Raw genomic sequence first — 65,231 nt, 5'->3', positions numbered from 1 at the left:
GTCCCGGCACAGAACTGTCCCCTCAGTGAACAGATGCGAGAACCTTCTATGTGCCGGGCACCGTTCCAGGGGCTGGACACAGACACAGTCCTGCCCTTGTGGGCCTGATAGCACAGTGCGGAGAGACTGGTGTGACAGACAAAAATACGCCCAAATCAATAGATCATTGATGGCGGAGAGTGATAAGTGCGTGAGGGCTGAGGGCGGAGGGTGGAGGAAAGGCCTCACAGAAGAGGGGACGCTGGAGAGGAGACCCAGGGGGAGAGAGCAGGACTGTGGCCTCAACTGCAGGCCTTTGGGGACAGAGCAGAGGGCACCGCCTGCGAGTCACCCTGAAGGAGAGGGGACAGGGGAGGAAGGGGCTGCTGACTAGCGCAAGTGGCATCCTGAGAGAGAGAACCAGAGGTTGCGGCGAGGGCTGGGGATGTGGTTCTGTAGCTGGGCTCCCCTGTGACAACCCTGGAGGAGAAGGCAGCTGGAGGCGGTCCCTGGACTGCGCGGCCCCCTCGGGGTTTGTTGATGGACAGCTCAAAAGTGAACCCTGAAAGTCCCCCCAAGAAACCTGGCAGGTGCAGAAAGTCAACAGGAGGGGCGAGCGGGGCGCAGGGAGCGGGGAGCAGGAGCCAGGGACCGGAGAGGCGCATGCAGGCCTGACGCCGCCGAGAGGAGAGCAGAGCAGCTGGAGAAGGCTCCAGGAAGGCGGGAGAGGCGGCGAGCGGAGCAGCAAGGCGAGACCCGGGCACCCGGGCTCCTGGATGACACACGAGGGCCCACCTGCCCAGGGCCACGCACTGTCTGCCAGGCCGCCAGGCACAGACCGTCAAAGCTCCCAGGAGCGGGGATGCAGAGAAGGCGGGGGACACAGATGTGAGTGGATAGCGAGACGGCAGGGATGACATGTAGCCCGACAGCCCAGGCTGGTGATGTCTCCAGAGCCCCAGAGAGACAAGGCATGACGTGCAGACAGTCACCCAGACTGGCCCCAGCACTCAGGAAGCCAGGAGGCAAGAGGTGCAGAGGCTCAGAAAGGAGCCCAAAGACCCCTTTCCTCCCAGGAGGAGACAGAAACCCATGTCAGGACACAGGGCTGCCAGACACACAGAGGTGAAGAGAAACAGACACATGCAAACCAGGCACCAGGATACCCAAATGTGCATGCACACACACACACACACACTCACACTCACACACACGCAGAGACAGCAGACACAAACCTGGCCCTCCAGAGGCAGAGATCCAACCCCCACACAGACAGGCCTGAGCCAGACCACAGCACCTGCCCGTGTGGGCCGTCAGTGGACCTCCAGGGTGGGAGAGGAGGACACAGGTCAGCAGAAGTGAGGTGAAGAAGACGAGGAAGAGTGTGGGGGACAGAGCCCAGAGCCTGGCCAACTTGAGGTCTCCCCAACCAGAGGCCGGGGCCTTGGCAGGGCTGGGGAGTGTCCGTGAGCAATGGCTGAAGGCCTGGCTCCTGGTGGAGGAGGCTCACCGTGTAAGCCCTGTAACAGGTGACGGGGAAGGGAGGTGAGGCCTACTTGGGGACCATGTGCACAGGACATGAGCAAGGAAGGGAAGGGAGTGTGAGGACCAGCCTGGGGGACTGATCTGGGTACCAGCAGGCAGTGGGCCTGTGAGGCAGGATGCCTGGTGGCTTTGTGGAATGACATGGTCGAGGCCCAGAGTCGGGGGGTGGCAAGCACAGCTGGAAGGTAGAGCAGGTGAAGTGAAGGCAAAGAAGAGGGCTCCTGGGAGGATCAGGGACGGCTGGGGGCCCCAGAACAAGGCCAGCAGGGTCTGTCCAAGGTCAAGGCAAGGTCACCAAGCACAGCAAGGTGGGGTAAGAAGGAGGATCAGAGGTGAGGTCAGCTGGGATGGAGAGGGGAGAGACCGAGTGGGGGCCTGCAGGACTCGGGGGTCCTCCTGCAGTGGGAGAGAGGAACTGTGTGGGGGTAGGCATCTGCCGCTCCGCCCCAAGATCCTGGCTAAACACCAGGATCTTGTGGAGCAAGGAGAGTTTGCAGGAGGGGTGGAGGGCAGCGGGAAGAGGTGGTCAGAGTTGGGGCTGCCCAGCCCGCACCCACCCCTCAGGGACAGCAGGGGGGGGAGGAGAAAGAAACAGGTTCAGGTTCACCTGGAAACATCTAGATGAGCCCCCAGGAGTGGGAGAGAAAGAGAAGGAGGCAGCGGAGTGGGAGGGGGAGCGGGAGTAGGCGGTGGGCAAGCCGGGTGCGAGCTCTCCCTGCAGAGGACGGAGGCAGAATTCAATAAGGTTTGGGGGGGGAGGGGCAGGACACACGGAGCGAGCGTCCTAGGAGGCTTTCAATAATTGTTGATTGAATGAAGGAACAAAGCGAGTGCGCCCAGAAGAGGAGCAGCAGCCGAGGAAGTTCCAAGACAAATAGACAGAATGTCACACGTAGCTGCAGTGAGGGAAAAAACAAAACAGGCAAGTTGGGGGCTTAAAACAACAGTGTCACCAGTAATGGAGGCAGTCATGCGAGACTCTCGGAGGTTTCACTTGGGATCCAGGCACTTGGAGGCGTCAACCCGATTTTTTTAAATGAGAGAAAGGATGAAAGAGGGAGTGAGAGATGGGAGCAGCAGAGGGAGACAGGAGTAGGCACTCGCACACGGTGACCGTGACTGGTGACGCCCAGGTAAAGACAACCCTGAGGAAGGACTGAGGAAAAGAGAAGAAGAAAGGTCATGTGGTCAGAAGAGGACAGCTCCCAGAGAGCCCAGGAGCCACCCGGAGTGGGTGGGAGTGGCCAGCCCCAGCAGGTGTCCAGGAGGAATGGCCGGCCCTCGGGGCGCCTGTTGGAGGCAGGGGTGCAAAGCAAGGTGTGCAGGGGAGAAGGGACAGCAAGACGCCACCTCAGGTGGCCTTGAAGGGTGCAGGACAGGCAGCTGGGAAGAGTCCGGAGCCTGGAGCCTCACCACGGTTGTGGGGAACAGAGGTGGGGCAGGGGTGGGTGCAGAGGTGGCCCGCAGGATCTCAGGGGGCAGGGGACAATCGTGGAGCCCAGGAAAGGGGCCCAGAAACAACTCCTGGACAGACGAGCTAATGGAGAGGTGGAAGAGTGGACAGATTGCTGGTGCTCATCTGGACCGAGCCTCAAAGATGGGCACGAGAAGGGACCCAAGACACCTTGGGGGCCTGCAGGGGAGAGACTGGACACTGGCCTGGGAGCTCCAAGCTGGGGCGGGAGGAGGAGGGCAGAGCGGGCGCAGGGCAGCCCCTCACACGCACGCCCTCCCGGGGCAGTTGGCCATGTGTTGACCAAAAGAAAACATAAAGGAAACTCCCCCAGAGAGGGACAAAGAATTAGGGAAAGTGACAGAAATGGCCTGCGGTCAGACAGCTTGTCACACACACACACACACACACACACACACACACACACACACACGCCTGTCCATGGACGCTGCACACAAGAGCCAGGGCAGACTTCAGGAGCGCCTTAGAGACAGGGAGAGTATAGGCGGGAAGGAGGGGAGGCGGGCTCACACACACACACACACACACACACACACACACACACACACGCCAGCAGAGGCAGCTGCTGCATGAGTGTTCCAGGAAGAGCTGTTGGGGGAAGAAGACAACCCGGCCCACGGCAGTGACCCCACACCTGCAGGCTGGAGGGCAGAGCCACAGGCCGGGAGGGCAGGGCCCGGCGCCACGCAGGCACTGGCACAGCCTTGGGAGGCCCGGGCAAGGGCTGGGGACACGGAACGGGAGGTGGAGGGACAGCCAAGCCTGCGGGAAAGAGAAGACAGGGCACACACACAGACACACACACACAGAGAGACACGGGCGCACACACACACACACACACACACACACAGACACGGGGGCACACACACGTGCGCGGCACAATCACATCCTAACGGAAGCTAATTAATGCCTGAGCGCGGCCCCTTAGAAACCCAGAGGCTGAAACAGAAAGGAACAAAGAAACAGAGAAAAAAAGGAACAAAACGAAAGAGAAAGAGACAGGAAGACAGAGGGGACGAGAGAGCAGCGCCCAGCCACCCAGGCCTCCTCTTAGGAACGGGATTCGGATTGAACGAAGGGACCCGCAGAGAATGAAAGAAAGAGGACAATGTCCTAGTGATGTGAGGGACCCTCGGCACAGCCCTGCTGGATTCAGGCCACAGTAAGGGACCCTGTGCCACAGACACCGGCCTGCACATACTGTGCTCCAGTGCACACCAGCCACACACACCCCGGGCAGGCGCACAGCGGCCACAGAACATCACACAGTGCAACACAAACACACACACACACACACACACACACACACACACGCCTGGACCGTGGGACAGGAGTGGGGGAGCTCAAGGTGTAGGAAGGAGAACAGGGGTCCAGACCCAAGAAATCGCACACACGTGCACACTCACAAAGAGAAGCAGGATGCCCAGGGCAAAGACAGGTGAAGCCCCAGCGTGGAGAGGGACAGGTGGGAGACCCACAGGAAGGGCAGGAGCTGCGGGCCTCCCTCCTCTCTTGGAGACTGTGTCTGTCTGTCCTTTGTCTCTCACACTCTGTGGCCCTTGCTCGGGCTTTTCTGCTGCCTGGGGGGCTCCCCCCTGCTGCCCTCCTCCCCTCCTTTCTCCCACCCATCCTTTGGCCTTTGCTTGCTGAGGGGGCCCTCCCTGCCCCTCTGGACAGGCTCAGAACCGGCTCCACTCTCCTGAGGTCTCAGGCCTTTCTGCATGTCCCTCCCACCTGTCCTTCAGGCCTTGTGGAAGGCTGGACCTGGCTGGTTTCCTCACCCCTAACCCCTAACCCCAGCCGGGGGGGGGGGGCCTTCAGCAGGGGCTCTGTGGAGCTTGCCAAGGGAAGGACGCAGAGCCAGCAAGGGAACGAGCCGATGAGGGCTTCTGCGCCAGAGTGAGAGGGAGCAGGAGCTTCGGGACTGAGCTGGAGAGAACGAGCTGAGGACCAAGGAGCGAGCAGAGGGCAGGGGAGGGAAGAATCCAGATAAGGCACGAGGTGTGGAGGGCCTGCAAGTGGGGCCTGGTGCCCATGCACACACCTGACAGAGGCTGCCCTCAAAGGGGGAGAGAATAGGGGGTGGGAGGAGGGCTGCCCCTCTGCCTCGCTGCCACACACAGGGACACGGGTGCACCCACACAGGCCGTGCAGCAGGCAGGAGCATCATGGAGTGACAGGAAAGCAAGCCCTGGGGATGGCAGGGACTCCACACAGCTGCAGCAGGGGGCGGGGCAGCCGCACAGCGCCCTGGAGACACCTCAAGCCTAGGGGGCAGGAGGTCCAGGGACGGGCCGAACCCCCCCACAGACACCAAGTCCACCCTGTGCTTTGAGGGAATCAAAACCAAAGAAAGGGACAGAGCAGCTAGCGGCTAGGGGCTAGCGTGGAGAGATGGACAGAGAGACAGAGACAGAGGGAGGGGAGAGGCACTCACACACACCATCTGGCTTTGATGCACGTCCCAAGCCCAGCATAGGGCAGAGTCAGTTCATGGGGGGACGGGGACCCACAGTCAACCGGGCCCAGCCAAAGAGGCACCAGCAAATCTCCAGCCCACGGGAGCTTTAGGGACTGTAAAGTGTTTAATTTTCTCTTACAATAAAATAAAGATGAACTTTGGCTCAAAGGAAAAACAGATTTTTTTAAAAAATAGTGCTGGGGATGAAACCCGGCCCTCGCACAGACGGGCCAGGCAAGCTCTCCCCCCAGCTCCACCCAAGCCCTTAGAAAATGTCTCGATACATAATAGTGACACGGCCCCCTTTTTATCAATGTTGTCATAAAACACAATTTTGCAAAAGTCAGAACAGGGCTCTGTCTGGGTGCCAGCCTGGGCCGAGGTTAGGACAGATGCCATCACAGGGAACACTGGAGACCAGGGGACACGGAAAGGGGCCAGGCTGAAGAACGAGGGACGTCAGGGCGCAGGGCAGCAGGCAGGAGCAGGGAGCGCTGGGCAGCTGCAGGAGCCTCAAGTGCCTGGGGGGCGGGGGACAAAGAACCCAGCAGGCAGCGGGGGAAGGGGGGGGAGTGAAGGGCCACAACAGAGCCCCAGCCCCCAAGGCCTGCGGCCAGCACCAGAGGGGAACAGCGCTGCCTCTGCAGAGGGCACAGGCGTTTAGGGACTCAGGTGGGCTGCAGGCGGGACGCCTGGGGGTGCTGCAGGGAAACCCTCCTGGAGGCAGCCCTGAGGTGGAGGCTGCATTGAGACGGAGGCTGCAGGGAGCATGGGCCATGAGAAGCAGAACACCCCAGGACCCCCAGGGATGGGGGAAAGCAGGTGGGCACCTGCACACACACACACACACACACACACACTCACACTCACACACAAATGTGTAAGCCGCAGGAGAGGGGAGGGAGAGACAGGGAGACAGACCCTCTGGCTCAGGAATTCAGCCACATCATCCTGCGCACACACACCCACCCCAACCTGGACAATCGGGGAAAGAAATGGACATTCAAAAAGACCATTGCAAGAGGAAGGCAGAGGCTGACACTCACACGTGGACACTGGTCCAGGATCCAGGAGACATGCTCGTGGGGCAGAGTCCCAGCTCTGGGGGTGAAAACCCAGGAGAGGAGAGGGTTGGGGACAGCAGGAACCAGGATGCACCCACCGTGGTCAGAGAGCTCAGCCTGCTCCAGCTCTGGGGCCACAGGAGACTCGCCCACACAGGCGACGTCTGATGTAAGAAGAGGGTCCTTCCACGGGCGGTGGCAGATCACCTCCTCGGGATGGACTTTGGGGGTCTTCGAACTTCCTTCGGGTCCATCGCAGACCACCCCCACCCGGCACCCCCAGGGACACAGGGACCGCGCACAGCCTCATCTCAGGATCGCCACCTACACAGCAGCACCCTCTCCACTCAGGCCTGGCAGCCCCCGCGGCCCCACCCATTCCCCAGAGTCTGCTGTCACCACCGCCAGGCATCCAAGTCCAGAACCTCCCAGTCTTTGGGGTCCTGGGCTTGGCCTGGCGCTCCTCCCAGTGTGACTCCCCAACACAGGTACAGACTGCACACACAGCCCCCACGGCCATCCCCATCGGATCCTGTCCCTGTGGCCTACTGCCCTCCAGCCACCAGCATTACCGGGACAAAGGCCCCTCTGACTGCCCCCACCCACTCTCCGCACACAGTAGATGTTCAGTAAACCCGCAGCCACGTTCTGAGGTCTCTTTGTGTTTAATCAGACAATATGCAAAGTATTTACAACCAATTCTAGGTCCCCCCGCCCCCCCAAGCCTGGGCCATGGAATGTGGGACCCCCAGGCCCTGCCCAGAGCCAGGGGTCCCCGAGGCCTCTGCATAGTCATCTGAAATCTACAAAACACTGTTTAAAAAAAATAGGACAGTATGAAGATGCCTTACACCCAGGGCCTTGGGCAGCTGGAGGAGTGACGGGGAGCGCAGGGGTGGGCGGGCCCAGGCTCGACTGGAATGGACAGGAAGAGACCTGGGAGATGGACATGTGTAGAAGGAAAAGTCGGAATTTCCTAGGCAGGTGCCTCCTTCCCCCCTGCCAGGGCCTGGCTGGCTCAAGAGCCCCTGGCAGCGGGGACGTTATTGCTGTGATGGGGACAGTGGGTGGAATGGACCATGTGTCGGGGGACAGAGAAGGGGCATTTTTTACATGTTAAATATGGACACACATGGAGACACACACACGTGCACACACACATACACAGGGGGCCCTTGGCAAGATGCCACACATCGTCAGCTGCCCACTTTACAGATGGGCACACTGAGGCTGGAAGAGAAGCCACCACATACCCTGAACAGCAGAGCCAGGGCCCCAAGTCTCCCGACGGGCTCACCACAGGTGCCCTGCCACAGGGGTGGACAGGGCTGAGCAGCCGCAGAGACCGCGGCCATGCGAGGGGCAGACGCCGCAGCTCAGAGAAGCAGCAGATGCCCGAGGTCACACAGCCCCTCCGGGCCCGCCCTCTCCGACCCTGGCCAAGGCACTCCTCGCCCTACTCGAGAGTTCAGGGTGCCAGCTTGGGGGGAGAGCGGGTACCACGTTGAAATGTTCAGGACAAACTGGGAAGGAGGCCCGCCCAGAGCCTCAGCCTTAGCTCTCCCTTGCCTCTGGAACCCGGGAGCAATGCCCTGTCATGGCTGGTGGCTCCAGGAACCAGACCACCCGGGGGCTGACGGAAGCCCCCACACCCTCCCCTGTGGCCGCTCCTTCCCTCCGTTCTCCCCACCCCCAGACCGGCCTCTGCCGTCTCTAACCCGTCCTGGCCCCTGGCCCCTGGGCTGCTCTAGTCTGTCCCTAGTGCCCCTGAGGACCATTCTGTTCCTAAGGAAGACAGGGGAGCACCAGGCACCATCCCTCAAGTGCCCTGGCATCTGGGCAAGTCACATCCTCGCGGACTCTGCTTCCCGAGGTCAGACGGGAGGAGGGACCGGAAGATCTCCACGGGCCCTGGGGTGGGCGGGGCAGGGCAGGGCTCACGCTGGGCTGGAGCAGGGGGCCCTGGGCCAGCAACCTCCACCCAGGTTTCAGAAAGAGATGGCGAGGGGCGGGCGGCGGGAGGCTGAGGGCCGGGGCCACCGCTCCTCTTTGGAAAGGCTCTTTGGCCAGCTGTGGGGATGGGCCGGGGCCTCTGGGGAGGGACAGAACCAGGCGAGCCGGCAGGTTGAGGCTGGGAAGACGGCGCCCAGCCCCAGCCCTTCTCCCCAGCGTCTCCTCCAGGGACGGGCAGAGGAGGGACAGTGGAGAGGAGGCGGGTGGCCAGGGCAGGCCCTGGGACAGTCACTGTGCCGGCTCTGGGCCCGTCCTCACGGGCGCACCACGTCCCAAAGCCCTTCCGTGGCCCCAGAGACAGAGCAGCCTTGACCCTGGCCGTCAGCCCCGCAGGAGGAGCAGCAGTGGGCGGCAGAGGAGGCCAGGCCCCGCACGCACGGGCCGCTGCCCAGGGCTGGAGCCGAGAACAGTCCGGCCCGCCTGCTCCTATAGGTTCTCCCCGGGCTGGTACTGGGGCTCCGTGGACGTGAAGTAGTCCTCCAGGAAGGCCTGCAGGTACTCAAAGGTGGGCCGCTCCTCGGGCTCCTTCCGCCAGCACTGGCACATGAGGTCGTGCAGGGACTCGGGACACTCGGGCGGGCAGGGCATCCGGTAGCCCCGCTCCACTTGATCCAGCACCTCCCGATTCACCATCCCTGGGGGCAGAGGGGGCGTGAGGAGCCTGGCTCCAGGCAGGAAGTGGGGCGGGAGAGCTCCTAGGGCAGGCGGGGACATGAGAGGCCCTGAGAGAACCTGTTACACACTGGGGAAGCCGCTGGGAGGGAGTGGGGCTGCCCCGAGGCCACCAGGGTCCAGGGATTTGGGGACCCATGGGGTCTGTGGACGCTCCTCACCAGGGTAGGGCACTCGTCCCTTTGTCGTGAGCTCCGTCAGCAAGATTCCAAAGGACCACACGTCTGACTTGATGGTGAACCGGCCGTAGAGGGCGGCTTCTGGAGCCGTCCACTTGATGGGGAATTTGGCCCCTGCGGGCGGGAGAAGGTCAGGGAGCTGCCGCGAGCACTCTGCCCCCGAGGCCCCCTTCTCATCTCCGCCTGGCAGACCGAGGCTCAGAGGCGGAGCGCAGCCTGCTCACCTTGCCGGGCCGTGTACTCGTTGTCCTCGATGAGCCGGGCCAGCCCGAAGTCGGCCACCTTGCACACCAGGTTCTCCCCAACCAGGATGTTAGCGGCGCGGAGGTCCCGGTGCACGTAGTTCATCCGCTCCACGTAGGCCATGCCCGAGGCGATCTGCAGGCAGAGCCAAGCTGGCTCAGCAGCCACCTCAGCCCTCCCAGGGTCCCAGGACACGTCCAGGATGCGGCCATCCCAGGGAGGAGCCCCCTCCCTGCCCTCCCCACAAAGACTGCAGGAATCGCTGCTGCTGTAAAAGGCAGGACTGGAGCTAGCAGGGGGAGGGGCTCTAGGCAAAGGGGCCACATGACAGAGGCAGCTGGGCAGTGGGGTGACCAGGAACACAGCCCCAGCTGGCCCGCAGACAGACACAGGCCAGCTCCTGCCTGCTCTCCAAGGTGCCTCTCTGAGCTTCAGTCTCAAGCGGGAACAACAGCTAATCTCATTCTCCTGACTCTGATCAGGAGCAAATGAAAAAGTGGCTGTGGGCTCCACCCACAGCAAGCAGTAATGCACATTTGTTGAGTGACTAAATGACCGTAACAGAGAAGGAAACTGAGGTCTCATGGTCAGTCAGTGGTTCCTGATATCCAGGTAAGGTTCTCTGTCCAGAACCACCACTCGCTGCACCTGTGGGTGGTTCCAGCAACGTGGGGAGAGGAGAGTGTGCAGCACTCCAGGCAGGCCTCCCAGAGGGGGTGCTCAGGAGGCTGGAGTGGCCGTGGCAGGTCTGGGAGCTGGAAGGTAGGGCCCCGGCTGTGGGAGGCGGGATCGGCCGACTCACCTGAGCAGCCATGTCCACCAGCTGTGGCAGGCGCAGGTACTTGCCCGTCTCCCCCTTGAGGAAGTCCAGCAAACTCCCTGAACAGAGAAATAAGCTGTAGCCCTGCACTCCCATCCTGCACCAAGAAGCTGCGATTCCCAGGCCCTGTCCCGGGCTGCTGGCCTTGCTGTGACCAGCACAGCAGGTGCTGCATGGCCCTGTTTCTGGGTAAGTGTCACTCACGCCTGTCACTCAGAAAGCAAGCAGGACAGGCAGGGAGGCCCCGCCCACTATAGGTGGGGAGACTGCAGTGGGACCTGCCTGGTGATAGGAAAGGGTGCACAGTAGGGCCACTCTGCGAGGTCAAGGGGACTTGTGTGAAGTTACCCAATCCACACAAGCCCACCACGACAGAAAGCAGACAGTGGTCACCTGGACTTAGGGCCCGAGGGCATCATCTGCCAAAGGGGAATGGGAACTTCGGGGCGATGGAGACGCTCAGGCTGTGGAAAGGGGCATAGAGAATCCCTGTGAAACTGCACTGGCTGGGTGCAGAGGCACGGCCTGTAATCCCAGCTACTCAGGAGGCTGAGGCAGGAGGATCGCAAGCTCGAGGCCAGCCTCAGCAACGTAGTGAGATCCTGTGTCAAAATAGCATTTTTCAAAGAAAGTGGGGCTGAGGGTGTGGTTCAGCGGCAGAGTGTCTGCATGGGCGAGGCCTGGTTTCAACCCCAGGACCAACGACAGCAGCAAAGTGGCCGAGTTCAAGCCAGGGACTTGCCTGGACCTGGGTCAGCTGGGGGCAAGGAGCTCTCTTTTAGCCCAAGGACAGCAAACAGCTTTAGACACCAGCGAGCGACGCGTAGAGCTAAATCACCCAAACAAACCGAGTCGGGAGAGGGCCATCTGGGGACCTTCCCTGACGGGGGACTTGGGTCTGTGCCTTCACCTGGGCAGAGGCCCCTCCAGTGGGGGAGGCAGCCCCCCGGCCGCCCGCTCACCCTTGCTCATGTACTCCGTGACGATGTAGATGGGCTCCTCCGACACCACGGCGTACAGCTGCACCAGCTTCTCGTGCCGCAGCTTCTTCATGACCTGGGCCTCCTGCAGGAAGGCCTCTGGGGACATGGTGCCCGGCTTCAGGGTCTTGATGGCCACCCTGGTGGTGCCGTTCCAGGTTCCTGTGGGGGAGGGACACAGGCTGCCTCAGCGGAGGCCCCAGTCAGGTGGCATGGGAACGGGATCTGCCTGCCGGGCGCCTGTCCCAGCTCCGGCCTCCCAGCTGTGTGGCAGGCCAGCGCCTTCCGAGCCTCGGTGTTCCCACGTATGAAATGGGCACGAGGACAGAGAGCGCCCCGCAAGGCCAGTACGAGGAAGAAAGGACTCTGGCACGGGTTCAAGTAAGAGCAGCCGTCGCTGGGGACCTGGCCACCTCGTTGCTCGGCAGGCCACCGCCCGCTGAGGGCTGTGGGGGCTGTGCTCCAGGCTCCAGTGGGGTTCTTGCCCCGTGGGGCTTGAGGCTACTTGATAAGTGGCTTTGGCCCATTCTGTCACCAGGCTGGGTCCCAGTCGGCCGAGTCTGTGGCCCTCCTGCACAGGCCACCTGCGAGCAGCTCACAGCACTTCCTGCGTCTACCTGGCGCACCAGGGAGGAGGGGGAGCCTCCTCACAGATACCACATGGCAGGCTCGGTCAGTTTCCCTGTCACCGTGGACGCTGGGGGACCCAGGGCTTCCTCAGCTGCTCCTCGTGGGTCTGAGCCAGGGAGCAGCTTCCCTTGGAGCTCCTGCAGCTCACGGCCTCCCCTCCCCAGACCTGGCCTCCTGCCTCCAGGCCTCTGAATGGGGCCTCTGTTGCCTCCAGCCACCCTCGGAAGGGAGGAGAGCGGAGAGAGAGGGACCAAGTGATGTCCTGTCAGCCTGACGAGACCACCTGACAGGGGCCTGAAGCCACAGGCCAGGAGACCTGGCCCAGCCCCCGCTCTGCGCTCCTGGGTGCAGATGCTGGTGGGCAGGAGTGGGGCCTGGTCCCCTCGGGCTGCGTGGGGCTCATCTCAAGGACGATCTTGCCGCGTCTCCAGGTTAGACACCAGGTTAGACAGGAAATTGCTAACAGCCCAGAACATGCCAAGCCCTCGGCTTCCCGGCCCTCCCGTGGCCAGCGGGACTTTCTCTTCGCATGGCCGAGAGCTAACGCGCGGCCAGGCCAGGGCCGGAGTTCCCACACAGCCCCTGCGATGGGCCCAGAAACACTGAGGCTCAGAGTGAGACCACCCAGCCCAGGCACAAGGGGGTCTCTGGGAAGACCAGCGTCCAGCCCTGAGCAGCTCTTGGTAGACAGCGCCGGGTCTTTAGAGGGAGGGCCGCAGGGAGTCTGCCCGGTCCGGCTCATGTGGAGCCCAGCACTCAGGGCTGCACCCCAGCTGGGTGATGTCCACCACAGGCAGAGCTCCATGTGGTTCAGAGGCCACTGAAGAAAAGGGTACCCAGGCAGCCACACAGAATGGACACCTGCCTGGTCCCCGGGGCAACCTCCACCGGGGGCCTTGCTCTCGACGCACGCAGCTTTCCTTACCCATCCACACCTCCCCGAAGCAGCCCTGGCCCAGCTTGACCTCCAGCCGCAGCGACTCCCGGGGGATCTCCCAGGCGTCCTTGGCCAGGCCCTGGGTCTGCGGCTTGGACGTGGGGCACACCGTGGTGAGGCGGTGGCACAGGCCGTCTGCATGTTCTGAAGACAGAGAGAGCGGAGCTCAGGTGTCTCCCTGGGGCCTCCGGGTCCCCAGTGTATGTGACCTTACTCATCACATGCACAGAGGGCAGGGGACACGCAGAATGCCCTTGGAGAGAGGACCCACGCCTGCGTACATGCCCAGCCTGCACGGCCACGCGCCCTACACCTGCTCGCGGGCACTCTTTCACCCATCCACCAGAGGTGAGGGTGCCAGGAACCCAGAGGGGAAGAGTGTGGGGAAGCTGCCTGGCCCTTGGTCCCCACCCAGTACCACCCAGGGGACGGGAGCACTGTGCTGTGGGCAAGGAGGCAGGTGAGCTGTGCACAGACCCCAGGGGAGGTGGCTATGGGCGGGTCCGCAGCAGGACCAGGTGGGCATCCCCCAGAGGGCTGGAGCAGCCACTCAGAGCCCACAGCTGCAGGTGGAGGCCGGGAGACCCTGCGCACCTGCTGTCACTATTCTAAGACCACAGGGTAGTGCCCCAGGGGCTGATCTAGAGAACAGCGTCCCCTACAGCAGTGGCTCCTAGAGGAATGTGGGAGGCCCAGGTGAGAGAGGAGGAGGCTCAAGTGGGCAGCGGATCGCCCCACACAGGGTCATCCAGATGGGTGGCCATGGGACACCCTGACTCCTGCTCCCTCTGCACTCTCCCCTCCCTCCTGCTGCCATCCATGTGGCAGCCCCCTCTCCCTCCCCCAGTAACCGGTTCAGACCGGTCCTAGAGCTGCAGAGCACAGCTCTACACCAGCCTCACTCAGGCAGCCCCCTCCTCACAGCTGCAGTGGGGGGAGGGGGAGGGGAGGGGGAGGGGCGCACTGGAGTAGTAGGCCACCAGCTGCTGCAGGCTGTTGAACTGGGTGCGGGAGGTGATGTAGAAGCCCCCGCTGTCCAGCTTGCGGATCTTGTAGTGCTTCACGTTGAGGCCCTTGGCGTTGTCAAAGTCGGACACGGAGAGGCAGTAGGCACCTACGGGCGGGGCCGGAGGGAGAGGGGCCGTGACCACCATGCCACCACCTCAGAGCCCAGGCACTGAGCACTGCCCAGGGCCGGGTGCCGTGCCTGCCTGACGCTGGAGGGAAGAGAGGCGGGTGGGTGAGCCCCTAGCACAGAGCTCACTGAGCTCTGGGGCAGCCACAGAGGCCGGGACAAGCAAGGGACACCTGAGCAGAAGAGGCCCACCCCGAACCGTAGCCCTGGCAAGACTTCAATCCTGGGCATGCACCCTAGCTGGGTGACCTTGACAGTGGCTCACCCCTCTGGACGTCACCTTCCTCCTCTACTCAGGGTTACTGGGAAGATCCAGCGAGGCCACATAAGGAGGCCTGGCACACAGTAGGCACTCAGTACGTGTTTGCCAGGAGCCCGGGCTGCCCACATGGCTGTGTGTCCCTGGCCTGGTGCCACACTCCAGTCTGCACATAGGGCTTTGTCTGCAGCCCTTGCTGCTTCCTGAACACCACTCTTGGCTGGCATGGGGGCAGGTGCGCACCCTGACTCTGGGCAAGTGACACTGGCCAAGGCGGCAGCAGCCCTGGGCGGGAGACCTTGGGTTGGGTGTGGTGGCCACAGCTGGTGGCCCCTCCATCCCCTCCTAGAAAACAGCTTCCTCCGCCTGCAGACCTGGCCAGGAGCCCCTAACCAGAGCCAGGGGATGCTGGAGGTGGCCTCGTAGAATGAGGCTGAGCCCCAGAGGTGGGACTCAGGAGCAGCCAGTCCCCATGGCCCACAGGCCTCCCCTGGACAGTCCTCAGGTAGAGACCAGAGTCCCAGCTACAGAAGAAAAAGTCAGGCCCAGAGAGGAAAACTGACCAGCCTCCGGCCACCCCTGCCTCGGGCACAGAGCTGGGACCCCAACCACACCTGAGGGTCCAGAGACAGCTGGGGGCAGCTGTGGCTTCTGCACATGGCCCAGGCTGTGCGCACACAGAAGCCTCAGGCCTGAAGCTAAAGCCAGCCCTGGCCACAGGGGCAGGACCCAGAACGCCCTGCCCAGCGGCCACATGCTCACATTGGCCCGTGCTCCCCAGGGCCCAGGCACAGGACAAACCACCACAGCTCACTCCCAGGAAGAGAAACTCAGTCCCGCCCCCCCTCCTGCCTAGAGGGGCGCACAGCGCCACCAACCAGTGATCCTAACCACACAGGCTCAGCTGGCACCAGGACCTGATGCTCCGCTTTCCCACCCCCCGCTGAGCCCCAGGCCCACAGGAAGCAGCCCAGCTCGGTTGCCATGGTGACAGGGCTCCTGCAACCCACTTTCCGAGGGACTGGAGAGAAGGGGGGCATCTTCACTCTCTAGTGGGGGAGGGCTGGAGGGGGGAGGGGCCAGGGCTGTGGGGGAGGGCGCAGCCCCAGGGGCCTGGAGGGGAGAAGAGGGGCACCGCAGGGCACCTAGGCTGGGAAGGAGTGTGACAGGACCTCCTAACACTCCACCCCCTCCTCATCTGAGAAACAGGCCAGAGAGGCCGAGCCTCATCTCACTAACTCCAGACGACTCAGTGTTCCTCCCATACCCTTCCCTGACCTGCACCCTGCGCCGCGTACCCAGCTCCTATTCGTTTGGCAGCACCAGGCCAAATGACCTGCAGGAGCTGGGTGCCCTCCGCCCAGGGGAGGCCACCTACCTTTCGTGGTCTCGCTCTCTCGCACCAGGAAGGTCCCTCTTGGGTTCTCTGTGTTGAGCAGCAGCCGCTCCGACTCCCGCCTGGTGATCTTGCCAAAATACCATCTGGGTGGGAGGGACGGGGGCGGTGTTGAGGGCCCAGACTTCTGCCACCCACGGGGCCCCTCCTAGATGTGGCTGCGCCATGTGGGATGAGGCTGAGCCCCAGAGGTGGGATCAGGAGCAGGCCAGCTGCAGAGGCCGGCAGGGCAGAGGCCATACTCACTCCTCAGCCTGGATGGAGTCGGAAGGCGCCACGTAGTTGCTGGGGATGTAGCCGGTTTGTCCCGTGCTGAGCGAGTGGGCCAGCCACCAGTCTCCCTCTCTGAGCAAGGGGAAGAGGGAGCAAAGAAGAAGGGGCCATCATCAGGTGAGCCCAGGGGCCTGCCCTAACCAGGTGCCACCACAGCAGGAGGCACCAGGAGGCGGGGCCCACCCCGCGTGCCCAAGCGCACCAGCTGGAGCTGGCCAGGCTCCCGGCCTCCACTGCCAAAGCTGGCTCAGGGAGCTTCGTCCAAGCTGGACAGGACGGAGCTCAGCCAGCCTTCGGCCCAGGCCAGGCAGGTCCTGGGGCAGGAGGGGAGCAGTTCCTTTCAGTACCCAACCTCCAGCACCAAGGGCTGCGGGGAGGGCGCACCCTGACTCTGGGCAGGTGACACTGTTACGGAGAGAAGACCTTCAGAGTTCCCCAGCCCTACAACTCAGAAGCCCAATCCTGGAAGCTGGTGAGCCCTGCACGGAGGCAACGGGTGGCCCTTCTGGGGCCTGGGCACAATCTAGGCTCCGGCCCTGCAAGCTAGAGCAACGCATGCCTCTGCTGCCATCCCAGGCCACAGCTCAGGGTCCTCCTGGGAACCGAAGGCCTCCTCCTGCAGCTCATCCACACACAGGGGGAAACGGAGGCCAGAGGGATGGGGACTTGCCGTAGTCACAGAGAGTCAGGTGGGAGGACAAGGTGGCCCATGAGAAGGAGGGGAGGACGGGAGAGGGACAGGCAGGAAGAGTGCCCGGCGAGGTGGGGCCGGGCAGGGCAGGGGCGCGAGTACCTTTGCAGCCATCTGAATGTGAACCAGGTCTGGCTGGAGCGGGGTCCAGAGACAGAGGAGGGAGGAACAAGCGGGAGCCCAACGGGAGAGAAGAGGCAGAGACGGGGGTGGTGAGAGGCAGAGAGGCAGAGAGCGGGCAGCAGGAGAGCCAGCGGTGCTGGGGACAGGGACAGGGCAGCCACAGAGGCCTCACGTCCAAAGCAACCAACGGGGTCAGGGAGCGGGTCCACGGGAGTGAGGAAAGGCCAGTGGGCAGGACAGCCTGGGAGCCGGGCCACCAGACCAGCCCGCGGTGCAGGTGGGAAGAGGAGGCCAGAGGAGCAAAGGCCACGCCCGACACCGGATGAGGGGCTCCTGGGGGCTGCACGGGGCTGGACAGCTCCTCGGGCCCCCCTCCAGGGCGGCCCTGGGCCTCACGACACATGGCCCTGGCCAGGGCCTACAGAAAGGGCCTTGCCTGCCGCCACACGGTGGGCACCTGAACCAGCCAGAGCCCTGGTCCTTCCCGCGCCCGGCTATAGTCTTCAGCTGAGGCCAGGGGAAAGCAGGGAGCTCCCCAGGCCTCAGAGGACAGGTGAGCACCCGCAGCCCGGGCTCACTGGGTGGGCTGAGGCTGGGCGAGAGTGTGCAGGGTCCCTTCTGGATGGAGAGAGACGGGGCGTGGCTGGGCTTGTGGGCCCGAGTCTGCTACGTGACTGTGCCCTCGGCTCAAGCCCACCTCGGGGAAGAGGCCATTGGGCCCCACCACCCCTGTGCACCCATCTGCGGCCACCTGCACTCTTCTTTCCCCGCTGGACCCTCAAAGGCACCCTCGAGGAAGGAAGGCAAGGCCCCAACCCCCAGCTGAGGAAACCAGGGCTCAGAGACACCTGCCTGGGAGAGAACAGACCAGCACTTTCTTTGTAAAGTTGGGGAAACTGAGGCACAGAGAGGGGCAAGGACTTGTTGTTCAAAGCTACAAAAACTCAGGTCACGGGGAAGAGTCGAGCTCCTCCAGTCCAAAGCCTCTCCAGTGGGGAGAATGAGCACAGAGAGGGCAATGACATACCCAAGCCACACAGCAAATCAATGGCAGAACAAAGGTGAAAACAAGGGCCCCGGAGTGCCCACAGCCAGAGCAGCAGGCCCCTCAGCCTCGTGGGGCCTCGGAGAAGCCAGCGGAAGGCACAGGAGGCGGCTGCAGGATGGGGCCAGGGGACAGGACGTACCAGACTGGGCCAACACCCAAGGCCTAAGGTCTAAGGTCTGAGGCTACAAAATGAGGCCAGAGACCCAATCCCGGGGATCCCAGGTGCCCAGCCGAGGGGAAGGCTGGCGGGAAGCAGGCCCCAGAAGCGGTGGGGTCCACCTGCCTGCAGCAAGAAGAGCCCTGACTTCTTGCCAAGACCCACACAGGAATTTGGGGTTCACAGCAGGTTTGGGGGCTTCTTCATGAGGCGCAGGGACAGAGAGCACGACAGTTTTGCTACGGGACTCAAGGTCCCGGGCCTCAGCTGGCCCTGACCCCAGCGGTGTCTGAGAACGTCAGCTCCAGTCGGCGGCCCTGGGCCCTGGCGGGGTGACCTCGGCCCTGCGCCTCACGTCCCCGGGCCTCCACTTCCTCATCTGGAGGCTGGGAAAGTCCTGCCGCCCTCTGAGGAGGTCGAATGTCAGCACAGGGCCTCAGACAGAGCAGGCGCTCACTAGCTCTCTGGGTGCGGGCCTCCCTGCAGGGCCTCCCTGCTCTCAGAAGCATCTAAACTCCAAAGCGGCCGCCCAGGTGTGGGGAGTGTGCCCGCCACCCAGCTACCCAGAGGGCAGAAGCAGGAGGATCACAAACGAAGGCCAGCCAGGGGCGAGGGGCATAGCTCAGGGGTAGAGCGCCACTGGGTTTGATCCCCAGTACCACAAAAAACATTAAATTAAATTAAAAAAATGGTCCCAGTCTCCAACAAGGATTTGCTGTGTGACCTTGGGCAAGTAGCATACACTCTCTGGGTCTTAGTTCTCTCACCTGTGAAGAGGAGATAATATATGCAGAACCTCCCTTGCATCAAGCTGGGCTCAGGATACCCTGAGATAATGACCACCCGAGCCTCAGGTGGCCCACCTGACAAATGGGGGCATCCATTCTTATCTTCCCAAGTCAAGGGTCTGGGGGTTCAAACCTGCCCAGGTGGCCATGAGCTAGCTCTGCCAAGGAGCCCATTTCCCAGATGGATCCAGCCTGGTGGAGGCAACTCAGCCTGGCGTCAGGAGAACTGCAGCACTGATGGATCAGGCTGAGGCCTTGTGCTGCAGTCAGTGCCTTCCTGGGGTCTGGTCCTCATCAGGTGAGCAGGAAGACGGAGGGAGCCACACGTTTCCCTCCCAGCCCCCTTCCACACCACCCCAGGAGAAAGTGCTGGACCAGGGGTCCCTGCACTGCAACTTCACACCCCAACCGTTGCTCCCTAGCTGTGTGGCCTTAGCCAACTGACCTCACCTCTCTGAGCCTCAGGTCTTTGTTTTGGACACTAATCCTTGTGTCTAGCCAAGCTGGACTACAGATCCAGCATGTGGCTCTGGAAAATGGAACGTGAGGTCAGTGTGACCAGTGACACTAACTTGCTTGGGCTGTTGGGACTCGTCTGCAGACAGGCTGGGCAGCTAAGCAAGGCCCAGCCTGAGAGGGACAGAGCCAGGGCTGAGCCAGCCAGAGCCCGGGCAGGGGGCAGCAGGACAGTGAAATCTCCAAGCCCTGGGGCCTGGGGCCTGGTCTGGGGGTGGGAAGGGGAAGGCCCGACAGGCCCCTCTGGAGGATGCGGAGGCATGTCCTTCGGAGCTCTGAGTCCGGAGGTGCCTTCCCCAGGTGTCTGGGCCAGGAGGCAGAGGCCAGCTGGAGGGCGGGGACCGGGGTGGGGCCAGGGAAGCCGCTCAGCTGTCCTAGGGAAGTCAGGCCTCAGGCCGCTGGCCTCCTGGCACCCAGGGCCACACGGCACCCAGCACACAGACCCAGGCCATTTGGCACCAAGAGCCGTGCCCAGCTGTCTCTGTGAGCACCCAGGTCAGCCCCCTCTCTCCCCAGACACCAGCCCAGCCCCCACACCCCCCACAGGGCTCCGCCAAACTCAGCCACCAGCCTAGATCCCAGGGCCCCTGAGCCACAGCGGTGAGCGGGCGGGCGGTCCCTGGGGGAGGTATGAGATCCCAGAATTTGGGTGGCCCATCTTCCACTGACCCCAAGCCCCTTTCCCTCTCCTCTTCCTCTAATGCCACCCACTGTACCCCTCCACTTCTAGGCTGGGGCTGGGTAAAAAGGAGGAGCAGGCCCCGACAAGCAGCCCCGCCACAGAACCGGGTCCTCCAAGACGCCCAGGGTCTTCCCACGGAGGACCCTTCGTCACTTCTGGCTTGCTGGGCTCTGTGTGCTGCACTGGGGCCCTCCTACAAGGACCCTGAGCTGGAGAGCCGGCCTCTCGGCAGCTCTGCCTCTATCAGTTGTGTGACCTTGGGCAAGTCATTTCACCTCTCTGGCCTCAGTTTTCTCATCTGAAAGATGGAGCAAACAGGAGTTCCCACCTCTCAGGGCTGCAGTGCTACATAAATAAAATATGTAGCACCTTAGGTCGCTCTGCGTGTGGCTCCGCTCGTACAGAGCGCAGCGTAAGCATCAACCCTGATGGTGCGCCCTGCCCCGGCACTCTGGGCACCCTGGAGGACTGAGCAGGGTTCCAGGGTGCCCAGACGGGGGGCAACCAGGGAGGCCCCCAGGGAGCTCCCCTTCTGGGAGGAAGCAGATTCAAACAACTGGTGACAACCAGAGAATGGAACCACACTGGGACCCGGGCTGGGGCAGAGCGCAGTGGCTGCAGGGCCTGGGCAGGGTCCGGGGCTGTTTCCAGAACCACCAAGACCAAAACCAAAACCAGAAAAGGACTTGGACTCTGAGGTACCAGGGCAGGGAGGGGAGAAGGAAACCCCCCACCAGGACAGAGACCTGGAGAGGGAGAGTGTCACAAGGTCCTCGCCTGGCCTGTGACTTGGTAGCCATGTGGCCCTGGTTAAGGGCCTTCACAACTCTGAGCCTCAGTTTCCTCATCTGCAAAACGGACACCCCCCTCCCCATCACTACTGCCCTGGCAGGGCCAGAGAAAGAAGCAGCGGGAGGGGACGGGGTGGGGACAACTGACACGGCACCTCTGTGTCCTTCTGCCTCACAGAGAAGCCAGCCCTGTGCGGGACCTTGCGGGGAGGACAGGAGTCTGCCAGGCAGGGATGCGGAGGGTGTTCCAGGTGCAGGGAACGGCATGCACAGGGAGACATGCTCGGGGACGGTGGCAATGTCCCACCTCCTTCGCCAGGCCTTTGAGGACACTGGGAGGTGGATTCTCCTCTACCCTCCAGAACCCCCCCACGGTCCACGGCCCCGCGGGCAGCAGCCCTTCCAGCCCTGCATCTCCCTCAGGGCTGCCAACCCCAGCTCCACCTGCACATGACTTCACTGTCCCTCCCAGTCCCTGTGGTCATCACCAGAGGCACACTGCAGGGTCAGGACCTGACCCCAACCCACCCCCTGCCTGCCCCTGGCCAGGGCTGAGGCCACAGAGCCAGCTTGCAGCCACTCTGGCTCCAAAAAAGGACGGACAGGCCTCTCCACTCCAGCCGCCCGGGCCCAGTGCTGGGCCCTGCATGCAGCCGGCCCTCAATGGGGGCTGACAGACCAGAGGGATGGGGAGTTGACAGGAAGGGGGCAGATGCAGTGGCCATGGAGCACCCGGTCTCAGTCTGGAACCTGGTCAAGCAGGGCTGGGTACAGGAAAGCTGGGGAGCCCAGGTGGTGGAGACAGCCAAGGGCCAGGGACCACAAGCAGGGACACTGGGTGGCGGAAGCACATGCAGACAGCAGCCCCCAGCCCAGGCTGAGCGCCCCCACCCGGCCCAGGGAGTGGGTACACACCTGACATCCACCTTCCTCCTGAGGCCAGCGAGAGAGAAGCGAGAGAAGAGGCTGAGAGGGCTTCGAGGAGCAGGCAGGGGACCCAGGGCCTGCTGCGGCCCCCAGGGGCTGCCAGCTCGGGGCACAGCCTGCTTGGGGCCGCGGCACCTCTGCCCGCAGCTCCTGCACAGGCAGGAGCCCACCTCCCCCATGAAGTCCCCCGAGGGGTCCGCAGGCAGGGGTAAGGGGCACTCACGTGTTGTTGACAATCTGGAGCCGCTCCCCTTTCTTGAAGGACAGGTCGGTCTCTGTCCGTGACTCATAGTCATAGAGGGCCACAAAGGTGGTCACCCCACCTGCGGAGACGGGGCAGATGTCAGACCAGCGGGGTCAGGAGTGAGGCCTGCCCTCCCTCATCTCAACACGCAATCCAGGGACCCATGCCGTGGCACTTGTCCCCAGCCTGGGACACCTGTGAGGCCCATGAGGCGCTTGCGCCCTCCAGCCTCTGTCCCTGCTGGGCTTCAGGGGGCGCTGGGTGTGTCTTGTCCATGTGGGGTCTGTCTCACCCCATCCCACTAGAAGCTTCTGAGAACAGACATCTTTGTTCTGGCCCCAGCCCAGGGCTCACAGTAGGTGCTCACAAAATAACTGCGGCTGGAGGAGCCAGGGAATTAAGGGCCTGCACCCTGAGGGGCGGCTGTCCCTCTGGGGATCTGGAGAGAGCCCGGCTGCAGGTGACCGTCCACTCAGAGGCCCCGGGTCCGCCATGTTAAATGACAACCCCCTTTTCCATGCACCCTCCAGCTCCCAGCAGCTTCCCCTCCTAAGGCGCTCACAGTCCCCTCCTGTCCTTTGTCTCCTGGGGCCACTGAGGCAAAGGTCCAGGCTCCGCAGCTATGTTTTGAGCAAATGAATGGCTGTCTGTGGGTCCGTTTGTCTCTCGTGGGTGTGTGTCTGCGTCTAGGCGGTCCATGCTCTCCACGCGTCTGCGCGGCCACCCGTGGACCTGGACACCCCTGAGCAAGGTGTCCCGGGTTTGAAAGGGCCTTGCCCGCGACCAGGGCCTCGGGTTATCTGTGCGCGAACTGCGCGGGGAGTGCGTGTCCCTGCGTGCCGCCCCATGGGCACTGTGCCTGTGAGTGTCCCTGGAGGCTGTGTCCGTGCCCTGCGTGGCTGGCCTGGGAGCCTGGGGACCAGCAGGCGGTGTCTCCCCGCTCTCCGGCCGCTGACTGCTGGACCCCGCGGCGCCGGCAGAGGGCGCAGGGGCGCACTCGGGGCCGCCCGAGCCGCCCCGGCCGCCGGCCAAGCGCGGGCCGCGAGGTGGCAGCCTCGGCCCCGGGCCCGGGGTGGCCCCTGCCTCTGGGCCCAGCGTCCCCCTCCGGACCCGCTACACTGAGCACGTGACTCACCCCTCACAAAGCCGTCCCCACCCGCAGCGCCCGGGACACTCCCTGCGGGGCCCAGGACGAGGACCCGGGGACCCTTCCCCTCCGGCGCGGAGGGGTGGGCACGGACACTGACCGGCCAGGGGCCCCGCCCTCTGCGGGGAGGTGACGGTGTCCGACGAGTTGAAGCCCCCGAAGAGCTTGGGCTCGGCGGCCGCGGGGGCGAAGGCGGCGCCCGGGCCGCGGAGGCCGTCGGCGGAGGCCGGCTTGCTGGGCGTCTGCGAGGCCGGGAAGGCGCCGCCCGCCGCGTGGGTGCTCTCGGCCGGCTCCAGGCTGCGGCGCCGCTGGCTGGCGTCCTTCGGCTTGCTCTTGTTGCTACCCATGGTCCTGGCTGGGACGACAGGGCCGCGGGGTGGAGGGGCGGCCGGGCACAGGCAGGCCACCCACACACGCCCCACGATGGGGAAACCGAGGCCCCAAAGGGGACTAGCCTCTCGGGTGAGTTGGCCTCAGCCCCAATCTCTTCATACTGAGGATACCCCTAAAGGGCTCCTCTGGAACAGGGTGAGGCTTGGGAGAAACACTTCATGACCAGAAGCCCTGACCTCCGAGTCCGTGTTCCAGTCCTTCTATCTGAATCATGTCCATGTCCCCAGCTCCCGGCACACAGGAGGGACTCACTTCATGTTGTTGAGCAATTACATGACAGGTTGGAATTGTCTGACACTGGGAGGCTGGGAAGGTGCTAGAAGGAGGCAGCAAGGCAGGGGAAGTTTGGGGGCAGAGATGACTGGAAGCCCAGCCCCGGAGCCTTTGCATGTGCTGTTCTAAGAAGGCTTTTTCCTGGGGCTGAGGCTCGGTGGTAGAGCACTTCACTAGCATGTGTGAGGCGCTGGGTTCCAGTCTCAGCACCACATATTGATAGAAAAAATAAAGGTCCAGTGACAATTAAAAAGTATTTTTAAAAGAAAAAAAAAAGAATGCCCCTTCAGTTCTCAGCTCAAAAGTCACTTCCTTAGGAAGGGTTCCCCCAGTTTTTTCACTGAATTAAGTAAGCCTCCCTCCTTGTGCCTCTCCTGATCACCTGTGTCCCCCTTTTATTTAAATTCCTGTGCTTTTGTCCTCTTCACTGCTGTGCTCCAGGGATGGTTCAAGAGGGACTCGGGGCAGTGAATCTGGGAAGGCCGGCAGGAAGCTCGGGGCCAACGCCCCCCAGACCGGAGCCCGCCTCCCTCCCCACCCAACATGGCACCCCGCCTGCCCAGGGTGTCCCCTCACCTGGTGGAAGGCAGGGCCGCCCCAGAGGGCCTGGGAAGCAGCTGGGCTCTGGGCACAAACACCAGGCGTGGAGTCGGCAGTCTCACTGCGGAGTCCCTGCTCTGCCCTTCCAGGCTGAGTGTCCTAAGCCAGGCGCTCCCCGTCTCTGGGCCTCAGTGTCCTCATCTCCAAGGGAGGGGCAGCAGACTTCTCAGGGCTGCCAGGTGGGGATGGAGAGGCACGGCAACAGGGTCACCCTGGGTCACTGTGCCTTGGGCCCTGACTCAGGCAGGAGGGCGCCAGGACCTTCCCTGCAGGGGCTTCCCCTGCAGGGTTCGTGGACCCATTGGGAGCGGTGGGAGGGCAGGGTGGGCGCTGCAGCCTGACTCTTGGGTGCAGACCTCACCTCTGTCCCTGGCCAGCCGCGTGACGGGGCACCTTAACGCCCCGCCCAGTGCCACTTCTCCATCCACCCCTAACAAGGTGAAGTGACAGGCCAGGGCAGTGTCCCTGGCGCCCGCACATCAACTACAACACGGTGATGGCCCTGGAGTCAGTCTGGAGTCTTCGCGGAGAACCCAGGAATGTGGAAAAGTCCCCTGCCCACCGGCAAGGACCAGCTGGGATCCCCTCCAGGCCACAGGCGGGGGACCGTCCCGCTGACAGGAGGCCCTGGGGAGACCGATTCAACTGCCAAGGGATCACCAGGCCTCCCAAGGGACAGGCCACCAACCTGGGGACAGGCAAGGTCAGTTCCTATGGCAACACATTCCATCAGGGTCACGGTGCCCATCAGCCCTCATGACGCTGGTGCCCCAGGACCTGCTGACTGGTCCCCCGCAGCCCCCTGACACAGGGCCATCCCACCCACTCCCACCCTCTGGCCCCCTGGCCAGGGCGTGGTGGGCAGGGCCTCTCTTGCACAGACCTCAACACATGGTGACTACTGTCACTCAGAGTGGTCTTGGGGGACTGCAGGAAGACAAAGAAAAAATAAACCCCACAGCCCGCCCCGAGAAGAGGACAGCGGGGTCCTGAGGAGGGTGTGCTTCCGGCCTCTCCAACATGACCATGACAACCACAGGCCACCTGAGTGTCCTTGACTCAGCTCCCTGCAGAGAGGGGCAGCCAGGCCCCTGCAACCGGAGGGCCCAGCACCCGCGAGGCTCTGGAAGTGTCTGCAGGACAGACGAGACTCCAGGAGCACGGACAGACACATCTGCTCCCCCCGTCCTCCTTGCCAGGGCCACTTGTGGGGACTGAGGATACTCCAGGACAGCCAAACGCCCCGAACGCCACCTGGCACTGGACCCTGCGTTGGGCACTCGGTGAACCCTGGCTCCTGTCCTGTCTCTAGGAGGTAGACGTTGTCAGTGACCTGGGCTACTGATGACGAGGCTGAGGCACAGGAGGTTGGGAATCGGCCTAAGGGCGCACAGCTCGGTTGCGAGTGAGCAGAAGGGTGGACAGGGCCGTACTGGGCGGCCAGAGTCGGGTTGTCCAGGGTCCCCCTGCCCGCGGCTCTGTGGAGCACCAGGTGCCCTGGGGACTCAAGGGAGGCTGCGGTCCAGCCAGCTCCTGGACAGAGTCCGAGGTTGTAGCCAGCGGCAAGGCAGATGTTTGAAGAAGGACCGGCCCCCTTAGGGCGGGGGTCCAGGCCGCGCACAGGCGCGCTGTGTGACCTTGGAAGGGACCCCCCCCAGTCAGCACTCTGCTTCCCCAGGCCTGAGCTGCCCCCAGGTGCAGTCACCGTGCACTGCTCAGTGAGAAGTCCCCAGGCCACCTCGCGCTCCCTGAGGTGGAGGCAGACCCTTGGGGCCAAGGGGAAGCGGCGGGAGCCATGCGGTGGGGGTGCTGGGCCCAGAGGAAGGTGGCCCCTTCCTGTGAGAGTTCCTGACCGCAGGCTCCGCTCCGCCTCAGCAGAGGACAGTGGCCTGCCCACAGGGCTGGGCGCGGCTCCCTGCAGCCACCACTCCGCCGGCCGATCGCCATACCTAACGGTCCTGAGTGGACCTGGCCTCTCCCTCAGCCCTGTCCCGCTCCAGGTCACTGGCTGGGGCTGGCCCGCAGAGCACCGGCCGAGGGCCAGGTCTGTGCGCTGTGCCCTGTGGCCTTCCCTGCCGGCCCCATTCCCCTAGACAGGGCCCTGCCACCCCCAGCCACCTGCCATCCCAGGCCCCTCCAGCCACCTCCTGCCCCAGGTTGGAGACCTGCCTCATGCTCTCCGTGGAAACCCAAAGAACGTGTCTGGCAGAGGGGCCCCGGCTATACAAACACCGGCCTGGCCCTCCAGGGGCCACCTGTGCGGCGCTCAGGAGGCACAGAGCGCTGTGCGCTGAGGAGACACCAGGAGAGGAAAAGAGGAAGCCGGCCTCGGTTTCCTCATCTGGAGAATGGGGACGATGGTGCCCCCACATCATAGGCTGGAAGGAGGCTGAGGAGAAGCAGCCTGCGACGGTGGCTGTGGCACCTGGTGCTCAGCAAACGGGAGCTGCCACTATCGCTGGAAATGCAACTGGTGTGCACCCGGCGGGGCTGGAGGGTTAGAGAACGTTCTGGAAGGATTCCAAACACTTCTCGATGGTTCATCCAAGAAGCAGAGGTTAGGGAAAGGGAACCGTTTTCAACTCACATCCTGTATCAGCTGACCTTTGGAAATTACTTTGTCATTTTTTTCTTTAATGTGACTTTTTAAAAAAACATTCTTGAGCGTCCCGCCTTCCTTCCCCGTGGGCAAGGCCCGAAGCGGTCGCCCAGGTCCACCCAGACCGCAGCCGGTACTGCCCTCTGCCGCCTGCCCTGTCACCGCCAGCCAAGGGACCGACCAGGGGACACACACGCACTCCCACCTCCTGGCAGACACGACCCGCTGTCCCTCCTCGGGCGCTCCTGGGCTCCAGTCCCAGCCGCACCACCGACTAGCCCTGGGCAAGCCACGGTGCCCCTCACCCTGACACCCCACCCCTCGGGTGTCAGGTTTATGATCCCCTTTAAAATGTGGCACACAGAGGGCGGCCTCTGACACTCCTGAGGTGCGTCAAGAATGCCAGGTGAGAAGCCAGCTTGCCACTCCCCAGGCGGCGGCCTGGGGGGCTCTGGCTGACCCCTCTAAGGTGGGACAGGACTGATGGTTCCAACTTAACTGGGCCTGTGGCGGGAAGTCACAGTGTGACATTAAAAAGTAGCCGGTACCCCGGAAGTGCTGTCTCAGTAAGGAAGGACCTACCCAGCCTTCGTCCTCTCTCCTCATCGCTCACAATCAGGCCAAGGGCTCCCTCGGTCCTACTATGTGTCAAGCCAGGGTGCCACCCTTGAGGACTTGTCTGGGGGCTGATTAACAGGGAAGGCCACAGAAGCCACCTCACATGGAGCCCAGAGAAGGGGAGCCTGCGGCTCTGGGTGAGTGTGTGCCCAACCTCATCCCCAGGGGGCGGACATTTGGAGGTCAGGCCTTTGGGAGGTAATTAGGTCATCAGTGGATCAGTGTCCTCAGAGGAACTGGAGGAGACCAGGGTTGGCTTGCTCTCCGCCATTCGAGTTCACGACAAGAAGACAACCATTTGCACACCAGGAAGAGGCCCTTGTCAGACACTGACTCTGCGGATACCCTGACCTTGGACTTTCCAGCCTTCAGAACTGTGAGAAATGAATGTCTGGGGTTTTGTGTGGGTATTGTTCTGTTGTTATTGTTATATGTATCTTTTGATTAATTCATTTTCAAACTGACATATAAAAATTATGCATACTTATGGGGTACCATATGATGTCTCCACGCATGCACATATCATATGATGTTCACTTTAGATTAGACATATCTAGATCCTCAAACAGTTTTCATTTCTTTATAGTGAAAACATCCAAAATCCTCTTCTCTAAATTTTTAAAAATATAAAATTGTCATTATTACCTATAGACACTGTCCTGTGCAGAACACCAAAACTTCTCATGTTTAACTGTGACTTAGTATCCATTGATCAAACTAAACGTTCTTTGTCTAAGCCACACAGCTTATGGTATTTGGCTACAGCAGCAAGGACAGATGACTGTCCCTTCCCACTAGTTAACTTCACTCTAAGATACTTGCCAATGCAATCAAATCAGAAAAAGAAATAGAAGAAATAAAATGGAATTAGAAAAGAGAAGAGGATCATCTTCAGATGGTATGAATGTAGATCTGAGAGATATGAGAGAATTACTGGAAAACTATAGCTCAGTGGTAGAGGGCTTGCCTTGCACACATGAGGCCCTGGGTTCGATCCCCAGCACCACATAAAAATAAACAAATAAAAACAAAGATATTTATTTTAACTAAAAAATTTTTTTTTGAAAAGACAGTAGGGAATTAAATTGATATCCAAAGATCAATGACCAATTCCAAGAGCAATCAAAAACTATAATGAAGCCATGCTTTGCAATCCCAGCGACTTGGGAGGCTGAGATAGGCAGATCACAAATTTGAGGTTAGCCTCAGCAACCTTGTGAGGCCCTAAGCAACTGAGTATGACTTGTCTCAAAATAGAAATAAATAAATAAGCAGCTAGGGATGTGGCTCAGTGGTTAAGCACCTCTCGGTTCAATCCCCAAAAACAAAACAAAAAAAGAACAAATCATTTGACCCAGAATATCCACAGTGCCAATTTATAAACAGAAGTATATGGATAAGACTAGCCAGAAAAATCTTTAAAAAAAGAGTAAAGAGTGGGCTGGGCTGTGGCTCAGGGGTAGAGTGCTCACCTGGCGTGTGTGAGGCACTGGGTTCGATCCTCAGCACAACATAAAAATAAATAAATAAAGGTATGTGTCCACCTACAACCAAAAAAAATATTTAAAAAAGAAAAAAGAAAGAAAGAAAAGTAAAGAGGGAAAAACCAACCTGACTGTAAAACTTACTCTAAATGCACGGTAATTAAACATCTGTGATATCAGTGGATAAAGAGGATGGAATAGAGGGTATGAAAATTATCTTCAAACATACAGGAATTTAATCTATAATGAGAGTGGCATTTCATACCAGTGAGGAAAAGGTGAATTATTTATAAAATGGAGTTGGGACCAACAATCTGTCATGAGAAAACACAACTGGATCTCAATTTTACTCCATATGCCAATAAAATTCAAAATCAATCAGATTTAAACCACAACTAAATTGAAACCATAAAGCTCTTAAAGGGGATGAAAGAATAAATCTTGGGGCCTGGGGATGTGGCTCAAGCGGTGGCGCGCTCACCTGGCATGCGTGCGGCCCGGGTTCAATCCTCAGCACCACATACCAACAAAGATGTTGTGTCCACCAAGAACTAAAAAATAAATATTAAAAAAAAAATTCTCTCTCTCTCTCTCTCCTCTCTCACTCTCTCTTTAAAAAAAAAAAAAAAAAAAGAAAGAAAGAATAAATCTTCTAATCTCAAAATGGGGAAAGCATTCCTAAACATAATACAAAACTTAGAAATCCCTTTTTAAATTATAAAGCAGTCTCCTTAAGAATCTAAACTGGCCAGATACAGTGGCCCATGCCTGTAAGCCCAGTGACTTAGGAGGCTGAGGCAGGAGGATCCAAAGCTCAAGGCTGGCGCCTCAGCAACTTAGCAAGACCCTAAGGAACTTAGCGAGATGCTGTCTCAAAATAAAAAATGACCTGAGAAAAGGGCTCAGTGGTAAAGTGTCTCTGGGTTTAATCAGTACCAAAACAAACAAACAAACAGCCTGCAGGCTTGGTAAACATAAACAAATCCAGGGCTGGATGAAGCTCAAGGGCAGAAATAAATAGAAATAAATAAATAAGCAGCTGGGGATGTCGTATGAAAGGCCACTCAGCTAGCATGCTTGAGGCCCTGATTCCATCCCTAACACTACAAAAACATTCAAAATGGGAAAAATATTTGCACCTCATGGTAGACAAGAGTTTTTTTTCTTAACATAGAAGGATGGCTGCAAAATAAGAAAAGTGACTAGAGACAGTTTACAGAAAAAGCAAGCATCCCAAACGGCTCTCAGACACATTGGAGAGCTCAGCCTCATGAATTCAGATGGAGACTGCGCCAGCAGCAGCAGCAGCAGCATGTCCTTCTCGGGTGGGTACGGAACACTGCAGCCTGGACCATATGCCACACCACGAAACAAGCCTCAATAAATCTAAATCAGTGAAATCACACAACGTATGTTTCCCACCACGAGGGAAAGAAAGAAAGCAATAACAGAAAGAAATCTGGAGAATTACAAAGACGTGAAACTCAAACAACACGCTTCTCAGTGGTCAGTGAGTCAAAGAAGAGATCACAGAAAACCAGGAGCTTCTTTAAGATGAAAATAAAAACACAACATATTAAAATGAATGAGCAGGGCTGGGGCTGGGGCTCAGGGGTAGAGCGCTCGCCTGGCATGCACAGGGCACTGGGTTCGATCCTCAGCACCACATGAAGGTAAAATAAAGACATTGTGTCCACCTAAAACTAAAAAATAAATATTTAAAAAATAAATAAATAAAATAAAATGGATAAACAGTAAGAGAGAACTTTAAGAGAAATGCAGAGTGGTGAATTCTTATGTTCAATAAAAAAGAAGAGAGATCTCCAACCAGTAACCTGACCTTTCACCTTAAGACACTGGCAAAGAAAAACTAAGCCAAAGCAAATAAAGGGAAGGAAATAATAAAGATTAGAGATTGCTGAAGTAGAAAAACAATAGAGATAATCATCGAACCAAAGACTGGTTCTTGCAAAAGATCAACAAAATTGACAAACCTTCAGCTCATCTGAAAAAGAAAAAAAGAGAAGACTCAATTTACTAAAATTAGGAATGAAAGGGAAGACGATCTCCTAACCTCATGGCACTCACCTGTGATCCCAGCTACTCAGACACTGAGAAGGAGGACCACAAGTTCAAGGCCAGCCCAGCGAGGCCCTGTCTTGAAACAAAATAAAAGGACGGGGATGTGGCTCAGTGGCAGGATACTTGCCTAATCCAATCCCTAGTACCACCTCCCACACAAACAAAGTAAAGATGAAAAAGAAAGACGATTATAAGGGTCTACTATGAACACTGGCCAGCTTTGATGAATTCCTAGAAAAACACAAACTACAGAAACCAAGAAGAAATGTGAAATCTAACCCAAAACAAGTAAAGTACCCAAGGGCAGGGGATGTGGCTTCGTGGTAGCGCATTTGCCCTCCACGCCAGAGACCCTGGGTTTCATCCCCAGCATGGCAAAAAATTAAAATAAGCCAGGCAGGATGGTGCAAGCTGGTAATCCCAGCAGCTCGGGAGGCTGAGGCAAAAGGATTGCAAAGTCAAAGCCACCCTCAGCAATTCAGTGAAGTCCTAAGCACCCCAGGGAGACCCTGTCTCTAAATAAAATTCAAAAAAGAGCTGGGGATGGGCTCCGTGGTTAATGCCTCTGGGTTCAATCCCTAGTGCCAAAATAAAATAGGAGATAGAAATAGTAATTTTAAAACTTCCTCTCTCACACACAAAAGCTCAGGCTCAGAGACCTTCGCTGATGAATTCTACTAGACATTAGGAAGAATTCAGGCCCACTCTTCACTAGGGAACTCGTTCTTTGGAGCCAGTGTTACCCGGATACCACAACTACACGAAGATATCACGAGGAAAGAAAATTAAGGGCTCATATCTCTCATGAATACGGATGTAAAAGACTTCTACTAAATACTACAAGACAAGACCCAGCACCGTGTGAAAAGAATGACATACCACGCCCAAGCTCTCCCTAGCCTGTGAATACAAGGCTGGTTCAACTTCTGAAAATCCATTCCTGTGACCCACCATACCAACAGAACAAAGAATAAAACCCAGACAATGACCCCCAGTACAAGCAGAAGCATTTGACAAGACCCTACACCCCCCAATCATAAAATGCCCCAAAGAAGGGGGTTTCTCAACCTGCTAGTGGGCGTCTGGGAAAACGCCGCAGCTCATGTCACACTTGGTGTGAAAGGCAGGATGCGCCCCCACGATCAGGAACAAGCACAGACGTCCACGCACGTCCCTTCTGCTCTAGACTGAAGGGCAATGAAGGAAGAAGACAAGATGTCAGGCGCCCAGATAGGAGAGGGAGAAATGAAACCACCTCTGACCTCAGTTAGCCGAGGTCAGACAACACGACCCTGTGTGCAGAAAACCCTACGGATTCCACTTAAAACAAAACGCCAGAACTGCACGGGAGTTTAGCAAGTCTGCAAAGTACAAGATGGCTGTGTTAACAAAGGACCGGAGCCGGACATGGGGGGCAGGAGGATCCCAAGTTTGAGGCCAACCTGGGCAACTTGGCAGGATCCTGTCTCGAAAAATAAAAAAGGACTGCGGACATAGCTCAGTGATAAAGCACCCAGGTTCAGTCCCCAGTACCTCATAAAAAATAAAGATTAAAAAAAAGCCTGAGAGGGTGGCCCACACCTGTGCTAGCCCTGGGCAACTTATCGAGAACTTGTCTCAAAAAGGATCGGGCAAGTGGCCGAGCACTGGCCGAGCATGTGTGCGGCTCTGGGTTCAATCCTCAGCACCACGGAGCAGGGAGTAAAAAGACAACCCACAGAATGAAAGAAACTATTTGCAAACCATAAACCTGACAAGGGATTTGTATCTAAAATATACTAAGAATTCTTACAACTCAATGACAAAGAGAACCCAATATAAAAATGGGCAAAGGACTTAAATAGAAGGTATAGAAACGCCACTGAGCACACACGGAGATGATCAGTGGCGACCGTCCCTGGGGAAACGCAAGCCACAGCCAGGCACCCGTCACACCCTCCAGGACACCGCGCCCTGGGGCACCTGGGAGCCTCCGGTACTTTCTGGTGGGATGTGAAACAACACAGCGCCCCGGGAAGGGCCCCGAGTTATCCAGAGGGCCACACAGAGAATGAGCACGGGAGCCAGGACCCTGACCTGATCAAGGAGGCACGAAAAGACACGTCCGGCTGGGACGGGGCGGGCGCAAGTTCAAGGCCAGCCTCAGCAACTCGGTGACGCTGTCTCAAAATTTAAAAAATCAAAAAGACGGGGGAGGTTCTCAGTGGTAAAGCACCCCCAAAAAGCATGCACACACGCACACACACACACCGCGTGTTTACCGCGGCACAATTCACAACAGCCAAGAAGTGGAAACAACCTGTGTCCGTCAGCGGACTACAGATAAAGGAAGCAAGGTCTGCACCCGAGGGACACCGTTCAGCCCTTTAAAAAAGGATATCATCTGTCATCTGTGACAACGCAGGTAGACTGCAGGCCACTGTGTGAGGTTCACCAGGACAGAAAGACCACAGTGCCTGCGCGGCTTCTGTGGAATCCAAAACAGGGGCCTCACAGATGGAGGAGGAGGGTGGCTCCAGGCTGGGGGACGTCCTCAAGGTGCTCCCTGAGGGTGACCACAGGTAGCCCTAGGCGCCCCCGCACAGTGGCCTGGCTATCGATGTGGATCAGGTGCCTTATATACATTTTTTTAAATTAAGAAGAAATTGCTTTTAATGTTTTCACCATAAAGAATGATAAATGTGGGGCTGGGGATGTGGCTCAGTGGTAGCTCACTTGCCTTACCTGTGTGAGGCACTGGGTTCGAATCTCTCACCACATAAAAATAAATAAATAAAGATATGTGTCCATCTACAACTAAAAAAAAATATTAAAAAAAAGAATGAGGGGCTGGTGTTGTGGCTCAGTGGTAGAGTGCTCACCTAGCATGCATGAGGCACTGGGTTTGATCCTCGGCACCACATAAATGTAAAATAAAGATATTGTGTCCACCTAAAACTTAAGAATAAATATTTTTAAAAAAGAATGATAAATGTTTGAGGAGATGGATATGCTCACCGTGTTTGAATATTATACAACATACCCATGCATGAAACATCACTTGGACCTCCCAAATATGTATAATTTTTATGTCAATTAAAAAAACATTTAAAAAAAACATTTTAGGTATGGGGATGTAGCTTGGCATGCATGAGACCCTGGGTTCAATTCCCAGCATCGCAATATATATATATATATTATATATATGTGTGTGTGTGTGTGTGTGTGTGTTAAAAAACAATATACATGGACTGGGGACATAGCTCAGTTGGTAGAGTGCTTGCTTTGCATGCACAGGCCCTGGGTTCAATCCCCAGCAACACACCACCACACACAGAAAAAAAAACAGATATACATGCCATACCCACAAAATGAAACGTTATTTGTTGAGAAAAAGAAATGACACAACATGCAACTACGATGTAAGTGAATCCTGAAAATATCACACTAGTGAAGCTTGTGACCAGAGATGGCACCTTGGCTCGCTGTACATCTTACACACTGACATGAGCGAGTGTCGGGTGCAGCTCAGCCGCAGAGCCCTTGCCTGCATGCACCAGGCCCTGGGTTCAACCCCCAGTACTGGGGGAGGAAAGAAAGGTCCCTTTATCTGAGACATCCAGAAGAGGCACGTCACAGAAACAGGAAGGTGGACCTCTGCCTCAGCATGAGGGAGGGAGGGAGATGGGGGGGCTCATGTTCTGACTGTAATGCGCAGTGTCCTTCTGGGGTGACGAAGACATTTTAGAATTGACTGTGGCCAAGGCTGCACAGCTCTGCAACACACCCACCACCTTGGGACTGCACTTTAAAGGGGTGAACGGCACGGAGGGTGAACTTTATCTCAATGAAACTGTAATATGTTTAAAAAAAAACTACACTGGAGGCCACTGTCCATCTTCAGTTGGCAAAATGACACCTATAAGATTTATCCCCAAATTAGGTAACTTTAACCCTGTGTGGGTGAGAGTGAGGACGCCAGAGAGTGTGGCATCCATCACCCCCTACTTCTCTGAAGGACAAATTGGCAAGATTTATCCAAATCACAATGCACTGGCCAACCCCGCAGTTTGGAATCCACCCTACAGATGTCCTTCCGCACAGACAAGAAGCATGTGATAAGGAAAAGGAGGAATCAATCAAAACATCACTGACTAAATAAAACCAGCATGGTTTCCATGCATGCTGTAGAATACTATGCAGCCATGAAAAAGACAGAAGCAGCACAAAATGATCTCCAAGCTATGTCGTCAAGAGACAAGCCTCGTTAGATGGGCCTGGTGGTGTACATCTGTAGTCCCAGCTACTTGGCAGGCTGAAGCAGGAGGATCACTTTAACCAAGGAGTTTGAGGCCAGTCTGGGCAACACAGCAAGACCCCATCTCAAAACAAAGTGCAGAGAGGGGCGGGGATGTGGTCCAGGGGTGAAGACCTAGCATGGCCAAGATCCTGGCCAACTGCAAAACAGAGAATCGAGTCCAGCGAAGACCCGCAGTGGACGTGCTCATATGTGCCTGGATCCCTGAGGGACAGGCCCAGGTTCTCCGCAGCGGTTGCCCCAAACAAGGAGACCCCGCGGAGGGACAGGCGCTGCTCCCTGTCCCCTCCCAGGCTGGCGGAACAGCATGCGCATGCGCGGAATGATTTTCCCTCTTAAGGAAAAGCGCGGGCTTTCCTGGCTTCAGCTCCGCGCTCTGCCTCGCAGGGCTGCAGAGGGCCGGACAGTGACCACACCCACCGTGCTCGGCCGATGCGGGGGACCATGTGGACAGTGCAAGCCGGGGCTCCCAGGAAGCGCAGTCCTTGTCGGCTAGAAAGCCATTACCAGGGACACCAAGGGGGACAGGTACCGCCAAAGAGCCTCGGAGCGCGTGCTCGGAGGACCTCCTGTGGCGGGGGGAGCTGGGGGCTTCCTGGGAGAGGTGGCCTCGAGAAGGGCCTTGGGGTCAGGGTTCACACAGCAGAGGAAGAGGAAGTGTTCCAGCCAGGGGGGCCGGGCGCCTGGGACCCCTCCATCAGGGGGCACCCAGCTTAGCTGAGCACCTACTCCACGCCAGCCACCGCGGTGGGCAGGACAGACAAAAGCCGAATGGCTGGACCAGCCGAGGACGGTGACAGAAAGCCGAGTGACCAGCAGTGAAGATCGGGGACAGAGCTTTGCCTAGCTCCACGAAGGCTCCGAGAGGGAGAGGGACTGCCTGGTGTCACACAGCAGGTTCTCAACTTCTGAAAATAGTCTTCCCCAGCTCCCCCCTCCCCTCAAGCCTGGGGACGGCAAAGCCCACCTGGGCCTGCCTGGTGTCCACTCACAGATGGCAGACATGGTGCCATCTCCATCGGGGGCTCCAGAGGAGGGACAACTGGTTCTTGGTTGGTAACAACACCTACGTGATGCGTAGAGACTCCTCAGGGACGGTCCCATGCTAAGTGCACTGCAGGCATTAACTTGGGGAGGCCACCCCTGCTCTTTGGGGTCAGCCCATTTTGTAGATGAGGGAATTAGGCACAGAGAAGTTTAGCTGCTTGCATAAGGTCACACAGCTCATCAGAGACAGTGTCAGAAGGCAAATCCAGATGTCTGGACACCCGTCTTGTATACCCTGGGGTCCATCCCCCAAAGGGGGCCCTGCGGGCCTGGATCAGCAATCACACCGCCTCAGAAGGACAGGGGGAGCGGTGCTCAGCTGGTCAAGGAATGTCTCCTGAGAGCACTGGCCCAACCAGGGGCAGGGGAGTGGGTGCGGACGCCGAGTGGGGGACGGGGCAGTGGTCAGGTCCTGGAGCACAGAGGCCCACAGGCACCTGCCGCAGGGAGCAGCACCGTGGTGAAGGAGGCCCGGCTGCCGCCCACCGGACTCCGGGCGAGTCAACCGAGGCCTCCTTTGGCACCAGGGAGGTGGCCACGGCCACCCCCAGGCAGTGCCACGGCTAACCAGTTCCTCCATGCAAAGCCCTGGGCGCCCAGGCCAGCCTCGGGAAAGAAGGGCCCCTCCTAGCGCTGACCTCGCCATTCCTGTCGTTGAGCTTCTAGTCCCAGTGGGACATCCTACGCAGGGACCATCGGCCCCATCTTTCAGAAGAAGGGACAGAGAAGCCAAGAGGGTACAGGGCCACTATCCAGGCTGCAGAGGACCAGCCGAGGGCTCTGGCTCCCCTGCCCCCACAAGGTCACTGGTCCCAGCTGGGCTCAGGGGTCCTTATACTGGGAATGGCAACCGTCTTCCAGAGGGAGACCTGGAGGCCCAGACAGGGAGATGGGCGCAGGCCACGCGGCCTCCAGGTACGGAGACCTCCCGCCCCATCCTCGGCCTCCGGGCCAGGGCCAGGGCCTAAGGAGGCAAATGGGGTGGGCGTGTGGCCCCGGAACCCCCACGGCTGGTCCCCAGCTGACGCGCCCCGCTCCTCAGGAGTCCTGGAGCAGGCCGCCAGCACCTGCCACCCACTGAGGCCGAGGCCGAGGCCAGGGCCTGAGGACACTGACCCAGCCACCCTCTGCACAGAGGGGTCCGCCAGCCCTGGCCCTCACGTCTGGAGTGGTCTCCTGCTCCCTGGGGCTTCGTGGGGTCTTGTTTTGTTGCAGGGGCCCACACCCAGGGGACTTAGCCACTGGGCCACGTCCCCAGCCCTTTTTCCTTTTTGAGACAGGGTCTCGCCAGGTTGCTGAGGCTGGCTTTGAATTGGATCCTCCAGCCTCAGCCTCCGCTGCAGGGATTGCAGGCCACCGGGGCCTGGTTTGGATCTGAATGGCGCCAGGAGGGACCAAGGCGCAGGCCTGGGAGAGGGGGCGTGAGCAGGGAAGGTTCCCTGGCCGCGCTTGGCCACCCACCAGGAGAGTCCCCACCACCCGCACTGCAGGTGCCCGGTCCCCGGCATCTGGTGACAAGTCCCTCTCCCATTCCCCCGTAAAAGGGGCTCCCCCCAGGGCCCCTGGGAAAAGGGCCACAGGAGGAGCGCAGGGCTGGGCTCTTCCCGGGAAGGAGTGAGGGTGTGCTGACGGGGCGTGGTGACCACGCAGGCCTCCTCCTGCCCCCGATGCCCCCGACAGCTCTGGGGCAAGCTGTGGCCACACTGATTCCACCTGGGGACGCGGGGCTCAGGAGGTGGCCAGCCCACACCCTCCTGGCACCAAGGCCCACCGTGTCCGGGGCGCAGGGCGGTCCTGCTCCTGGACGTGGAGCAGCGCGAGGGGCCCGGGGCAAACGCCAGGCGAGGTGGGGGTTCAGAGTAGGAGTGGGCCACAGCTAGGCCAGGTGGCTGCTGGCCCTGGGACCCGGCACGGGGAGGCCCAAGGAGGACCCCAAGAGGGGCCTGTCCGGCAGTTCAGGCCAGGGAGGCCTGGAGGACTGAGCGGGCAGCACCGGGCTCTCAGGGCCCTGGGGAGGGCGGTGGGGACACAGGCCGCGTCCCCCAGGGATCCTGCCAGGGCACAGGGACCCCTAGCCCTGGTGGGCTCGAGGGGCAAGAGGACACCTGAACATGGTGGGCTTCCTGGAGGAGGAGAGCTGGCTGAATGCGAGGCTGCGCAGGAGGGGCCCAGCAGAAGGCCTGCTCTGGCCCAGGCCTAGAGGGACGGTTCGGAAAAGGCACGGAGCCACTGGGCTGGTTCTGTCCCGCCCCACCCGCTTCAGTCTCTCCAAGGCCCTCAGCCCAGAGGGAAGTCCGGGGAGGGAGGAGAGGCTGGGTCCTCCTCCCGGCAGCACCTCAGGCTGGGGGATGACGAGGTTGGGTTGGGGGGCTTCACCCGCCAGCTTCTCCCCCAGGGCTCACCGAGTGGCAGCATAGCTTACAAAGCCAAGAGGTCACGGCCCCAATCTCAGGAAGGACTTCCAAGCTCTCCCCGTTCACCCATGAAAAATCTGAGGCTCAGAGAGGGGGACACCCAGCCCTGGGTCACACAGCAAGGCTAAGGCCTGCCAGTGAATGACGATGTGGGCAGGGCTACCAGGCCCAAGGGCACCAACGGAGGAGAAGCAGGACACGAGATGCCAGCCCCAAGGGGCCCACTGGCCACTGGGTCTCAGGGGCCACCAGGTAGCGCCGGGCAGTCTGAAGGGGGTGAAGCACCACTGGCTGCACAGGGCCCCACCAGCAGCATCTCGTGGCCCTGGGCAACCCACACCCAGAGGGGCCTCAGCACCACCCCAGGACACCAGGCCCTGGCCCGTTGAGGACCCTCAGCAGACCCCTCTCAGGATGAGGGGTGCTGTGGGGCACTGAGGGGACAGGTTCCCCCCAGCCCTCCATGGTCACCTCTCCGGGGGCCTCGGCTGCCCCACCCCCACCAGCTGGGGCGGCTAGGCTTAGGGACGGCACCAGCCGGGCCCTGCCCACGGTGCCCGCTGTTCCTGCCAGCAGCTCCGCTGCCTCCCAGCTTGGGAACACAGTGCCCCCTCCCCGCCCACACCATGCACATCCCCTCTGGGGACGCCAGTGGGCAGGGGCACCCAGTAGGCAGGCCCTGCCACATGACCAGCCTGAGCCGAAAGCCCTCAGCAAGGCTGCAGGAAGGTCCAGCCCCCGCCTTACCCACCCACAAAACGGGGCTCAGATCCTGGGGCGTCAGCAAGGGCTCGGACCCAAACACAGCACCTACCGCCCCCAGCTCATGCTAGTGGCGGGGCCTACTGCAGCGCCCTCTCCCCTCCTCGGTTCTGCCCCAGCCTCTGAGCCTTCCCACGTGCTGTTCCCTGCCGTCCCCCTTGCCCCCATGCATTCCAGGGCACCTGTAGGGCTCAGCACAGGCAGTGCCAGACTCACCTGCCCCCGAGGCAGAGGCTGCCACTCTTCTGGACTCACACACCACCCTCCTCCAGCACACAGGGATCAAGACCTGGACTGTCTGGTCAGAAACCCAGCTCTGGTCCTTCCTCACTGTGTGACCTTGGGAAAGTTTCTCTACGTCTCTGTGCCTGTTTCTTCTCCTAGAAACTGGGAAAAGCATTACAAACGCCTTCAAAGAACTTCGTCAGGATTAAATAAATTCATATTTGTGAAGTTCAGAACAGGATCCAGACCCCCGGCAAGTGTACCCCAAGTGCTTGCTGTCAAAGCAATTGCAGCAGCTCAGATCTGTTGAGCGCTGCTGTGCCAGGCCCTAGGCTCCCTCAGCCTCTTACCTGAACACCTCACAACAGCCTGGGGTGCAGGAGGGGCTGTCCTGAACCTCACGTAATGGCAGGGGAGGGAGGCCCACAGGCATCCACTTCACCATCAAAATACATCTGGGGAAGGAGAGGATTTTTGCTGATGTGATGGCGTCATTCTGGATTCCTGCTGGGTGGACTGTGGTTTTGTGGTGTTTTGTTTTTTTGCAGCGCTGGGGGTTGAACCCAGGGGCACTCTACCACTGAGCCACATGCCTACACCCTTCTTATTTGTTTTGAGACAGGGTCTTTGCTGGGGATGGCCTCAAACTTGAGATCCTCCTTCCTCAGCCTCCTGTGGCCGAGGCTACAGGTGTGTGCCACCACATCAGCTGGGATTTGCTTTAAAATGACCCAGGATGGGGGTGGAAGGGGTATGGTCAGGCACGACAGGTCTAGGGCTGGTGATGGTGGAGGCTGAGCGAGGGGTTCAGGAGGTTCAGTATCAATATGCCTCCAAGACAGAACGTGTAAAAGGACTAGATACGTTAACACAAGATCTACCTACACATGGAATAGGTATTTATATGGGAGACATGCACACTTGACCACCTGGTCCTCCAACAACCCCAGGCACCAGGGACCTCCCTGCTGGGCTCAGGGGACAGCTGCCCCCCTCCCCACTGGTCCACCTGCCCGGCACTCACCCCCTGGTTCTGGGGGGCTCCACACAGTCCAGCTGCACCCAGACACTCCTGCGCCCCCATCTTGCTCCCCGTCAAAACCAAAACCGCCCAGAGGCCTCCCTGGACTGGCCCTCGGCTATGTGACCCCGTCCTTCTGTCCCGACTCCTTGCTGCTCCTCTAACATCCGGGGCTGGCTCCTGCCTGGGGTCTCTGCACTGGCTGTTCCCGCCTTAGCATCCCTCCCCCAGGACCCCCATGGCTTGCTCCCCTCCTTCAGCGTGAATGTCCAATCGCATCCCATCCTCCGACCCAGACGGCACTTGACCCCTCCCTGTTTCACGTTAGACGGGGGACAATTGCAACCTGCCTACAGACGTGCGCTTCAGACTCTCCCATTAAACCGTGCGCAGAGGCAGGGGAATGTCCTGGTTGGTCCTCTGCAGGATCTCCAGGCTCCAGACCACTCCGGCACACGGGGTGCTCAGGGAGCACTTTGGGGATGGATGGGTGCGTGATGGGCGGGTGGGTGGGTGAAGGCCCCGCAGGACGAAGAGGTGGCAGGCCTCGGCCCCAAGCCTGTTCAGCCCACGGCCTGTGCCCGGCACACTCCGCCGCTACCTGCTGGCCCCTCACGGCAGGACCTCACGGCAGGACCTCTGAGCGCCACTTACACAGAGCAGTGCGCATGTCGGAGCCGACTGCAGGCCCCAGCCCCGCCCAGCGCAGGCCCAGGCCCAGAGCCTGGGTGTCAGGAGACGCCTGCGGAGCCAGCAAGGAGTGATCGGGGCGTCCAAGGGCCAGGGCAGCCAGAACGTGTCTGTCCCTGCGTTCATGGTCCCAACACGCTCGAGGCTGGCAGGCCTCAAACCGGCTCTGCCAGGGCAGTCGGGGTGGGGCCGCTGCAGGCTCGGGCTGGCACGGATGAAGGTGCTTCCGCAACAGGGCCTGCGGCCGGGGCATGCCAAGAAGGGACCCACGGGCCTCCTGCTCCTCCAGCCCTCTAGGGGCGGCACGGCCCTGCCTGCTGCTCCCCAGGCTCCCTGGGCAGGATGCGGGCCACTTTCTGGACCCCAGTCCCTGAATGGGGACAGGATCCCTTCCCATGAGGGCCTGTCCCAAGCCTGGAGCCCCAGAGGGAGGGACATAACCAGGAAGCAGGTGGTGGCTGAGCACAGCAAGGTGACTGAGGCCTGGGCAGGCAGCAGGGGCCTGGCAGAGAAACCCTGTTGCTGGAGAGCCTCTTCCAGACCCAGGTCCCCCTGACTCGGTTTCCCCGAGTGGAAAGGGTGTTGGGCATGGGTTTCAGGAACCTCGAGTCGCAAGGTGCTGTTTTCTAGAAGAGGCCACTCCCTGCTCCCACCCTGACACCCAGCTCTGGGGGTGCAGGTGGCCAAAGTCCAGGCTCACACACATGCCCTCACTCCCCCCAGACTGCAGAAGTCAGGCACCTGCTGACACTGGCCCTCCCCACAGCACTGTGAGGTGGGACCACACTGTGCCCTTTTCACTGAGAGGAACTGAGGCCGGATTCACAGGGCAAGTTGGGATTTAGGCCCCCTGACACTCCAGGGTCACAACAGGCAGCCCCTGCCTCCAGACAGTCCAGGACAGGAGACAGGTATAAAATTTAGCTGGAGTAGGGGGTCAGGATCCATTTTCCCAAACCCTTGATCCCCTGGCCCTGAAAGGCCAAGCCCGGCCTTGCCCACTGTGTAATCCAGGATATGGATGTGCTGCTCTCAAACTGTTTTCTCACCTGTAAAATGGGTGAGAATGTCAGCTTCACCTAAAGGACACCTGACATTCAAAGCCACAGGAGTTCAAAGTCCTCCGGGGGAACACCAAGGCCCTACAGGGCACTCTGCCAGCCCCACTCCCTTCCCTCATTCTGCTCCACCCGTACTGGCCTCTACCCCTTTCCCAGCACCCTCCTGCCTCAGGCCCTTTGCACATGCAGTCCCCTCTGCCCAGAGCATCCTCTCCCAACATCCACACTCCTCACCCCTCGCCTCCTCTGGCCTTCAGGACTGACATGTCACCTGCTCTGACAAGCCACATGGCAGCACACACAGCCAACTCTGCTCTCTTCAGTCTCAGCCCAAGAACCACCTCCTGTGGAAGGTCCCTTCTGCCTGGACCACAGCTCCAGTGGCGTAACTCGCTGTGAGTACATGCTCCTGGGGGACAGGGGCCACGTCTGTCCCCCTCACAGTGGAACTCTATGGTGGGCCTAGCACTCGAACCTGAGAACAGCTCGGATGCTCGGGCCCCTTCTGGTGAGATCAGACGCTGACCAGAGCCCAGGGCCTGGCAGGGGAGGGGACAGGGTCACTGCTGAAGGAAGAAATGGATTGGCTGGGGAGGGGCTCAGCGGTAGAGCACTCTCCTAGCACGAGCGAGGCCCTGGGTTCATCCTCAGCACCACATAAAATAAACAAAACAAAATAAAGGTAGAAAAAAAAGAAGAAGTGGATGGACGGGCATGGCACCCACAGAGGGCCCAGGACTCACCAGGGACACCTGGGTCCTGAGAAGGTGGCCCAGAGAAGGGAAGGGTGTGCCCAGCTCGTCACCTGGAGCCAAGCCCCGGCTCCCCCTGCACTGCCCTGCTGGGTCTCGGGAGTCCCTTCTCCGGGGGGAGCCGGGTGGAGAGGGCGGGCGCCCTGCTCCTCGTGGAGGGGGCTCCGGGGCTCCATCTGTCTGGTCACAAAGGGGCTTTGTCCCACTGCGCCAAGAGCCGGGGCCGACCGGAAGCTGGCCGCAGCAGCCCAGCACCCATGTCAGCGGGGCCCTGCTCCAGAGCCAGGCTCCCAGGGCTGGCCCCGGGTGGGCACGGCCTGTGAGGTCTGCTCTCATCCTGCAGCAGCCCCAGGAGAAGACTTGTGGCCAAGGTCTACCGGCCAGAGCGCCACGCGGGGACTCCAGGCCAGGTGCCTGCACCGCAGGCTCAGCAGCTCCCAACGCAGCCCGGGAGGAGGGCAGAGCCTGCACCCAGGTGGGCACCTGGGCCCCTACAAGGCCTATGGGCTGCAATGCATGTCCCTGCCTCCGGCCAGGCAGCACCGACCACCCGACAGGCCACCTGCCCAGCGGCACCCGCCTTCTCTGCAGGCCTCTGTTCTCAGTGCAGCCACCAGGCCACCTCACAAAGCCACACTGCCTGAGCCAGCAGGACCACAAGGCTGAGTGCGCAGACTCCCCAGGGCCCTCCTCACTGCCCAGGGACAGTGCACAAGCTCCCTGACAGGGACCGTGGCTCTCCATGAGGGGAACCAGCCAACCTCCCAGCCCAAACCCTCAGCGGCCCTGGTTCCAAAACAGAGGCTGCCCACAGAGCACCAGGGCTGTGACCCAAGCTCTGCCCCCCACAGACCCCCGCAGGCTCCAGGTGCATCCCAGCACCTCTTCCCCAGGAGCCAGGCGACCCCACTCCAAACCCAGAACAGCCCCTTCCTTCCGCCCCATCTGGGGCTTTCCAGCCCTGTCTCGAGCCCTGCGGCGCTGACCCCTGTCTACCCACCACCTGGCCACGCCCATCACCCCAGGCAACGTCCAGCCACCCTGAGGGTTTCAGATCCCGCCTGGTGAACGAGTCCCCTCCCAACCCCCTGGCACACGCTCTAGCCGCCCAGGCCAGGTGATTCCACACGGGCCTCGTGCCAGCCACCCCTTCCCTGGCAGGCTGGAGCTTCTCATGAGCTCCTGCTCACCCTTTAAGAGCCAAGCCTGGTGTCACCTCCTCTGAGAAGCCCTCCTGGCCCTGTGCTAGGCCTCCAACCTGCCAGGCACCTACCCCGGGACAGGGCAAGGACAGGGCCTGTATCTGGCTCCCCAGAATACACGCTGTTCCCAGAGAGCACCCCTGGGGTCCCCAGCACCATCACAAGGCCCAGACCAGCGGCCACCTCCCACCCGGAGAACCCAGGGGCAGAGTCCAGGCGCGCCCGGCAGGCGCTGGCGCCCATGCTGCCCACGAGCCGGGACCTGCAGTTCGGGTGGAGGGGGAGGAGGGGGAGCTTTGTGCAAATGGCCAAATGGTACCAAACCCACGTCGTTTCTAAACTAGGGCACAGGAGAGGAACGGGAACAGCCGAGTTGTCCCCAAATAGAACTGTGGCTCATCTGGTTCCGTGGCCTTCGGGAACACCTGGCAGGGTGGGGGTGGGGAGAACACGAGGCTGCTCTGGGGCGCGGAGAGATCTGGTCTGGAGGGCAGGGACCCACACCACGGTGGCCAGTCCAACCTGACTCACCCAGCCCCGGGGCTCCCCAAATGTCCCACCCCCAAACCCCGGATCACATGGATCCTCTGCCTGGAACAGTGTTCTTCCTGCCAGGCGGGATCCTGCCCATCCCTGTGACCTTGACCGCTGCTGGTTAGCCCTGACACTTCCTCAAAGCCTGGCCTGGGTAGGCACGTGGGTCGAAGGAGCTTTCCAAGTCTTCCAAACGGCCCTACGAGGAAAAGCGCCCGCCCCATATCACAGACGAGGAAACCGAGGCTCGGCAGAGAAGCAGGCAGACGAGGCGTCACCTGGTGAGGCAGCTACGGGGACCCTGGAGCCTGGCAGGGCCAGTGTGGACCCAGCCCTGGGGACCTGGTCCAGCTCAGGACAAAGCCCCTGGCAGAACAGAAGGCCCCACCCTGCGTAGGGTGGCAGACTGCGCAGCCAGCTGGTGGCGCAGGCCTGTGATCCCAGTGACTCGGGAGGCTGCAGCAGGAGAACCGCCAGTTCCGAGGCAGCCTCAGCAACTTGGTGAAGCCCAGGCAACTCAGCCAGCCCGGTCTCAGGGCTGGGGTTGGGGCTCAAGGAGGAGCGTGGCCTAGCACGCGGGAGGCTCTGGGTTCAGTTGTCGCCACCACACAAAAATAAATAAATAAATACAGGTGTCGCATCCACCTACGGCTAAAAAATAAGTGTTTTTCTGTTGCTGTTGTTTAAAAAGACTCCACCTCAAAATTAAAGGTGCAAAGGGCTAGGGATGTGGCTCAGTGGTTAGGCACCCCTGGGCTCAATCCCCAGGACCCCAAAATAAATAAAAAGGGCCAGGGTCCACCCCCAGAGGCACACACCACAGCAGGCCCGTCTCCGATCAGCATGGAAGGAGCCCAGGGCCAGCTCCACGGCTGCACTGAGCTGAGTGGGCACGGTCACTGCCCACAGTCCTGAGAGTGGGCACGGCCACTGCCCCATCTGCCAGGTGAGGAAACCGAGGCTCCATGGGAGCAAAGAGCCCAAAGCCTGAGCAGGGGCACAAGGAGGCTCCACCCAGTGTGGGGCAGGAGCCTGGTTCTGGGTCAGGGTCAGTCCAGGTGTCCGCCTGTCTCCCCCGCAGGAAGCGGAGGTGCCGTGACCACCCCGCGGCCTGTGGAGGCTGCTTCCTGACTCTGAGCCTGAATTTCCCCAGCTGGCGACAGGGCTGTCACTCCTGTCCTCCCCAGGCTGCTGGAGACCACAGTGAAACACCAGGACTCTGCCGAGCGCCCACCGTGAGCTGGCCCTGCTCAGAGTCCAGTCCAGTGCCCCACAGGCGCCCGGCAACAGGCTGTGACAGGGCGCTGCCCCAGGCCCGTCTCTCAGAGCGGATGGAGGCACCGAGGTGCACTGAGCTTCAAAGTCACATGGCAGCTGGGGGAGTCTCCGTGCTGCCCCAGCCCAGTGGGAACAGGGTCAAGGTCAGCGGGCCAGGCGAGGCGGGCCAGCCTGCGGCTCAGGAGGCTGCCCTTCAAACCCACACCCCGACAACCCTGGGCAAGCCTCAGCAACCTGGCACAGCCACAGGGCTACTGTGAGGAGGACACAGCCCTCCGCCCAGCACTGAGACGGCTCAAAAAGCAGGGAGGAAGGCACAAGAGACCAAGGGTGGGCCCCTGGGGCTGCAGTCCTTCAGGATCTTGCTCATGTCTTATTCTGTTCAGAAGAAGTGGGGACATGGGCACAGTGACACAGGCCTGTAATCCCAGTGACTTGGGAGGCTGAGGTAGGAGGATCCCAAGTTAGAGACCAGCCTCAGAAACTCAGTGAGACTATATCTCAAAATAAAAAGGACTTGGGGATTACTCAGTGGGGAAGTGCCCCGGGTTCAGTCTCTAACACCACACAAGCAAACAAACAGAAGGGCTTCCACGTGGGGACAATCTGCCTCCATGCTCTGCCCCTCCAGTGCTGTGTGACCTCAGGCAAGTCACTTCTCTTCTCTGAACCTCTGAATCCTTTTGACAATAATTTTAGGCTTTCGCGGAACCCTGGGGAGGCTGGGGACTCAGTGGGATGGGGCCCGTCCCCATTGCCCAAGCAGGGGGAGCTCTGGCAGGAGCCTGACTGGAAGCCAAGTTTCTTGTCTGCCAAGTAAAGACACTTATGGTGGTCTGTCTGCCACCCAGCCCTGCAGGGGCCGGCTTAACTACCAAGTGCTACCCCCCAGGAGGGACAACCAGCACATGTTCCCACAGAGGCCAAAGAACACTGTCACTGCCATGTATGACAGAATGTGCTGGAGCCAGGAGGGAGGACAAAGAGGGGGACGGGGAGGACAGAGGAGGGAGCTGAGGGCAGGGAGGGGAGGGAGGTTCCGGGCCACAGCGCCTTGGCATTAGAAGGGCTCCAGCAGCAGGGCCACTAGGCCTGGGCCCTGCAGAGCAAAGGGCCTGGCAGCGGGACGACCCAGGACCAGCCGGAAACGGCCAGTGGCTCAGGGGGCTGCGGGGCCACCTGCATGGCAGGGAGCTGAGGGGCGGGGCCCAGACCAACCGCGCCTCGGGGAGCCCTTGCTGTGCAGCCAGGGCCCACCGCTGTCCTTCTCTGAGCCTCGGCTGCTCCCTAAGAAACAAGGGCAAGAGCAGCCCCCGCCTCTCAGGCCAGGCAAGCAAGGACACCACGTGCTCAAAGGGCGGCCACCTTTGAAGAGACGGGCCCATCCAGGGAGGGGACCTGGAAGGCACAGGTGAGGCACGGGGCGCTGGACACTGTGGCCAGTACAGCCCCGGTGCTGGGGCTGGCCTTCCACCATCAACCACCCAGCCTGCCCTGCGGGGAAGGCCACCCGAAGACCCAGCGGCCAGCACAGCCCTGGGGGTTCCCAGGCCACTGTCCTGCACAGGCCCAGGACTCTGGTCCCAGGAATCACCCCCGTCTCATACTCGCCCTGGACATCGGCCACGCCCTGGGCCTGCACCTGGCCGGGGCTCACCTGCTGCTCATGCTACTGGGCGCTGGCACCCCCATCCCACGGATGGTGACGCTGAGGCTCAGAGCAGTCGTGGCCTGTGTCACACACAGCACAGGTGGCTACCCAGGGCTGGAACCCAGAGCCAAGGGGCTTCGCGGTCTTGTCACCTGCACACACATATGTCGTGAGCATCCAAGATCTGAAGGGAGACGCGTCTGCCAGGGCTGCAAGCCCACGAGTCAGGGTCGCCTGCCCCAGACACACCTAACCTCTACCTGGGAAAGACGTCAGCCGTGCTGGAGTCAGACGCCAGGGGTCTGGGTCACAGATCACTTGCTGGGTGACTGTGGCCTCAGCCCTTGGCCTCTCTGAACCTCAGTCTCTTCTTCCATGTGATGGGAATGAGAGTTCCACCCACCTGACATGGGGCAGTCTCACTGTGATCCAGCGAGGGAGGGCACGACGGGAGGGTACCCACACCAAAGTCAAGACCATGAATCCAGACAAAGCAGCCTGAGAAGAGCTAATCAGACCTTGGCAGGGAAGCTGCACTTCCTGATGCCCTCCCCACACAGCTCCCACCCCCAGCGTCCGGACCCGCCCCCGCTGGCTCCCCAGCCCAGTGGGCCCCAGGATCCAGAAGGGCCCATTCCCACAGTCCCCAACAGCTCCAAGGCCACCCCTCCCTGCCCATCCTAGACATCCCCAGTGCCACACGGGCACCAAGAGTCTCAGGGGGCTGCCCCTGAACAGTCCCCAGCCAGGTCCCCGTCCCAGAGCCTCGGTGAGAGAAGAACCTGCACTATGCAGGTGAGGAAATGAGGTGGGGACAGGAGGGACGAGGCCAAGATCGTTCCATTTCTCCTCTCCACTTCTGCTTTTATTCTGAAACTTCTCTGAGTAGTTCTGGGGAGAAAAACAGAAGGGACCAAGGTAGGGGGAAGTCACCTGCCCAAAGTCAAGAGATCTGCGTTTTTCTCCCAGCTTAGATGACCTGTCTGTCTTTCTGGCCTCCTTTTCCCCATCGTGAAAAGAGAAGGTCTGGACAGGCCAGGAATGACAAGATCAGGGCACACGCACCACACGTCCCACCCTGTGCCCACGGCAGACATTACTAATCCATCCCAGGGCTCCTTCCCAGGAAGCCAGAATGGGCCTGGGGTCTGTGGGCCTGGAGGCCCAGTTTAGAGCAGGACTGGATGAGGTCTGAGCCTGAAGAGGGAAAGGAAGCGGACAGAGAGATGTGAGGGCCCCTGGGCGCCCAGCGGCCAAAGCACGTCCGCAGATGGGGTGCGCAGAGGCGGAGGCTCAAGTCACTAAGCGACACGACTCTGGACTCAAGCTGGGATGAGGCCCTGAACACGGAGGAACGGCGACGCAGACCAGCCGCCAGGCGCAGTGGACGGTCCGCCACCCGGCCCTTGGCCCTAGTAGGTGCCAGCCCTGCTCCCACTGGGCGGCTTCAGGAACCGTGGGCTCCAGCAAGGCTGATGCCAGGAGCCCGGCCGCGCAGCCCCAGCCCCAGCCCTGCTTCCTAAGCACCTGATTTGCAGCAAGGACTTGCTACTGTCCTCTTGGGACACCCTGGAACCATGAGTCACCAGCCCTCTACTTGGATGGGGACACTGAGGCCCCTTTGGAGGAAGAGCCCCAGGAGCTCCAGTGGACACCACAGTGGATTCCCAGGGAGACAGGGCGGGCAGCGCAGGGGAGGCCAGGCACTGTGGGAGCCCAGAGAGTGAGGAGCAAGGCCACAGAGGCGGGAGCTGCAGCCTGACCCACGGCGGGGCACTGAGGGTGGCTTTACAGCCCACAAGGACCCGGGGGGCCCTGGGTGGTGCCAGGCCTTGGGATAAGGGCCCAGAGCCCCAGCCTGGGCCCAGGCCCACCCTGGGACACCCTTCTCCAGCCAGGTCTTAGTATTTACCTCTGGAAAATGTAGCCCATCACCTACGGCAGGCTTTCGGGAGGCTCAGCTGGACTAGGCTCGTGGCACTGTCCCCAGTTCAGCCTTCTCGTGCACACAGAAGGCCCAGAGAGGGCAGGGTGGAGCTCAGGGTCACCCAGCACATTGGTGACCTTAGCTGCCAACATCCTCTCCTAGATCAACCCTGTCCAACTGGCACCTTCAGACTCAATGAGATCATCCACTCAAGGCCTTGACCACGCAGCTGGCAAGGCCATACCAGAGATGCCAACTGACCTGCCCAATGTAACAAAATAAGTCCCATTTTCTGAATATCACTGATGCCAGCAACTAGGCACAGAGCCCTCCTTTAACCTTAATCTGAAAGGGAGACGCCGATTGCCCCATTTTCAAGATGAATAAATAATCTCAGAAAGACACAATGAGCCAGGCTCAGTGGCGCACGCCGGTAATCCAGTGTCTCAGGAGACGGAGGCAGGAGGGTCACTAGTTCAAAGTCAGCCTCAGCAACTTAGCAAGGCCCTAAGCAATTCAGCGAGACCCTATCTCTAGGTGTGTGTGGCTCAGTGGTTGAGTGTCCCTGGGTTCAATCCCAGCACCAAAAAAAAGAAAGATACAATGAATGACTCAGACACACAGCAAGAACGGTCAGAACTTGAACCCAGGCCCACCTGATTTGAAGCCCTTACCATACCTCTGGCCTCCATCTCTCCGGCTGACCGTCCCTATTTCTCTCCTCAATCCCAGCTTCCAGCCACCCTAAATTATACTCCCTAATCCTTGGCCCTCACCTTCTCAAGCCCTCCTGCTCTTGAACTCCTATTCTACCTTCAAAGCCCAGCCTCACATGCCTCTTCCTCTTGAGACCCGATTAGCCCCCATACAACACTGGAGTCCAGTTACACATCTATTTCCCTCAGGTACCTTGGTCAGCTCTGCACTCCTGGCCTCCAGTGTGAGGCCGTTCACTGTGAGGGATATCCATCTGCACCCTGCATAAAGATAGAGGCCAAACTCCTCCCCAGGCCTCGGGGCTCTCTACAGGTTGCAGCCCTGCTGATAGCTGGCCTCACTTCACTTCTCACATACTGACTTCATTCCCTGGGCTCCAGCCCCGCAGGCTTTCCCCAGTTTCTTCTCCACAACAGTGCACACTCTGCCACCTCAGGACCTTGGCACATGCACTTCCTCCACCTGGCAAGCCCTTCCCTGAGCTTCTACCTGATGACTTCCGCATGCCTCCTTCAAGACTCCTCTGTACCCCAGGCCTCCGTCTGAACCTCTACGCTTCAGGGATTATACACTCATTGATCTGGCAGCCTGTTTGCTACTTGGCTTACTCTCCAGATTCTAACTTCTGGGAGGCCAGGGACTTTTCATAAGTCCCCAGCAAGTACCTACCGCACTAGCCACTGCTCACAACCCAAAGGGGCCCACGAAGAAAGAGCCCCACTCCCAGTCTTTGTGGCTGAACTGCTGCTCCCCCAGCTCTGGACCACCTCCCGGTCTAACTACCTGCCCTGCTAACCCGCCACGGCTCGGCTGGGTTCAGAGCACACAGTCCATAGTAGATGCTCAATGCAGGGTCTGGATACTTGTAGCTCAGCAGGTTTGAGGACACGAAGTCAGCTGAGAGCAGGAGGATGAGGAGAGGGTGTGTCAGCAGGCCACTGAGCCATGTCCTCCTGGATGTCCCCACCCCCACCGCACCCCCAAGTGGTAATCTAGGGGGAAGCTAAGGCAGGAGCCAGCCTGGGTGCTGGAGATAACTCATGGCCCTGGGAGAGGCCAGGGGACAGAAGGAGGGCAGTGTGGGGCTCCCAGGAGAGGGTACCTCAGCTATCCTGGAAAGTCAAGAGTGGAGGCCACAGCAGGAGGGCACTCTGGCAGGGTGCCCTGAGGCCGGGGGTGCACCAGGCCAAGGCAGGCAGTCAGCTGAGAGAAGTGACACACTCCAGTCACTTCCCGGTGGAAAGACTGCATCACCAGTGCCCAGGCACACCACATCTCCAGGGCAGCCACCAGAAGTGGAGTCTCCCCATGACTGTCCTGTGCCTGTCCCATGCTGGCGACCATGACCACCCCTGGAGGCGTTCAAGGGCAGCTGGCTGGGGTCTCTGAAGCTCTGATTCCAGCCTCAGACTGCATGGCCTTGGTCCTCAGGTCCCCTGTCCAAGCCTCAGTTTCCCCATCAGTAAAATGAAGATAAGCAAGAGCCCCGACCCTAAAGGTGTTGAGCAGAGCCAGCGACAGCTGCTGTTTTCCCATTCTACAGCTTACAAAACCGAGGCCAGCGGGGTCGGACCTAAGGTCCTCGGCTGTGCTGGCAGATGGAGCCAGGGCTATTTCTTCCTGGGGTTCTGGGATACCTGAGAGGCACCCATGGTCTCCTTCCGGAGGTCCACTCCATGGCAGCCAGCAAGCGCCCCTCCTCCCCTCTCAGGCAGCTCATCCACTGCTGGACCCGTCTATTGAGCACCTACTACATGCCAATCCACAGATGCAGAAGCACAGAGACTCCTGGCCGGAGGACCCCCACTTCTCACGTGGGGGCTCAGTGGGCCAGGCCCTCAGCCTCAGTCGTGCCACACAAGGTTAGGTATCTTGACTCCCCAGCCAGGGGCGGAGAAAGGCGTCAGCAACAGGGCCAGGCTGGCCCACCCTTGAAACCAAGTGTGAGCACAACTGTCACCCCAGGTGACCCCGAGACCACTGCCCCAACTGGACAGCATCCACGAGGCTCAGCAAGCCTTGTTCAGGGCCCCACAAGCACTCTGCGCACTCTCAAGTGTGCCTGAAAGCAAGGGGTGGGGGCGGAATGACACCCTGCAGGTGAGCCCCTTCCATCAGCACCACCCTTCCATCAGCCCAGCAGTCCCCCAGGCCCATCACCACTGACAGGCACTCCAGCTCAGAGAGGGCAGATGGTTGTCTGAAGACACACAGCACGGCAAGTGGCGGCCCCGGAGGCCTCAAGCTCACCCCAGCCCCTTCCCAGGTAGGCAAGTGGACCCGGCCTAGTGGCGAAACCCCAAAACTTTTGCCAACTTCTGAGCCGGCAGGTCCTGGGCCTGCTCGGAAGCGGGCAGGGGGCCGTGAGGACCAGGCGCGGTCAGGCTCGGTCCCTTCCAGCCGGCAGCAGCAGGCCCACCCGAGGCCCCACGAGGACTCGGAGGTCCCGGCGGCCCAGGCCCGCGCCTCCGCCCCGCCGCCCCCGGGGCGCCCTGCCTCCGCCGCCCCCAGTCGGCTCGCGGGGCCGAGGGCGCGGGGCCGGGGCGCGGGGCCGGAGCCCGGGCAGCCGCGGCCGCAGGCGGCGCGAGGGGCTCGGATTCCGGGTCTGGCCTGGACCTGGCCGGGGGCTGCGCCCGCCGGCCGCCTCCCGGGTCGGGGGTCCCCGCCCAGCCCCCTCCGCGCCGCATCACAACAAAAGGCCGCGCCCGCGGGTCCGCCGCTCCCGGGGCGAGGGGCCAGGCGCGGCGGGCGGGGCCGGGGTCTCGCGCGGGCCGGGCGGGGGGCGCTCACCTGGGCCGCGGCGCGCGGCGACAGCGCACGGAGGGCGCAGCCCGCGCGGCCGGCGGGTCGGCAGACGGCGGCCTGGCCGCTCCGGCTCCCGGGCCGGAATGGATTCCGGGCCGGGAGAGACGGAGCGAGAGAAAGGGAGGAGGCGGCGGCGGCCCCCGCGGGGAGGAGGGAGGAGCGCGGGAGCCGCGGGAGGAGGGGCGGCGGCCGGCGAGCAGGAGGAAGCGCGCCGCCGTGCCCGCCGCTGACCTGCCGCGGACCCCGCGCCCCAGCCAGGGGTCCGGCGGGCGGGGCCCGGGCCCAGGAGCCCCGCCCCGCCCCGCCCCCGGCTGTCCCCGGCCAAAAGGCCCTCGGCCCGGCCGCCCACCCAATCCGCCTGTCCGCAGTCAGCACCCTGCTTCTGGCCAGGAGCCCTGCTGGGTGGCTCTGGCCCATTTCAGGATTTGATCCGCACAACTACCTGGGCTGGGTGGCCCAGGATCAGTCCCATTTTACAGGTGAGGAAACTGAGGCGCTGCCAAGAGCAGGCCTTGACTTTGGCCTTGACCGAGTTTCTTGAAGTCAGGACTGGGTCAGGAGGGGCAGGGTGGGAAAGAGCAAGTTTCATCGCTGTTCATTTTAAGTGCATAAGAAAATGTACATAACTATACAACTGGCAGCCCGTGGGGAGTCGGAGAGTCAGTCTGCAGACCGCTGGCGGTTTTGCTGAGGAGGGGGCTGAGGCCGGTGTTTGGGTAGCAGGCAGCTTCCAAGTCAATGAAGAGGCTCAGTACTTCTGGACCCAGTGGGGCAGGAAGTATAGCAAGAAATAGGGACGCGGAGGAAAGCCAGCTTTCCGCCCTGAAGACTGTGCACCATCTCCTGACCCTGGTGCCGGGCTGCCCTATTTGGGGATGGGCACCCCACCCTTGGCTCCTCACCTATCCTCCTGGAATCATGGGCCAGGGATCTGGTTTCAATGAACACCACCTGTCTCCTTTCCATTTCACTTCCCCAGGTTGGAAGCTAGGCCCTGCCAGGTCAGAGTAGCACTGGGCCTGGGCTTCCCTGGACAGAGGTCCCTGTGGAGAGGATCTGGGAGGGGCATCCTCCCAAGTGAGAGACTGAGGCCTCAGGGTGCGGTAGAGCTTCCCGGAGAGCAGGAATGCGCAGGAGCTGGAGCCTGACTGGTCTGGGTTCACAAGTAGGCTAGTCACCACCTGCCGAGCCTGGACAGGTCCACCCGCTTCCCCAGCCCAGTCCCCTCTCCCATCAAACAGGAAAGAACACTGAAGAATGTGGATTTCAGACATGGCCACCAAAAAAAAAAAAAAGAAAAAAAATCCTGGGAAAGCTAAGTTAACAAGTGTCCATGAAGGTGGCCAGGTTTGTGCCCAAAGAAGAGAGCCTTGTGTGGAAATAAACTGAGCCCACAGGGGAAAGGGGCCACTCAAGGTTTCTCCATGAAGATTAGCAACACAGCCAACTCCAGGCCAGGCCAGGCTGCCAAAATGGCTGCACTTGTTTGCAAGGCTGGCTTAAAGATTAACCGCAGCTTCCCAGGACCCAGGTGGGCCCCTGGCTGGAGGAGCAGGTTTCCCAGCCCTCATTCACTCCTGAGACATCTAATGGCCTTTCCTGGCCACATGGACTGGGGTGGGGGTGGATATGTTCCCGTTGATGTGCCGGAGCTGACTCTCACCAACTTGCAAGAGCTGATTGTGTTCTTCCCGATGCCATATTCAGTGATGTCACATGGGTAGCTTGACATCAGCCAGGGAGGGATCATTTATACCTTGGAAATCAGCAAAGGCTACAAATCAAGCCTTTGTTTTTCTTTCAGAGAACGGGTTGTTAAATATTTGCCAGCATATCAGTAGCTTCATCCCCAGACATTCAACAGAAAGTTCTGGACTTTTCTAGAGTTAGGATAATAGAGAACTTAAAAACACAGACTTTGAACCCACAGACCTGGGTTCAAGATTCAACTCTGCCACTCCCTGGATGTGTGACTTGGAGCACGCAGTTCTCTGAGTCTCGGTATGCCCCCACCTGTGAAATGGGCCAAGACAGCAGATCCCCCTGAGGGCTCACGTGAGGAGGAGGTGAGGCAGTGGGCATTTAGCAGTTCTCACTGTTCGTGGTCCTGCCCATTCACAGAAGAGGGCACCGTGGACATGCGTCTGCAGGACAGATGCAGCCTGCCACCTGGAGCCTCTGCCAACTTGGAGGGCCCTGCGCAGTGGCTGAGGTTCTCAGAGGATGTGGCCAGTACAATGGTTTCATTATCGAGCAGTGGAAGTACTCTTTATTTTTAACCACCCCTCTGGGCCTCTGCTTAGGCTCTAACCCCCACCAAGAATGCCCGCCCAGTGGCCAGCTTCCCACCCTCCTCATCCTTGAGGTCCTGAGTAAATGCCACCCCTGCTAGGACATGTTTCCTGACACACCCTGATAGAGGCACATCCCAAGTCCATTCTGGGTGTGTCTGTCCCCACCCTGAGAGCAGAGACCATGACCTGGCTCATGCCCAGCAGAATAGGCACTGACCAGGGAGCGAGAACTGACTCAAGATCCGCAGCCAAAAGTTCAAAATCTAATTCTTCCCTTCACTGATGTGGGACCCTGCCTTCTTGGGCCTCAGTTTACTCATCAGTAAAATGGAGTTAGGAATCCCACCCACCTTCCAGGATTATGCACAGGAGACACTTGCTGGTCTAGCGTGGGGGCAAGTGGTTCTGTGTGCTTTATTTTACTTAAAACATTTTTTTAAGTAAAGCAGCAACTCATTGCTTAATACCTAAAAATCATTCAACATTTTTAATGAGCAACACTGGCCCTGGAACACCACCAGGAACTATCTCCCAACCCAAAGTACTAGCAGATGTTAGCTGCTATTTATGTATATATGTATGCATTTGAAAATGGGGATCTTGCTGTGTTGCCCAAGCCTGTCTTGAACTCCTGACTCAGGCAATCCTCCTGCCTCAGCCTCCCAAGTAGCTGGGTGTGGAGACACACACCTGTAATCCTAGCAACTCCAGAGGTTGAGGCAGGAGGATCACAAGTTTGAGACCAGCCTCAGCAGTTTAGCAGAGCCTAAGCAACTTAGTAAGACTTTGCTTCAAAATGAAAAATAAAAAGGTTGGGAATGTGGTTCAGTGCTTGAGCATCCCTGATTTCAATCCCCAATACCAAAAAGACAAAAACCAAAACCAAGAGGCTGGGACTGCAGGCACACATGCCACTGAGCCTGACTTTGGTGGATGCTATTGAAGTCCGCCTTGTGGAGGCAGAGAGCAGTGGGCATTCACAGTCCTCTGTCTATGGACTCCTCCTCCCTCTACCTGAGTAAACCACAGCTGAGAGCAGGAAGGAGCGGGTGGGAGAGGCCTGGCCCCTCACAACTAGCAGTGACTCCATGGACCAGAGCTGTCCCATGGCAGGGATCAGGAGGCCTGCCCACACCTCATCCAGGGCCCTGGTAGCCCTGGCTCGGTGATGGCCTACCTGCCTTGCCCAGCCCCGGCTCATCCTTGGGGCAGTGACTGAGAAGCCAGACCCTTCAGGCACTCTGGGGACCTCCGGCCCACCCTGCATACCCATGCAGTTTCTGCAGCTCATCCATCGGAAACCACCAGGCTCAGGACTGTGGGATGGGCTGGAGGGGGCGGGCAGGCTCCAGCCTGAGGCTCTGGAGTGGGTTCAGCACCCCCCCCCCGCCCCGCCACTGCACTTCACAGTGTACAGAGATGTCTGGATGGGGTCCAAGCCAACTGCTCAGACCCCCCTTGCAGGCCCTCATCCCCTTCCCTGCCCACTTCCTGCTACAAGACCCTCCCTGAGGCCTTGGTGCTAGCTGCTATCTGCCTGGACTATTCCTCCAGCTAGTTCTTGGCTAAGCCTTACTCCTCCTCTCTCCCATCAGCTGAATTTTACTGAGCATCTACTAGGTGCTGGGGTCTGGGCCAGGTGCTATCAGCAGTGAGCCAGCCAAGCCTGGTCTCTGAGTTGGAGGAACACAAAGGCCTAGAGGGGCCCAAGACAGGGGCCCCTAAACTAGCATGTGTGGGGGTGTAGAAGCCTACAGAGGTGGCCAGGTGCAAGTGGGCCAGGGCAGGAATGCAGGCAACAGAGCCCAGTTGGCGGAGTGCTGGGGGTAGGAGGAGGAGGGAGGGTGAATAGGCAGCCCCAGGGCCTTGGCCTCTCCTGTGGCCTGAGGGGATGCCAACACCAGCAAGTACAAAGACCTCTCCTTGGCTTCTGTCCTAGTAGCAGTGGGGAGCCTCGGAGGGTGGTGGGAGTGGGCTGGAGGGGCAGGGAGGCCTGTGCTGATGGCTGCCCCTCCTAGAGGGGTCCAGCTGCTTGTGTGTGTGGGGTTCTGGCTTGCAGGGGTGGGCCTGTGTGCACCGCACAGATGGTGTTCAGGGAGCACAACCAAGCCACCCCAAGGCCTACACCCCAAGGCGCTGGAGAAGCGTCCCCAACATCATGAGAGCCAGGCGCAGGTGAGCTTGTGCTCCCTCAGAGGCCAGCCACCACCACGAGGGGCAGCCAGGCACCGGCAGCTCCCCTAGCATCCGCCCTCCTGCTGAGGAAGGGCTGGGACGGCCACACCTGGGCAGACAGAGCTGAGTGATGACGCACCTGGCACTGCCACCGGTACCGCCCCAGTGTTCAAACCCTCACAGCCTCACGTGGGGCCCTGGGGCGCTGGGGCCATTCACAGGCAGGAAGTCCCAGGCCCAAATGTGGCCCTGCACAGGCGCAGAGTCTGGAGACCAACAGGGTCAAACGCAGGAAAGACTGCAGGGCCACAGGAGAGGCCCAGACAGGGACACACACCCTCCCAGGCCACAGAATGTCACTGGGTCACTGTGGGGCAGGGCCACACTCTCAGCCCAGAGCAGGCATTCTTCCATCCTATCCCAGAATGCCTGTGAGAGAAGATGAAAGGAGTCGGGGCCCTTGATCTGTGCACCCCCATAGGAGGGCAGAGGGCGGGCGGAAATCTGCAGCAGAGCTGGGAGCCCTCGGGTCAGAGGGGCTTGGAAACCTGCTGGGCAGAGGACACATCACACAGGACTTGGAGGAGTAAGAGAGAAAGAATAACCCCTGCCCTCGGTCACTGCGGGGAGTCCCCTGACCTCCCAGGGCTCTGGGTGTAGCACTAGTTTATTCTTTGCAACACTATGAGGTAGGACAGGAGATACCTTTGTCCCCACTGTACATGTAAGAAAATTGAGGCTCAGAGAGTGACGCGACATGGTGAGGAAGAGCAGGATTACAAAGTCAAACCCCAGGCGAATTCAAGCCTCCCTGGACCTCCATGTCCTGTGCTGGAGTTCTGTCCCACCCACCTCCTGGGAGCCCTGAGAGGAGAGACCTTCCCCGTGGTGGCCCCTCTGCCACTTCAATTGGGTGCCTCCATCTTCCCCGGTTCCCAGGCTTTGGTGGTGTTTTGTGGGAGGATTTGGAAAAGCAGAAAGTACAGAAGCAAAAAAATGCCCACAGGAGCTGGGGATGTGGCTCAAGCAGTAGCGCGCTCGCCTGGCATGCGTGCGGCCCAGGTTCGATCCTCAGCACCACATACCAACAAAGATGTTGTGTCCGCCGAAAACTAAACAATAGATATTAAATCTCTCTCTCTCTCTCTCTCTCTCTCTCTCTCTCTCTCTCTCAAAAAAAAAAAAAAATGCCCACAGCACCTCAGGAGGGGCGCATCCCCCCAGTCCTCTGGTGGCAGCTGCACAGGGACTTCCTTCCCGGCAGTGCAAACAGCGCAGCAAGGGAGACAGGTGGGGGGCGTAACTCTACAGTGGACAAATCCAGCAAATGCCACTGCAGCCCGGTGACCAAGGTGAGCAGCAGCGATCGGTCACCTCGATAACACATACCTTTGATATGACGCAATGAGAATGGCATCTTACCTCTGTGGTCACCCTCCCGAAGCCAGAACCCTGTCCCTGAGGAAAACATGAGAAAAATTCGCCAGAGGGGCATTCTACAGAACACCTCGCTCACGCCCTGGAGACCACCAGGGCCATCAGAAAAGTGCCAGGAAAGTCAGCCTGGCACTTGGTGGCCCACACCTGCAATACTAGTGATGCAGGAGGCTGAGGCAGGAGGATTGCAAGTGCAAGGTCAACCTGGGCAACGGAGCAAGACCCTGTCTCAAAATAAAATAGAAAAAGAGGTGGGGATGTGGCTCAGTCAATGAGTTCAATCCCTGGTACCAAAAAAAAAAAAAAAAAAAAAGTTTCAACATAAAAGATGGAATTTTGGCCGGGAGGGAGCTGAGAGCTGTCTCCAGACATTTCCTTCTAAAGCTGGGGAAAATGAGGACGGGAGACAGAAGGGACCTGCCCGAGGTCCTAGTGCAAGCTTCTGATAGTCTAGAGTAGGATCAAGTTTTTTCGATGTCACAAAATTGATTAACTGCCTACTGTATACAAGGCACCATCCTAGGCCCTTATCATGATGAAGGCAGAGAGGGAGGGTCAAAGATTTTCCCACGGGGTCACACCTCCTCTGGGCCACAGGGATACAGACCCTGCCCTTTGGGGGCTCCCAAGCCAGAAGAGGAAATGGACCTCGAAACACTCTGAGCAAGAAGGTGAGAGGTTGCAAGTTGTCCCCTCCAGTATCTGGGAGACCCTCCATCTGCAACACGGGTCACCTCCAAGCCCACTGTGCTACCTGGCGGGGGAGGGGGGGGCTGATGACAGAAGGCAGTCCTGGGAGGACACAATGAGGACCAAGGCGGGGGTGGGGCGGTGGGGGCAGGCACACAGTGAACATTCCATCCAAGTGTCTTCTGAGTGCTGCAGGAACTCAGAGGAAGGGCATTTGTCAACTGACCCTGGCAGGGAATCTCGGAGGGCTTCCCAGGCAAGGGACACTTGGGTTGGGTCTTGGAACATGGGACGGAGTTTGCTAACCCTGGAGGCATAGAAGCAGCAGCCCCAGCCTCCAGAGCTCAGTCTGGTCCCAGAAAGCAAGAGACACGTCAGACCACTCTCGTAGAGGATTCTCCAAGACCAGACTTCCCTGTTTGCTGGCCTCCTGGACTCGTTGCCTGAGCCAGCAGGCAGAGGCAGCAGGGGCTGGGCAGGCTGGGGGCAGGGCCAGGCTGAAGGAGCTCCAGGGCCTGTCAGGAAGGGAAGCTAGGCCCTGCCTCCCACTCACCAGCTGAATGTGGCTGGTAGGACTTCCTCCTCCTGCTCTTGCTCAGGAATTACCAGGCGGGTTGGGGGTTGGGAAGGACACCCCGGCCCTGGCCCTCCAGCCTCCCTGGGCCTCCTCTGGCCACTCCCAGGCTCTCAGACCCTGGGAACACTGACCACACAGTCAGTCTTCCCAGGGCCCCATTCCCAGCCTCACATATGTTCCTTCCTCCTGCCTCTACACATCTGCCCACTCATGGTTTGGACCAACTCGTCTCTGCGGATCCAGACCCCACTCACTCTCCTCAGTCCACCACCTTCCTGACCAGTTACATCCCTTGCATCTCAGGCCAGGTTGGGAACAAGCTGGCCTAGCCCCTGCCCTTTGGAGCTTGGGTTTCTTATTCTGTGAGTCTTGAGCTTTGTCCACACCCTGGGTGGGGAATCTGAGTCAAGACCCCATCCTCTGCAGCCTTGGGCCTTGGCAAATCCCTTCTGCTCTCTGGCCAACATCGTATTTGCTGTTGCTCAGTGAAGAGGCGCCCTGTCCAGGGGTCTTAGGGAATGGGCAGGAGAGATGTGAGGTCATTCCGCCCCATTCTGCCTACCCCAACATAATCCCCCCAGATAAAGTTCCCTCTGTGGGACTGGTAAAGGCTCCCACAGGGCTCCGACTCATCACAATTTCTGTGCAGAAATCTGTATGGGGGCCAGGACTGGTGGCATATGCCTGTAATCCCAGCAGCTCAGAGGCTTTGGCAGGAGGATCGCGAGTTCAAAGCCAGGCCCAGCAATTTAGCAAGGTACTCAGCAACTCAGGAAGACCCTATCTTTAAATAAAATGTTAAAAGGGCTGGGGGAAATAATAATTAATTAATTAACTTAAAAGGGCTGGGGATGTGGCTCAGAGGTTAAGTACCTCAGGTTCAATTCCCAGTACCAAGAAAGAAGGAAGCAAGCATGAGGGCCAGGAAGGGAGGCCGCTGGGAAGCTGAACAGCATCATTTAAGGTAGCAGTGGAGATGGATTCGAATCTTCCCTCATAGCCTTGAGGCCCTGGGCAAGGCATTTAACCCCTGATGCCCACTTCTCTCATTTGTTTACTGAGGACAAGGGCAGATACCTTCGATGGCTGCACGATGGTCAGCACAAGTCCACAGGCCAAGTGCAGCCACCTCAGAGTCTACAAATGAAGCGAGCAGCTCTGACGGCCTTCCAAGTAATGAGGTGGAACTATACATTTTGACGTGGACAGAATTTATGCTAAAAGTTAAAATGTTCTAGTGTTAATGATATAACCACATTAGGTATCTAAAAAAGTGGAGATAGGAAAAATAGAAGGGAGAGACTAGCAGTTGTCCCTGGAATTGGTGGGGTGGGGTAGAGATGAGCTTAATATTATATTTTATATTTTATGCATTTTTTTTTTAAATAGGTCTGACTAAGTTACTGAGTGGCCTCAGAGTTGCAATCCTCCTGCTACAGCCTCCCAAGGCACTGGGATTACAGGCTCCACCACCGTGCCCAGTTCATTTATACTTGTCTTCATTTTTTAAGTTTTCTTTGATGAGAATGAAGCCAGATTTAAAGTTAGGTAGTCAGTGTAGTTAGGTAAATTGGGTCTAATATCATATCAAGTGAAATCTAAAATAGAGGCCATGCTGAGAATGATTCCGGAAACGCAGGACAACTCATGGAATGTTAATGAAGTCCCAGAAAGGCCCTAGGCCAAAGTCCACCCCAAAGAAATGTTAATGGAACCCAGGAAACAGCCCCCAACAGATTTGGAGATAGCCCATCCTAAGAAGTGATAATGAAGTCCTTCCTGCCCAGTTTACTTGTTTGACAACCACACTTCCAGGGATTCCACCTCTTGGGTCCCCTTCTTCCTCTGGGAGAAGTCTTTTCTGCTATCCTTTAATAAACTTCTAATTTCTACTCTGACCTTGCCTCGGCATGCTTTTCTGGTGTTATTCTTCAACATTGGGGAAGCAAGGACTCGTCACCGGTCAACAGCGGTAACAAGATGATGTTAGTTGGGCAACAGAAAATGATATAAGTGATTTTATTTCAATTTTTAATTCAATTGTAGATGGACACAATACCTTAATTAATTAATTAATTAATTTCTATATGGTGCTGGGAATAGAACCCCGAGCCTCACATGTGCTAGGCACACACTCCACACTGAGCTATAACCCCAGCCCTGAGGTTTTAAAAGTGCCATCTAGCTCCCTCTATCACGGTGAGTCTGCTCCCCAGCAGGTCTGTATGTCTAAGTACTAGGTCTGGTCATGTCGCTCCACAGCCCAAGATCCCCGCTGGCCATGCACTTGGCCTTCCCCCAGCCCTGTGGGCGGCCCCTCCAAGTAACCTACAGGGCTCATTTGCTCATTTGGTGTGTCTCCACCTGATGGAGAAGGGAGAGACTCCAGGGGGAAGTGCGGTTCACCTCCACAGCATTCCGAACAAGCTCTTTCCCTTCCCTCTGGCCTCGCTCACCTTGCCTCTGAGGCGGGGGCAGGGCAGGAGAAAGTGATGGGAAAGGGGACTGTTTGCCCTGGGCCTGGGTTTGGGCCTGAGGTCACAGCCAGGGTTGGCTCAGGAGGACCGTGGTCTGGTGACCTGTGCTAGACTTACAGCTTGGTGTTTCCTGTGCTTCCTGGCCTTTGGGGCCTTTTGGCTAAGATCAAGTGTAGTTTGGCTTCTTGGGAGCAGAGCGCAGACAGTATTCCTTGGGGGATGATCCCAGGAAGCCAGTGTGGGGACAGGAAGAGAGATAGGAGGGAAGAAGAGCTGGTGTGGGAGCATTGTGGTGTCCACTGAAGGCCCAAGGGAGCAGGGGCTGCCCACTCAGCACCACCCAAGCTCCCCCAGGCATGGGCCCTCCTCCTCTCACTGGCCCTCCTTCTGTGTCCCCACTTAGGAATGGCTGCTCTGTCCTTTCAGAAACTTGGGTCAGAAACCTGCCCCCCACCATCCCCTCTGAGCACAGTGACACATGCCTATAATTCCAGCGGCTCCAGGAGGCTGAGGCAGGAGGATTGCAAGTTCAAAACCAGTCTAACTTAGCAAGGCCCTAAGTAACTCGGCAAGACCCTGTCTCTAAATAAAACATAAAAAGGGCTGGGATGGGGCTCAGTGTTTAAGTGCCCTAGATTCAATTCCCAGTGCAAAAAAAAAAAAAAAACAAAACAAAACAAAAAACAAACCTGGCCCCCAACTCCCTCTGCCACCCCTTACCCACCTCACCCAGTCCCCCATGTCTCCTCCCCTAAGCTTAACCAATCGCCGTCCTGTCCATCCTGCCACAGCCCTTGCTTTGCCCTGTCCAAACCCCAGCCTCAAGCTCACACAGGAGAGAGGACACAGGGGCCTGCCAGCTTCTCCAGCTTGGCCGCTCCCTGCCTCCCCCAGCCACCCTCTCACCTTAGCCACTGCCCCACCCTCTCTGCTGGAACGTCCTGCCTCCACTCCCTGGTGAGCTCCTGTTCAGCACTGGGCCCCTCCCTGGACCCTTCCCTGGGATCAAAGCCTCAGGGACCGCATCACATCCTCCTGGTGAATGTTGCCTCCCCAGGTCCAGCGCACTCACTTCCAGAGCAGAACTGAGCCAGCCACTGCCTTGGCCACACCCTGAGTCTGGCCTCACCTTCTCCCTGTCCCTCTGCCAGATCTGGGAGAGGACGCAGAGGGAGGATGTCCCTGGAGGAGCCGGGAAGGAACTCAGCCCCGGTGCCAGTGCCGGGCCAGACCTCAGTCACCAGGGGCCCCAGGCCCTGGCTGCCACCTCTCCCAGGAATGGCTGGATCTGGGGAGGCCCAGAGTTGGCAGGGAGGCTCCTCCCACACCCTGAATTTGAACCAGGCCCCGTGCCACTAGTCTCACTCAACTTTCCACCACAGCTGCCTCCCAATAATTAAACATCTTTAATTATCCAATAATCAAATTAGCTGCCTGGCCTTGAGCTAGGTCCTCCCATTCCTGCAGTTGTCACCATCTGTTTCCAGGTCCTTGGGGCAGGGCTGTTGACTCATTGACTCAGCAAACACTGTGGACTCTGACAACTAGAGGACGCTTGCCACACCCGACCCCAAGGAGCAGGAGCAGGGAGGGCCAGCGGGGTGGCCTCTGCCTTGAGCCAGGTCTATGAGGAGTCCTTCACCAGCCTGCCGAGTCCCAGAAATTCCAGGCCCAGAGAAGCTCAGGAACTTCCTAAGGTCACAGAGCCCAGATCTGAAGATCCGGTTGAGGCTGAGGGAGTGGACGGGCACCTAGTGAGTGCCAGGTGGGTACTTACTGCTTAATAAAATGTACCAGCCTGGGTTCACAGGTTGGTGTGAGAGGTGGTCCCTACAGCAGAAAGAAAGCTATTGGTGCAGAAAGACAGATGTGCCCCAGGCTAGGACTGGAAGACATGGGGGACAGAATGGGGAGGGGGTGAGGAGCCCTGAATCAGGAGGACAGGGAGTTTCCTCAGAGGAGGGGGATTGGGGCG

At 59.4% G+C, this 65,231-nt stretch overlaps 1 protein-coding gene across 1 annotated transcript; it reads right to left on the bottom strand.

Annotated features, from left to right (window-relative positions):
• Window positions 1-7,184: 7,184 nt before the first annotated feature.
• Window positions 7,185-53,662, bottom strand: Src (SRC proto-oncogene, non-receptor tyrosine kinase). Its single transcript, XM_026383175.2, has 13 exons — window positions 53,592-53,662; window positions 24,417-24,612; window positions 23,275-23,529; window positions 22,007-22,106; window positions 16,034-16,132; window positions 15,770-15,873; window positions 13,962-14,111; window positions 12,986-13,141; window positions 11,413-11,592; window positions 10,433-10,509; window positions 9,612-9,765; window positions 9,370-9,501; window positions 7,185-9,171 (listed from the first exon to the last, which is right to left on the bottom strand). Exons 3-13 carry the CDS (start codon window positions 23,519-23,521, stop codon window positions 8,963-8,965), a joined length of 1,608 nt encoding a protein of 535 aa, XP_026238960.1. The 5' UTR covers window positions 23,522-23,529; window positions 24,417-24,612; window positions 53,592-53,662; the 3' UTR covers window positions 7,185-8,962.
• Window positions 53,663-65,231: the final 11,569 nt, after the last annotated feature.

The sequence above is a fragment of the Urocitellus parryii genome, chromosome 6, assembly GCF_045843805.1.
Source record: "Urocitellus parryii isolate mUroPar1 chromosome 6, mUroPar1.hap1, whole genome shotgun sequence".
Classification (NCBI taxonomy): domain Eukaryota; kingdom Metazoa; phylum Chordata; class Mammalia; order Rodentia; family Sciuridae; genus Urocitellus; species Urocitellus parryii.
The sequence above is the reverse complement of the archived record's forward strand: the minus strand, read 5'-3'. Positions and strand labels throughout refer to the sequence as shown.

What these genes read in the sequence shown, in the direction of transcription:
- Src (XM_026383175.2), bottom strand. Translation starts at nt 23,521, where the DNA reads ATGGGTAGCAACAAGAGCAAGCCGAAGGACGCCAGCCAGCGGCGCCGC. An exon ending in CGAGTACACGGCCCGGCAAG is followed by an intron (nt 9,502 to 9,611) that starts GTGAGCAGGCTG and finishes TCCCGCCCGCAG; the next exon opens with GGGCCAAATTCCCCATCAAG. An exon ending in GGGACGAGTGCCCTACCCTG is followed by an intron (nt 9,172 to 9,369) that starts GTGAGGAGCGTC and finishes CTCTGCCCCCAG; the next exon opens with GGATGGTGAATCGGGAGGTG.